At 48.4% G+C, this 70974-nt stretch overlaps 2 protein-coding genes across 3 annotated transcripts in view; one reads left to right on the top strand and one right to left on the bottom strand.

Moving 5' to 3' along the window:
- Window positions 1–1738, top strand: part of LOC104351118 (uncharacterized) — a 1887-nt gene extending 149 nt beyond the window's left edge. The window contains exon 1 of the mRNA XM_009957136.2: window positions 1–1738. This exon is cut by the window's left edge and continues 149 nt beyond it. Coding sequence (XP_009955438.2) covers window positions 1–1738 — 1738 coding nt within the window.
- Window positions 1739–25145: 23407 nt separating this feature from the next.
- Window positions 25146–53880, bottom strand: GARS1 (glycyl-tRNA synthetase 1). Of its 2 annotated transcripts, none has more exons than XM_086466473.1 (17): window positions 53710–53880; window positions 50109–50210; window positions 47099–47201; window positions 45876–46017; window positions 44776–44864; window positions 43249–43325; window positions 41350–41495; window positions 40167–40316; window positions 38437–38599; window positions 37360–37524; window positions 34606–34717; window positions 33917–34058; window positions 32025–32110; window positions 29418–29527; window positions 27937–28030; window positions 26818–27008; window positions 25146–25448 (listed from the first exon to the last, which is right to left on the bottom strand). In XM_086466473.1, the coding sequence occupies exons 1-17, from the start codon at window positions 53878–53880 to the stop codon at window positions 25323–25325; spliced, it is 2169 nt and encodes a 722-aa protein (XP_086322599.1). In that variant the 3' UTR covers window positions 25146–25322. The 2 variants fall into 2 exon arrangements, with proteins under 2 accessions (XP_086322599.1, XP_086322598.1); XM_086466472.1 differs by having other exon boundaries at window positions 33917–34062; window positions 34610–34717.
- Between the last annotated feature and the right edge of the window lie 17094 nt (window positions 53881–70974).

The following is a 70974-nucleotide window of genomic DNA, read 5'->3' as shown; positions in this document are numbered from 1 at the left end:
CACCACCCGGGGCCACCTCACGACCCACCAGAGCATCCACACAGGAGAGAGGCCCTTCTGCTGCGGGGAATGCGGGCGCTGCTTTCGCCTGGAGATATGCCTGGCCGCCCACCGAAAGACACACGCCAAGGGTGGTCCCTACCTCTGCGCCCGCTGCGGCAAGAGCCTGAGCACAAAGATCTACTTCAACATCCACATGCGGACGCACACGGAGAAGAGGCCATTCGCCTGCACTGAGTGTGGGAAAAGCTTTGTGAAGAAGGGGACCCTCACCGCCCACAGGGAGATCCACAAGAGGGAGAAGCCCTTCAAATGCCCCGACTGCAGTAGGTGTTTTGGGCAAAGTGCCACACTGCTGGCTCATCAGAAGATACACCTCCGTGGGGGGCCGTTCATTTGTACTGAGTGTGGGAAGAGCTTGAGCACCAAGCGGTATTTCCATGTCCACCAGAGGAACCACGCTAAGCAAAAGCTGCTTGAGGGACAAATCAACAGTGTGTCTCTCCAGGTCATCCAGATTAAAAAGGAGCCTGATTTTGCCTTCAGATCAGAGGAGAATATGTTGGAGAATATGTCCCGTGAAGGAGATGTAGCCCAGGGGTGCAGCATACCTAGAAACCCATCAAATCCAAAATGCCCTCCTTGGAAAATCCAGATGAAGGAGGAACCAGAACTATGCACTGATGACACAACAAACCTTACTGCAGTAGCCTGCCAGAAACTTTACATCAAGGAAGAGCCCCCAGAAAACCCGGACTATGGAAAGCTCTTTGTTCCAAATATTCCACTGATGGCTTCACAGGGGAGACAGCTTAAAAAGGAAGAAGATGCTGATGGGCAGCATGAATGGGAAGTCCCCATAGCCAGTAACCAGGTGCTCCATTTGAAGGAAGAACCACAGGAAAGCATCGAGTCTGGGATGCATTTTAGGCAGAAGCCAAACCTCAGTGCTATCCAGAGGATCCAGATTAAAGAGGAACCTGGTGTGGAGGCCAACCACCAGGAGAGCCAGAGACCAAAGAGGAAGCAGAAGAAATGCTATCAGCCCACCAAAGAGGGGATGCTGGAGAACCGGGAGAAATCCATGTCCAAGAAAGATCCCTCAGCAAAAGGAGCTCCTAAGGGTCAACGGATATTCCCCTGTCCTGAGTGCGGGAAAAGTTTCAATCAGAAATCGAACCTGACCAGACACAGGAAGATCCACACGAGCGAGGGGCCGTACAAGTGCGGTGAGTGCGGGGAGAGCTTCCGCATGAACCGCAAGCTGATCCGCCACCAGCGAGCCCACATCAGCGAGCCCTTCAAGTGCACCGAGTGCGGGAAGAGCTTCACCCAGCGGTCAAACCTGGTTCGGCATCAGAGGATTCACACCAAGGAAGAACCCTACCAATGCCCTGAATGCGAGAAGACCTTCAACCAGAAGGCCAACCTCTTCCGGCACCAAACCATCCACGTCCGGATGGGGCCTTGCAAGTGCACCAAGTGCGGGAAATGCTTCCCTCAGAAGCGCCACCTTATTAAACACCAGCTGCTCCATTCCCGAGGTGGGGCCTACAAATGTGGGGTCTGTGGGAAGCGCTACCGGCTGAAGAAGTATCTGAAGAGGCACCAGAAAATCCATGCACGGGAAGGAGCTGCTCCCTGTGCAAAACAAGGGGAGAACACAAGAACCTGCGGTGGATCCCACCACACCGAGCAGACAGCTCTGGCCACTATGAAGAGCGAAGAGGAGAGCTGAGCAGGTCTGGTGCCTGCTCCTGAGGGAAAGTCCTTCGGGAAAGTGGAGGGATGGAGAGAAACTCTGCTGGCTTTATGTGTGAAGTATCTGGTAGTGGGGAGGTCAACCTGAGGGGACAGTGAGGTTGAGGGGGCAGAGCGCTGCTGTAAACTGGTCCTCTGCTGGTGTTTTCAGAGTACAACACTCAGGGTGTCACCTGCTCACAGCTGTGAGATGGGGCTGGAGATCCAAGCCTCCTCAGAGCACTTGGAGACGGAGGGATACGAGCTTGGCGTAACTGTATGGTTGTGTCACTAAAGCCTGCCAAAGTTGTGGATGCCAAAATTGTCTTCTGTGGGCAATCTATAGCCAAGAAGACCAGACAGGATTTATTTTTATTACATTACTGTGCTTCTGAGAAAGCTGAAAGGAATCTGTCCCATCTAGGCAAGGGTTTAAAGCAAGGGCCAATGCTCTTCTCCTTCATGTAGCTCTGGTCCACATCTTGATCCTGCTGGGCTGATGGACCTTAGTCAACTGGATGGTACAGATTTGGGGGAAACTACTGCCAACCAAACCAGGGTTTTAAGCCTTGAATCTGCCAAACCAGGCTCCAGATTGGCTTAAGCCAGGTCCCTAAAAGTAAGTTATGCAAAACCAATGCCTGTTTTTCCAAAGCTAGCCCTGAGGCCAGCAGATTGTATTCTTGTTTGTGCCTCCACAACCCCATAGCGTGGATGTAAATGAGAATGTTTTTTCTTAGCATCGAGTTTTACATCTCTGATGAGCAGGTGATCTTGCCACTACAAGAGGCATCAGTGACTTCACCAGCTTGAGCAACGCTGGTGCTGGTTCTCAGCCACCTGCTTCCCTACCTGTTACTGTGAAGATCTTGATAGGACATTGACTTTATTTGGCATGATTTAGGGAGTTCAAACCAAGCAGCAGGAATAGTTGAAACAGTCTTCAGACTTTATGGACTAGAGAACCAGAAACTATTTCCCTGTTGGGATGTTTTCCCTTCCCCTCCCTGGTGTAAAGGAGATTGTGCAGCTACTCAAAAGCATGGACAGTTCCAGCAGTCTTTATTGCTCACTGCTAATGATTTTCTTTGAGTGTTCCCTAGTCAGATGGATCTTCGAGTCTTGAAAGTCCCTTGTGAAGTGGAGATGTGGAGAGAATCCACAGTCCCCTGAGCCACTCCCCAGGTTCTCTCTGCAGCACTGCTGCATGGCCACCTGGGCACTGCAGAGCAAAGACACATATTAGGGTTCGTTGTGTTGTTATAATGCATAGAGTCCAAGGGGCAAGTGGAAAAATGTTCCATGGCGAAACAGTAGCTCTACCTCTCTGTTTTTGTGCAGGAAAAGAAGTGCCCTCCCCATCCCCAGGGCACACAGCACTTCATTCCCCCAGGACATGTTGCAGATGGCATCCTCTTGGAGGCATCTGAAAGTCATGCAGCATGACTTTGGGCAACTACCTGCTGTAAGGCTTTAGACCCAAGCTGCTGGTTGTCTGCACTGCCTACTCTGGCAGGGAAACTGAGGCATGGAGAGAAGGAAAGGAACAGGACAAACTGTTCTTGGGCTTTATCATTACCAGCTACTCAGACACCATTGTGTTGAGGTGATTTGTTGTGGAGACTCAAGCACAACACTGAGTACAGCTGCCAAACCCCAAAAGCACAGAGTAATTTTGGTGTTTAGACTCCTTCAGCCTTTGATTTAGTCAGGCCCAGGACATGATTTCAAACAGCAAAGCAGGGTCTGACAGCCTCTGAAGGAGCCTACCTCTGTCCCCTGACCTATAAACCATAGCCAAAGTGGTTGACATGAAGTTTCCCCTCAAATCCCTATGACCTGGTGGAGGTTTATTTCTAGGACAGAAAAGGCAGACCTGTAGGGAAAAACAATGAGTTTAGGATGTTCTAGGGGTGTCTGAGGGACACCCTTGTTGGACAGACTAGGTCTGGGCCATATGGTGGGTAGATGCTTCACTGTAGGACTGGAAAACTGTGTTCCTTGGGAAGAATATGGCTGAGCCAAGCTAGAGAAGCAAAAAAGCCTCTGTTAGGCTTGCTGAGGGGCAGAGGTCCAGCAGAGCCCAGTGGCCAGCCCAGCCTCAACCCTTAGCAAGTGAGGAGAAAGTAATCACCATGTGGCTGGAATTTATTTCCTTTTCGTTAGCCTAGTGTAGGGCTGTAGAGGTTTTTACCAGCAATAGGAACTGGTGTGGAAGGTTTGCCAGTTGTATTACTGCGTCCCTGCACATATTCAGGACAGTGAGTCAATGTCAGTAGCTTTCCTGGATATCACTGGATCTTCCACTGTTGACCATGGCCAGTGTAGGTGTCCCAGGTTCTGGGGAAAATCAAGGCTGATAATATCCACAATAAAGGAAGTATTTAAAGGAAAAAGAAAATAAAGTGGGCATCTTTTTTGGTTTTGTTTTTGTTTTCCCTAAGCTATCATTGAGAGAACCACACTATATTCTACCCACAACACAACAGGTGAACAATGCCAGAGCAGGATGCATACTGAGTGGATGTAGTTGGTGAAGAGCCCTCCAGGCTCTGCTGACTGTGTTGACCAGCTCTCCACTGACTATGCTGAGAGCTCGGACCACCACACACTGACCCCAAGGCTCCAGTCAGTGACCCAACCATAGGTTCTCTGTGAAGTGCCCAAAAGTGTCTGCATGGGGCTAGAAGGACACAGGCCTTATGGGAGGCCTTGACCTTTCTAGACGAGCAGCTGGAGGCCAGGAAGGGCGTCTTAGGGCATCTCAAATGATGCCAGGCACCATGGTGTGAGAAACTGAAATAGTGTGCTAAGTATGAGTGTTTTCATCCATGAGGTAAACTCCACCCTCAGCATCCCACCTGTGAGAGCACAATGCTCGAAGTGCAAAGGGAGTCTTCCTTGGGTACCACCAGGATCTGCCTGGGACATTACACGGTGACTTCTGCAAGGACACCTCCAAAGAGACGCCTTGCAGATAGTTTGGGCTGCCAGCTCTGGTGTCTGCTGCTGCTGGTTGTGTTTGGTTTGGATCACGACCATGGAATAATCCCAGCTCCATGAGAAAAAATGGATTTATCTGAGGATTGAACAAAGCCAAATCCTCACGGTAACAAAATAGCCTTCACCCTTTTCTCCCTAAACTCATTAAGAGAGCTCCCAGACAATAATAAAATGCTTAAAATCAAAATCATTACCACATTCTCCACTGCACAGATTTTAGGCCAAAAACCTCGTCTGTAAGCATTCCCCGAGCAGTCTCAGTCACCAAGTGAAAAGGATGCCCACAAGATGTGATTTTGCCTTCAGGTCTGTACAATAAATTCAGTGCGGTCAATCTGAAACCAATGCAGTTAAATCAAAGTACAAGTTATGTTAAAGAGAGCTCCAAGCTCTGACTTTTAAAAAAATCTTCTGGTCTTGCACAGCAGGTCAGGTAAGGCTTGTCTTGAGAAAATTGCTCTCCTGTTTCTAGCCACGCACATTGTTTCTGTGGTTTTCGGGAAGAATTTGTCTGTGGGACTTTTTTGATAACCTTGCTGACTTACAGACTATCTGTGTGTATCACCTCAGCATCAGTTCTGTCTCCAGCATTCATCATGGCCTGTCTGGAGGAGAGGTGGAGACAGGCTGTGTTGGGGAGCACTTGCGCAATTGTGTGTTTTTCGTGCTTCAATGGGACGCGTGGAGCCGATTGGCGCTCAGCATAGTGTGGTATGGTGAGAATGGGAGGGTCTTTGGGGCCACAGCAAACGTCTGCTCCAACATAAGTGCCCTGGGATGTTTGTTTGCCCTCTGAGAACATGATAGTTCCCGTGAGAACTTCTTTGAGAATCCCAGGCTGCAGGGAGCCTGGTGTCCCCATGATGGGGAGTGAGGAAAGGAAAAAGACCAGGGTGAAAACTGGGTGAGCAACAGGACGCTCATTATCACATGCTTCTACACATGCTTTGTATGTTCACTTTCAACTAGTGGCCGCCACGGGGAATAAGTGTTTACTTACCACCACCTTAGCTACCTCTGATCCCACCCAGGGCTGAAGTGATGCAACCAGCTGACACCACGTGGGACCAGGCTGTCAGTCTGGTCTGTCTGTAGACAAGACACATTTGGAGCCACTGCCTCCATCTCCTGACCCTCCCTTGAAAGCGATTTGTTGTGCTGGAACAAAGCAAAAGTGAGAGATCTCCATTAAAGGACCAAAGCTTCTGACTAGTCCCCACCTGCAGATTTCCTGAACAAGGTCATAGAAAAATCTGTGCTCTCCTTTTCTAGGGCTAGTGGTGGCCTGAAAACAAGAGCAGCCCCTGGGATGGGGTGGGTGAGGTGGGCAGTCCTGGCCTGTGGCTCTCTGCTGATTGCATAGGAGGTGATCAGAGCCCATTGCTATCCCTGGTAAAAGGACCGCTGCCCCACAGGGGACATTGCAGAGCCCCACTGCTCGCTCTTTTTTCCCACCCTAAGCTGATTTCTGTGTCTTCTGCTTCTGTCTGGCCTCTTCCCTGGGGAGCTGCTGTTTCAAAGACATCGATCTCCTCCAAGTTGCTGCAAACTGAAGGCAGAAGTAGGAAGCAGAGCTCTGGAGATCCTTCTCTACTAAGTCAGAAGATTTTCTTCTTTTTCATCTTCTGAAAAATAGGATGAAATGCTTTGCAGGTGGAATAAGATACAGATTGTTTTAATTTCTTCATGTGTGTTGGCCTCTGAGAAATGGAACAAACTGAACAGTGACGTTCTGAACATAGAGACAATGTCTGCTGGGAGAGTAACAGAGATTTGAAGTCATGCAAGAACAAACCATCATTGTACCTGTGCTGAAGCTTGCTCACCCTTAGACACATCTGCAGAAAATCAAATCCTGAAGAGAGCTGGGAGCACCACTGCTGTGAGCTCACTTTGGGGAGAAAGGATTTAAGAGAGGAAACGTTGATCTTGTGAACTACAAGCTAAGCAGCCCTGAAAAACAGTTGTTCCTAGTCACTGCTCGGAGTGTTGGCCTTGGGCTGCAGGCAGAGATCACTAAGAGCCTTTTGCTGCATGGATGAGCTGCAGCACACGTTTATTCATCCACTACTGCAGGACCCAAAACTTCTCCATCAGAGGGGACAGGCGAAGCAGAAAAAACCTTCTGGCAAAGAAGGTGTTACTCCAATCAAGTTAAATTACGATAACTTTAACTAGCTTGGGTTAGGTTGAAGAGCAGAGAGAGGAGGGGGGAATGTGAAGTATGGAAGAGGTGACTGTAAAGCCTCTGACCAGATGGCAAAAATGAGTAGTGCATCAGATCTAACAACATGAAGGAGAGACACAGAGCCTGGGAAATAACATGAAAACCTGGGCTTCCCTGCAGGATCTAATCTCACTTACAGCTTTACCTGTTTGTATTAATTTATTATCAATGACTTCAGGCTACAGTAAAGCCCTGTGTTGGGTGATGCAGCTGATGGCTCCATTTGCTGCTCATGGTGGGGTGAGGGAGGAGTGAGCAGTTCTTGCTCCTCTCTTCAGGAGCGATCTAGGGAGCTTGTGATGAATTTCCTTGGGCAGACCACCCAAAAATCAGGTAGCTCACACACACACTCCCCAGCCCTATGGATTTAACAGGAAAGATGGGAAAGCAGGTCACAGACCAGCACCCCTTTGCTCACTCTGCAGACAGCAGCATCTTCGAGGCACAGGTGGAGCACAGCTGATCTCTGTGAGACTTTTCTCCTGTCCATAAAGTGATGTATGGTAGAAATCACTCCAGACCCTATAGACATTCCTTATTTCTCACCTCTGTTGAAGCCCAGGAGCACAGAGCATGAGGAGCTCCTGTTCCAAGCAGGACCTGTAGACATTCAACCTTTGCTTTTCCAGCCCTCCACCATGTCCCTGTCTTATGGTCCTGGGAAAGAGGGATGCTCTCAGGGATGACAGCCACACCTAGCCCAGATGGTCTGGGAGCCCCATTCCTGTATCATTGTCTGCCTCCCTCCCTTTGAGCCCCTTTCTCTCCTCTTTTTCTGGGTAGTTTTTGCACACTTTTGACACAGGCTTCCTGTGGCTCGGCACTTCAGTCCCACGGAGGATGGATAAAGCTATGGAAGAGGCAGTCCTGGATGTCTGCGCTCCTGGTGAAGATAGGCTTGGATTGTCTTCACTAATAAGACCTTATCTGCCTGAGAAACCCTCAGCCAGCTAAACCTTAGTGAAGGGGCTGGAGGGAGGCTGTCCCTGCAGCTGGAACACTCACTGTCTCACTGTCCTTTGTTACACTGACACTGGGAGTCAGCAGGGAAGGAGAAACGGGAAGGAGGGATTCTCTGATGCCTGGAAATATTTCTCATCAATAGGAGACCATATTCCCAGCAACATTTCCATGGGGTATTTCCGAATCCTTACTGAATGCTCCTTGAGTGTATTTGCTTTGCTTTTTTATGCAAAAAACTCTTGTGTTCCCCAGGTCTGAATTAACCAGGACACCTTGTGATTAGTTGTCATCAGAGTGGGACTTCTTTTATCTCCTAAAGACTTTCTTGATACATATCAGACAAAGTCTGTAGCAAAGAATTTTCATTTTAACATCGCCATGCAATTAATAAGCCTGATCCATCTTTAGCTCAATATAAGGGGGCCCCTTTCTGCTCACCAAATTGCTTGCAGATGCTGGGGACTCAGAGCAGCTCAGCCACTAATGCACAGCCTAACCTTGCTTAACTCCACTCAGCTTGCTTTCCACAAATTGACTGCCAAGCAGCCAGCACGGAAAGTGGCACAGGGCTGTGAAGGTCTGTGCTATAACGTATGCCAGTGTGGTCAGCCAGATGCTGAGCTTGAGGAGAAAAAAACAGCAAAATCTTTTGAAATCTTTTCAGTCTTCTTACTTAAAAAATAAATGCAAGCTTTACATTTTGGTGGGTTGGAGGTGTTTTTCTTTCCCTTAGAAGAAGTCAAGCCTATCCTAAAGCAAAATATTTTATTGTGGGGTGAAAGTAAAATATATTTAAAGGATTGTTTAGATTCGTGTTTGTTTTCCAGGGAAAAAGGTTGAAAAATATTTTTAAGTTTACCTGGAACAAACTCTTGGCTTGACAGCAGATCAGATGCTCTCACATATTCACCCAGGTCTACTTTAAATAAAGGGCTCTTGAGATTTCCTAAGGGCTTAAATTAAAATGGGTGAATGAATAGTAGGTATAAGTGCTTTTGATGGAAATAACAGCATGCGTTCTAAGAGTGCAACAGCAAGAAAGGGTAGTGGATGTGACCAAGTCTGTGGTATTTCCATGGTTGGCTACAACCAGAGTAGTGGTCAGGAATGAACGAGGGAGTAAAACATGCACTCGCCCTTCCAAATAAAGTGAATATATAGGCAAAACTTGGAAATTAACTGAAGCAGAGGCAGGGGCAGAGGGGCTAACTCAATGCCGGGGCTCAGAGCTGAACGCAGGAGTCCCAATGTCAAACTCTGATGCTTTCTACATCAAGCCCCAGTTCCTGCTCTTTACTGTAGCTAGGGCAATTCAAGCACTTATGTCATAAATGACATCTCTGGATGTGCTTTTTCTCCAGCTTTGGCACTGAGGTGCAGGGTTTTTTCATGTCTTGCCCAGCAGGTTTACAGTGTGGTGGTTTGAAGAAAGCAGAAATATCATGAAAAGGATGCTAAAAATAGGAATGAGACTAGGAATTGAAATGAAGAAGGAGAAGTGAGAGCTTCCCCCAGAAAAAAATCTCAGTGAAGCTGAATAAAGACAAGAATAAACATATGCTGGCTGGAAACACAGTATCTGTAAACATTCATTCCTCAGAAGCAAAGCACCTGGCTCTGCACATCAGACCACTCTTCTGGGGAAAGCTGGGAGCCAAGAACATGGCCATGTGGCCTCCAGACCCTCCAGACACCCATCCAAGTCTGTACAGCCCCACATAGCAAAAACGAAGGCAAGGATGCATGAAGGACACTCCACCAGCAAAACCAGTGGCAGGAAACAAGAAGAATAAAAGCCAAGCATTGTGAGGAGGTACCCTATACCAAGCCCTGAAGACACACAAGTGTATCAGTGTAGTACATGTGGGAAGAGCTTCCTGAAGAAGAGAAAACTCATAGCCCACCAGAGGAAGGTCCAAAGTTGTCTACAAGATTGGAAGGAGTTGTACTAGGACCAAGCAGCATCCTTGGCAAGGAGCAAGACAAGCAAGGCTGAGGAGATACCATCCCCAGGGAAGGGAGATCCATGCCAAGGATGAGACCTTCGCTGTGGTATACCAGGTGGTGCAGGTCCCCGGATAAGAGTGGGGAGAGAGTAGGCTAAAATACCCGCCATGAAAGGTAGCCCAGGGTGCTCGTCTCTGAAAGAGGCTGTGCTTTTTCCTCTCCATGGTCACGGTGTCTGGATGACCAGGGGGGGTTGGGGGTGGCCAGGGTGAACGCAAAGGTAAAAGTCCCACAGGATCTCTGCTGGCAGCCACTGCCCTGGGATGGTGAAAATCATTGGTGCTGATGGGACTTTGCTCCCCTTCAGACCTTGAACCGTGCATCCAGGTTTCTTCATGTCTCCCACCTCCACCGTGTCAAAATAGAAAGAAAAGTTCTTTGAGAGGTGATTCAGGATATTTGACTCAGGTTTTTGCCCCTGAATCACCTTTTGGAGAAACTAGTCCCTCTCCATGGACCAGAAGGGACCCAAGCTTTCTGCCTGTTCTCTGAAGCTTGGGCTGTCGTCACCTCTGGGCCTGTCCTACTCCATGGATAACAGTAAAAAAAAATCCTGCCCATGTCCAGGACACAGCAGAATCAGAGTCAGGCCCATCTGTGTTCTTACATTGTATTTTGTTTTCTCTTGTGCTTATAACACAAACAAGAGGACCTTGATCCATACCTTACTTTCAGGGATCATGGTTGGAAAGCCTAGAACGAATCTGTTCCCAGACCAATGGCAGCTGCAGTATCCCCCACCCTTGTGTCTGTCTCCCCAGCTAGATAGCTGGGTCCTTGCTGCCCAGTTCTGTGGCAGATGATAGCCTCTAAATCACCCTTTACTCTTCCACCCCATTCCATGAGGTCTTTACCTGGCCTAGATTCATAATATTTGCAAAAGAAATTAGAGCAGACCTTAAGAATTTGAGGTCAGAGAGATGGAAAAGAAAACTCAACTGCCTGGATCAGTGGAAAGCTCTTACATTTTTTTCTTCTGTGAATGTTTGGGTTTTTTTTTCCTTTTGTTTCTTTGAGGGTGCTTATGAAAGAGTTAAACCCCTGACAATACCTGACTAAGATACATAAAAACTTCACTTGCATTTTCCCTGAGTTTTTCTTCCCCTGCAAGGATGGTTTTAGCTATTTGCTGAGCAAAGCTGATAAACAGCTAACATCTTACCTGACATCAAGGAGACATCAAGGAGACAAAGCTCCAGACATCAAAGAGACCCGTCTAGTACATGACTGATTGTTACAAAAGTGTAACAGCAGCATTAAGTTGCTGCTCCCCATCCACCTGCATTCGGGCAGATGATGTCTTCATACATGGTCTTCACCAGGAGAATGCCAACCGAGCCACCCCATATCACCCCCACTGAGGACAAGAAAGATACCTGGTGCATGGTTAGCATACCTAACAGCATAAGGTCACAGATATCTGAGGACTTCACTTCTCCTTTGTCTGGGGCTTCCCCTTTAACTACCCAAGGGTTTTAATCTGCCTGTGTCACCTCACTTCCTTAACTAAAAAAACCCAACCAACCAAAACAAAAAGAGAACATAAAAAATCTACTTTTTCCTGTTTTTTTGTCCTTCTTCTCTACTTTGTAATTGGAAAAAAACTACCAAAGAGAATGTCATTCCTTTGTGTGGTCACTTGGAAAGCCACTTGTGAGCCAGGAGTGTGACATGGGGTGATGCAGAGGGTCCAACTTCCCACCCAAAAGGTCCAAGAAAACTGGAGCTGTTTTTTCCAGGGTTTCAAAATGGGATATAATAACATTTTTTTCCTTGAGGATACCAAATTCCCATAAAAGACAGAAATAATAGATACAGCATTTCAGCCCAATTTTAAAGATGGAGAAACTGAGGCAAAACTTTGGATCTACACAAAATCCCACAATCAACCTATGCCAGATGCACACCCTCATTCCCTCATGTCATGCTTTGAAATAGTTGTGGACTCATTTCATCTGAATAATGATGTCAGGAGACATTGCTTTGGCACCAGCGAGCAGATATTTGAAACCAGGAAACACAAGGAGCACGAAACGTGCAAAGACCAACACAGGCTGAGCTTCTTTTTTTACAGTGCAATTATTTTCATTTTTAAAAAATAAGTATTTTTTAAAAAAGTCTTTATTCTGAGAGTGTGTCTGTTCCCCCCAGCACTTTAACCTGTACTACCCGAGCTGCTGTCTGCAAGGCGCTGATGGTAAATAGGCAAAGTGACTGTGTCTGTATGAGTAACTCCGCAAAGGCAGGGCAGTTCTCCAGCCCTGAAGGCACCAAGCTGGCTTTCATCCACACAGCTAAACTCCACTCAGGATGGCATCATCCAGTTCTGCCCTGAGACTCATCCCTGGCTCCAGCTCTGACTCAGGCTAAAAGTTTTAGTTAAAGACAGGAGAGTTCAGAAAATTGTGCTCCGGTGCCCGGGAACACCACCATTTATTTCAAAGCCACAGCTGGGGTTTTCCATTTCCCTGAATTAGCACATGTTCAGCAACCACCAAATGCTCCAGGACCTGCTATGTGACCCAGACTGGCAGGACCATGGCTTTACTGTGGATTTCTGGAGGCATCAGTGCTCCTGGTTATAGCCACAACCTAATTCAGGCAGCCTGCTAACTGCTACAAAGCACCCGGGAATGGGCAGTCGAGGTCTCACAAGGAGACTCACAGCCACATGGAGGAAACAATTTTCTTGGACTCACTGGGTGGAGACCCCCTCCACTGTGTCTAGCAGAGGATGCAGACCTGGGCTCTGCCACTGACTCACCAAACGTCCCCTTTCAAGTCACCTCACTGCATTTCCCTTTTGCAAAGTGTTTTGAGATCCACAGAGAAAAAAAAAAAAAAAAAGTAATGGAAGCGAAACTAGGATGGCTTTCCTTGCTTGCACAACTCTAAGGGGGTGTGTGGGGGGGGGGGGGTCAGCCACATGAACAGAGAGTGAAAGCACCCACAGTGAGGGCTCGGAGGTATGTAATGGGGACTTATAATGCAAAGCAGTGCAGCTCAGCTGCCTAAAAATAGCAATTAAAAAAGAGAACTAATGTAACTCAAAAGCTCTTTCCAGCCTGCTGCAGCTCGGGCAGTGCGTTTCCCTGAAACAACCCCCAGCCACCAAACGTGGGCAACCTTCAAAGCAAACGGGCGAGCAGCATCCCCACTGAGGACTACAGCTCCCAGGAGCCTGCAGCCCAGGCAGCCGCTGTGCGGGCACCAGGAGCTGGGCAGCCAGGCAGGGGCACCGGCAGGGAGGCAGTGCTGGCTGGGGATCCCCCCACCCATGTCCGAGAGGTTTTGGGGCTGCTGTTTCCCCAAGCCTCTTCTCCTGCTGACCCAGCACCTCTTTCTCTGTCTCTCCTCCCCCGGTAGTTTTCACATCACTGACACAGACTTCCTGTGAGTCAGCACCAGCAGACACGAACAAAGCAGCTGGAAGATGAAGAAGAGCTCAAAGTGGGTAAAAATAAGAAAATTTGGCCAATGACGCTTGGATACTTCCAGACCTGCGTGTTGCTGAGGGAGATGGGAGACAGGTCAGTAAACGGCTGAGCTGGGATGTCTGGGGCCAGGACGGGATGCTCAGAGCAGAACCCCTCCGTGGTGTGTGTCCTGCAGCATCCCAGGGCAGCAGCAGGACATCTCTGGAAGTTGGGGGTGGCCGCTGGGAAGCCAAAGTGTTTGTCAAGGTTGGCTGTGGTGGAGCAAACTGCCCTGGCTGGGACAAATCGCCTTGCTTGTCTTTCTCAGGCTCCATCGTTAGAGACCTGGCTTGCTCCCCTGGCTGGAGGTGACCGGTGAAATCAGGGGTACAGCTGGTCCTGCTGGGCATAGGAGCAGGAAAGGGACCACAACATGGCAAGGAGCATCCGTGCCTTAAAATCTGCCTAAAAAGGATGCTTCTGGGGCATCTATGGGACAAGTGCTTTCAGGAGTGACGGAGGCACGGGTGGGAATGAGTTAAGAGGTCCAGCCTCTGCCTTGTGAGGAGGAGCTGTGCCTGCCTATTCTTTCCCGTGTCTCTGTGTGTGTGCTGGTTCGTGGGGGGTCATTCCCAGTGAAAGGAGCAGAGCAACAGCTGAGGAGCTGCTCCCTGTTCGTGTGTCTCACAAGCGAAATTCAGGCAGCTGCGCTGACATGCAGGCACCTCCGGGAAAGACAGCCCAGCACATGGAACAGCCAGAAAGTTTGCCTGGAGTCATCTCAGCTGGTCACCACAGAGAGTAAAAGCAACCTCTATTTCTCAGCCTAAGCAAAACGTCCCCAGAGAACATCTGACCCAACACCCATCCCTTCCCTTGCTGAGGACGGAGCAGAGGTGCTGCAAATGCCCTGGGTATCTGCTGGGATGGCTGGATCAGGGATCCCTTTGCCCAGCTGAGGGGTTTGGAAGGGGCTTCTCAGGACACTTCATCGCTTTGGGACACTTGGGAGTCAAGGAGCAGGGGAGGAGAGAGTTTTGGCTGCCTGGACCACTGTCAGGGACCCCTCCTCAGGAGCTGCCCCAGATCCCGGGGCAGTTTGGTGCTGGTTCTCCCATGAAGGAGGTCTATGGCAAATGGAGTTCTTCTTCAGCCTGGTCTTTTCATGCAGTTGGGTCAATAATGCTGTGGTGCTGCTCTGGCCGGGAGTTTGGACTAGATGATCTTCCAGCCCCTAACATTCTGTGATTCTGTGATGCTGGAGGTGTTGTTGCTGCACCCTTCATGGGTCAGGCACGACAACCTGCAAATTAAAGCTGGCACCAAGGCAAAGCTGAACCAGTCCAACTGCAGGGCAAAGGGACAGGGGAAGGGAGCCCTTGCTGTCCTCCTGGACACCAGGAAGACCTCTCTGGCCATTCAGACATCTTCCTGGCCACCAGCCCCATCAGCCTTGCACAGGCTCTGGTGTCTGCTCTGGTGCTGCACAGGGAACTGAGGATATCGGGGTGAGTTTTACTTCTGCCTCCAGCCTGCCTGGCTGCAGCTGTAACCCAGATGTCCCTGTCCTTTCATCAAGCTGGACATGACACAAAATCTCTAGAGAAATAAAAGGGCACCTGCCGAGGGACAGGAGCCCCATGGCGTTCACACAGCCACGTGAGCCCCAAGACAATGCTCGGGCAGTTCTGTTCACAAATGTGAGATTTTGGTGCTGATGGCTGCTCAACTCGAGGATGGGGACGGGTCCACAGTCCCGTGGGAGCTGTTTCCCTGGGAACATCTCACAGTACTTGGTGGGAGTCAGGAGTGGAAAACCTGGGAGGATCTGGACTTCAGCACACAGCAGTCCCTGAATCAAACCTCAGTCACAACTGGCTGACACAATGTCAACTTTGGGGACGAGGGAGGGATATAAATATATATTTTGGCTTCTTTTTTATATCTTATATAAGAGTCCTCATTTCAAGAGGGGTTTGTTTGTTTGTTTGTTTTGTTAACAGGAGGGATGAGAAGCTCATTTTTTTAAAGCAAGCAAATGAAATCTGTGATTTCGGGTATATTCACATGACTCCAGGAGCTGGAGCTTTAAAAAAAGAGGCCCAAAAATCTTACCAGACTTCAGGCTTGCCATCACCGACTTCCTGGCAGGAGTCAGAGCAGACCATTGTGGGTCCCTAGCCTTCCAGCAGCAGACCCCAGCACCAGCAGTCCTGCAGACTCATGGAACAGCACAGAGTCCGCTACGATGGAAAAATTGCAGCCTGAAATAAGGGAGGATGTCATGGCCAAAGGACTCGGGGATGGGGACCCCCGTTGGAACCTGGGGAAGGGCCACTGAGGACAGTAATGCTCCTCATGCAGGGCAAACACCCACCCACGTGGCCTAGTCTGCAGAGCCAGAATAAGAGCCCTGGCTGGGAACTAACACAGCGTTTATATGGAGACATCGTTTTTCCTGGTTTAAAATAACCTCATGCGTGGGTTGATTGTGCAGGATAATCCCTGGGTGTGTTTATTACGGAGCTGAGGGCATTCGTTGCACAGCCACAGTTTCAGAGCAGCATTTGGGAGGTTGCCAGACCTGTTTCTTGTGCCACGTGCTCAGTTGCAATGCCAAGATGTGGCTCCTAAACCTGAAGACTCGCTCCATGCCCAGCCGCACCAAAGTAGGGAGAAACCCTCTGCAACTGTCCTCTGTGTCACACGTTTGCAGTTGTGACCACAGTGTGGCACCAGCAAAAGGTGTGTTTAGTTGCTCTGCCAAGAGAAGGAGGCATCAGTCTGCTCCCAGCACCCCACCACCCGAGGTGGAGTTGCAGAGGCTGTTCCCACCATGGGTGCGGATGAGCCTCCCCATGCCTGGCTTGGAGACTCTGGCCCTCTGGGCTGTGCTGTCCCATAGGACCCCTCTGACCCAGCTTAGAGACACAGAGGCCACCTTCTAGGTGCACCTCCAAGGCCACCTGGCCAAGCCAACTTGCTGTTCAGAGTGGTTTTGGGGGAGAAGAAGGAAGGGCTTTGCTGGGCAATTCCTTGAAGTGCCACTTCAGTCTTGCAGGGTTCAGTTGCTTTCGCATCCTGGATGTTCCTGCCAGAGCTCGCTTCAGCGACAGCAAGAAGGGGGTTCACCTCCCCGTACCCAGAGCAGCACCCTCCACCCTCCCGCTCCCTCCTTAGCCACCAGATTTTGCCTTTGAGGTTGCATGAAGGTGGCGAGGCACAGCACCACGTCCATACGCCAAATTTTGGTACCTGCATGTGCCTTTGGAGCTCAAGCAGCTCCTCCCCACTGAAACTACGTGGTGTGAAACGATCCCCTTCCCTCTGTGCTTTCAGCAGCGCTCACCGTTGCTGGATTCGGCATGAACACTGTGGTCCATCCCCCGGTATCCTGCCACTAACTACGGCAAAGAGCTCTGATGCCACGAAGAGGTGGCAGGAGCCAAAGGACAGATCCAATCACCACTATTCGCTTGCAAAAATAGGTCCAGTTTGTCTTCAAACCCCACGTGGTCACCAGACGAGCCAAATGGAGTTACACAAAATTAAGGACCATTTTCATTTTATGCTTTTTTTTTTTCTTTTCCTCCCAGTAGATCTGCTTGATTTTGAAGATTTCCTTCAGCATTTCTGTTGTTTTAATCAGCTTTTTTTTTTCCTGCATTTGTTTTGGCGGTGGTAAATTTGTCATCCCGAAATAGGTAGAGTGATAACAGATGGTGATAATAGTGCACTAAACTAGTATATGAAAAGCAGGGAATTCAATAATTCGCTGGAAAACAGGACATGGTGGAAGACTGCTGCTTCCTGAAAGCTTTGTATCCTTTTAAGCTTACTTTTTTGTGCAAGATGTTCTTGCTCCAGTAATCTTTGCACAGCTCTGCCCTATTTCTGCAAGCTAAAGAGACAGTGAGCTGGCGCGTAGTCTCAGCCCTTGCTGACCGGTTGCCTCCGCCTTGTCCCTTGTTTGGGGCTTTTCTCTCAGGAATTAAATGACAGAGAGGAATAAATTATCCAGCACCCCTTTTCTAACTGGTCCTGATTTCTTTAACTCGCATTATGCCTTGCTAATAATCCCCTGCACATAAACAAACTCGAGCTGGGGATGATTGGAAAGCAGCTACGCACATCGCATGGCAAAACTTCTGCCCTGATTAGGTGACCGCTTTTCCAGCCAGTGGGATTATGAGTGATGAGTAACAGACCATGTTACTTGAGCATGGATTCAAGAAGAAAAGGCTTTGACTAAGCACCTTTCAAATAAGACCTGGGAGGACAAATAGTAAAGCGTGAGCCTGGCCCAGTTGGACCCTCCGTCGGCAAACAGGAGCAACTCTGTTTATGAGCTGTGATGGAGCAGTTTTCCATTGGCTTTCTAGAAAAGTTTGTCCACCGTGGGGTGAATGAAGATGAATTCTTAGTCTGACAAAGTCTCTTACCAGCAAATTTTCCCAATGTCAAGCAGGAAAATAAACCATGTTAGGAATATATCTGTTTTTCCCTGTCTCAGTGTTTGCAGGTCCACCACGCTCTGGGGCTGGCTTTATCTCACCTGAACTCGTGGGTCTACAGCACAGATGTAACTATCTGAGCTGGTCATCCCTATTCAAAACCAGAGAGAAAGAGGGAGATGGAGAAAGTGATTGTTCTGCCCTATTGAGATGTCCAGTCTGGGATGAGACTCCAGGACTTTGTTGACTCTACGGGCTGCACAGGGGAGCTGGATTTGGAGGGAGATATCCCCATCAGTTCAATGTGCCCGCTGTGCTGCTCCGTGCTGATGAAGCTCTGCCTGCAAATGGTCCTGGCTGCGTGTGGCTTCCCGAGGGAGCAAGCTGGTGCAGACAGGGGTGTGGAAAGGCTGGTATAATCCACACAGAGGGAGAGGATTATTTCCCAGGTATATCTTTTATGACTTTGGTTTTGTATCACATCCCAGATTCCTCCAGCTATGAGAGTCACGTCTTTCCTCTAGATTTTTTTCTGTATTTCCTCTGATTTGCAGACAAATTGCCTCTATTTTTCTAATAAAAAGCAGTGCTAAAAAAAGCTGTGCTCCAGTGCTGTTGGATTCAAGTCATCCCGAATGGGATGGAGGTGGGGGAGGTGAGACCATGGGATGGAAGCATCCACCTGGGATCAGGACACCGGCATCCTCATCTTGATTCAACCCTTCGTCCCATGGCAGGTCTGAAGGGGGAATTGTGTGAGACAGAGGTTTTGTTGTAGGAATCACGGAGGAGGAACTTACCTTTCCAAGTCTCTCTACAAACATTTGGAAAAGTACATGCAAGGTCCTCACTCATCTTAGGGTAAGTCAGTCTGCAAAGATCAGTCGTAAACAGAGGCAAAATACAGATGAAAAAAACTGTGGCTGATGAGGAATCTTGTCTCCAAGCACCTGGTGCATCCTGGCTGTCTCCCGCTCGGATCGTTAGTGTTTGCTGGTGATCACAGTTTTGCAGACAGGAGCTCCTCAGTGGGGAACAAGCAGCAGGGCAGGAAAGGAGAATGAGATCTCTCTTGTTCGTGTTCACACCTTGCATCATGAGCATCCTAAAACCACTTTTCCCCGTGCCACCCCAGCGCCATGCTTCCTGGGACACGAGAAGACCTTTTTTTAAGAAGCAGGAAGGAGACATGGTGGAAAAGACACAAACCACTTCTATTTAACAAATCCCCTGCTGGTGCACTCAGCTGAGATGCTGGTCCTCAGGCACTCCTGTTCCCTTCCCGTGGTTTTCCCTAGACCTTAATTTTGCTTCGTGATGGCACCTGGGCTACACCTTTGGGGACCTCTCTGAGCCAGACGTGTGTCACAGGCCATTTGGTGGTACAATTGCATGTTTCCTTCCAGGGTCCCTTAGCTATTTTCCGAGCAACTCTCACTGACCAGGTGAACTGCTGGATCCTCCAGCCTCCATCAATCCCCGTTTCTGCTTGCGCCAAACAGCCGGTGAAGAGAGCAGGCTTGCTCCTTCCCTCCTATAGAGGGACTTTTGTTATTCAGAACAAAATATTATGTTGCTGTGTTATTTAATCAAGTCAAAATTCATAGGCAGCATCTGTGCAGAAGATAAAATGTTTCGGGACAGTTTAGTCCTCTTCTTATCTGAGTGATTACGGTTATGTAAAGACTTTTCTTTCAAACATAGAGATGGAGTTTCACAAGCAAAGGACCAAAATAGTGCCAAGTAGCCAACCATCTCCCCTTGATCACACCGGATTAGTACAATTAATCTGTAGGTATTAGTGATCAGCAGGGTTTTGCCTGGAGGATATAATATATATTTATTATTCCATATCTGATTTCCCCCAAGAGGCAGAAAATTCAATCGTGGGCTTTTCTTCTCATCGTTATATTTTTGCACATGTGGTTGCGGGATTTGGAAAATTACTGAAAGGCTCCTGATCAGAGGTGGAACAGTTAGCAAAGGGAGGAATGAGACCTCTGCTCATTTTTTATGTCTTCTGAGAATGATGCAATCAGGAATTGCCTGCTGAATGAGTGCGGACCGGTGTGGGACCTCAGCCAGGACCTGCTGGGTTAGTGGGAGCGTAGTAAATATCCACCAGTATAACCAGCCCTAAAGGCACTTTCCAGACACTCCTGCTGTTGCTGCCTAACACTGGAGGAAACCAAAGCTCAGAAATATGGAGTTATTTACCTGGAGGAAGATCAGGAATCCTTATTCTTGGGCCTCTGTTCAGCTGCTGCAACAACACCTCTCATATAAATACCCCTTTCACTAACGTGAAGACCTTGAAGAAAGAGCAGAGCTTTGCTCTGTTCCCGAATTGAAAACCAACAAGGACCCAACAAGCTTTCTTTGCTTTGGGTTTTGGGGAATAGGCGCTGAGGGTTTCTCACCTGTCTTGCTGCAAAGCAGCTGCATTTCTCACCAGTTTACAAATGAAGACGTAGAGGCCTGGTCTGAGGCAGCACCCGTTTAGCCTGATTACAGATCAAGTGGCTTAAACGCCGCTCTTAGCCCTACATCAGTTAAAGGTTGGCAGAGATAGATTTCACTTGTGGGGGTTCATTTGTGTGCTGGCTGCTGGGAAAACAACTCTGGTTCTTCCCATACCTCCAGGTCTTCATGGACCAGAGAGCAGCCACCAGAAGGTGCAAAGGAAAGAGAGGAAGAACCTCACAAATACAGTCATCTTTCCTCCAGGTACCGACTTCGAAGCTGTCACCTACCCATTTTATTGATTATTCACAACTTTTTGTACTAGAAGAGAAAATGAACCTTCCTTTTCTACTGACTGTCTTCACACACTTCCTAAATGTGAGGATGACCCTAAATACTGTGTAAATCCAGAGCTAGCGTCCTGAGGATGCAAGCCGAGATATTACTTAGAAAGGACCAATGGGCTCTGCCAGTGCTTTTCATTTTTTGCAGCTTTATGAAATGAATGAGCAACGTTCTCCCATCCCCTTGTAGGGGAGAGAGCCACAGATTACACAGAAAGCGGAGTGTTACGTGATCAGTTCCGATAGGAACATGGAAATGAGCGTGGCAGAGCGACGTGGAGCTGGATTGATGCTCAGCAGCCCCCGCATATAAACATTTAACTCTGCCTATCTGGCGCAGAAGGTGAATTGCAGGTCACAGCAAAGATAGGAATCAAAAAGGTTTAAGCCGAATTTCCAAAGTACATCTGTTGGAGTCGTCTTTGTTAGGACAAGCCTCTCACCTTCAGCTTTTTCTATTTTTTTTTTTTTTTTATCAGGGGGATTTTTGCAAGGTGCAGGCTAGGCAAGGTTCACGCCGCTACCTTCAGGCCTTGGCTGTGCTCCCTCCCCAGCATCAGCGGAGCAAAACCAGTGCTTTCACGACGCCTGTTTGCAATGGCCACTTAAGATGAGGAAAAATTGTGCCCCAGCTCTGCTGACCATGGAGGCTGCCCAGGAGGCTACGACCATCCATGCTGTAAATAATTGCATTTAATCAGATGCATCCCCCAACTCCGTAAACTGATGGCAGGGGGATCTAAACTTCACTCTTACACCCCAGCTACGCACTCCCCTGAAGATGAACTACTATGAACTGCGTTTCTAAGACCTTCTTAGGACTGTCATCTCCCTTGCATTAAAAACCAGGCTGCAACAGCATTTTCAGCCATGGAATTAACAAAGAGCATTAGAGCAACGCAGTGCAGGGCTGCAGCACAACCCAGAAGAGTTAAAAATAAAACATACAGTGTCAGTGTCTAAATACCGTCCTTGCACTTGCTATTTTCTGCCTGACAGCACCCTCTTCTGGGAAGCAGGTGCTGCTGACTGAAGGGTGCTGCGTCCAGTCCTCAGTGCCTGAGCACCAGCAAGGGAAAGGCAGAGCCCTCCGGGGTGAACTTAAGCAAAATGGCATTAGACAGTCTCTTCTGAGCTATTTTTTGCAGTTCCCACCGAAGGAGCTTGAAGGTCGCTGCATGAGGGCTGGTCAAAGTCACAGCACTCGGTTATTCGGTACCCGGTAGCTGACGGGTGCAGCTCCCAGCAGCCAGGGATCAGCACAGGCACCACTAAAGCCTGGCAAAGTGCTGCTTTGCGTTGCTAGAGCTGTCACTGTCCGGGTGAACACTGCCCTAAAAACGTTACTTATGTCCTCAGACACGTCCCAGCCTTTTTATTTGCTTGCTCGGAACACAGGTGAGCAAACACCCTTTGAAGTCATGTGCCTTATTAGTCAGGAGAAGAACATGCGTGTTCAGCTGGCCACGTCTCACAGGGACATGGGCTGTGAGCTGAGGGGATGAGCAGCTCAGCTGCCCAGGGATGCTGGGCAGGGCCAGGGCAGCCACCATCAGCACGAGCCTGGCAGGGCTCAGATTCCACCCACCTTCTCCAAAACCGCCCTCATCCCTTGCCCTCTGCAACGACAGGAGCACCTCGCTTGTGGTGAGCGTTACCCACGTCTCCACTTCAAGGGTTTTAACATAGTGCCGCAGTTCCAGGGCTTGTTTGTATTTTAAATAACAAGGTTTTTAACTACAAACCACACACGGGGCTTACCTGCATCCTGGGCTAACACTCCGCTTTGAAGGCCAAGCGGTGAAGTCGAGACACAATTTGCTGTCTAATTAGTTCCCTTGGTGATGGCTGCGATTCCCCACTCCTGGCTACGAACTCTTGTCTCTTCCAACATTCAGGGTACAGGACTGCTGCGCTGTTGGCAGTGTGGGGGTGTTTCATTACCTTTTTCAAGCACGGACAGCAGCAGGGGCTGGGGAGATGGATGACGAGGAGCTGACCTGGCTATCCAGCCACTGCTCCAGAGGCAACGGCGGGCAGTGGGAGCGGCTGGGAGCAACTGGGTCTGACACCTGCTTAGAGACCGGCAGGTCCCTCAATGCAGCCCAAAACCCAAGTCATCTCTGGGCTCTCCAGATCCTCCAAAACGGGGATATAGGGATCGCTTCGGAAGGCCCTGCCCGCCCTCTGTCCTCCTCTCCCTGCCCGTGGGCAGCCGGCTGGGTTTGTACAGCGCCTGGCACGCAGCCCCCTTGGCTTGGCTAGCCCGACTTTCACTTGCTTTGATAACCAGGCTTCACTTACTACACTAGCTCTGTGAATCTTGGAGCTTTTGCCAAAAAGGCTGACCCTCGCTCACCCCAGCACAGGGGAAAGAGGCCAAGAAAGCCTCCCAGCAGGGATCCACGGGCACGCGTCTCCAGGGCTTACACGGTGCAGGTGCTCGGAGCAGCCCCAGGTGAAGAAACACCCCGGTGCATTCGCCTTGCTCCAGGTCAGGCACCTCTTTTAAGCACGAGCCAGAGCCATAAAATTGCAGTTCAACTCAAGGATGCAGTTTGAGGAGAAAAAGGACGATTGAAAGCGGTGACCGCACGCCTGCTGTCGTCACCAGGATGAATTCGTGCAACCGAGCCCAGCAAAACAAAACGAGATGAGCAGCGCCATGATTTATGGGCACGGTGAAACCCCCACCCTCTGCGCCTGCCCCTCCCTCTCCAATGCCCCCCATCCATCTGCTGCTACAGAAGTTCAGCTAAAACTAATGGAAATTACTCAGAAACGTTCACTAATGGCTGTTTGCCTGCCAGTCTGGAGAAGATATCACCCACTAGCACAAAGCAGCTCCAGTCACACAATTCATTTGGCTTTCAAGCATCTTCTTCCTCATGTTTTTTTAAAGTATCATACCTGCTTAGTATCAGACCTGCTCCCGTAAGGCTCCAACGCAGCTAAAGCTGCTTAGAAGAGGTTTATGCACCTGCAGCCGGCAGAGCCAGCAGTGGCAGATGCCTTATTTACACCAGGGCTGAAGGAAGGTGGGGATGAGGCCTCGGATGGAGCTTAGACGGGGAAGAGCAGGCAGGCAAATTGCAACCCACAGCTACACTGCTCAGGTTCTTCCCCTTGAAACACCAGCTTTGCTTCTCCCCACTGGGAATTTTTTAGGACATCAAATCGGAGCCTCTCAAGAGCATCCAATTTATTTCGTATTTAAGGCTCTATGACTCAGAGGAATTTATTACTCGTTATTGTTTTGGCTAAAGCTCTCAGGTTATTGTTTGATGTCCCACTAGCCTTGTCTCCAGTCACGCTTTAAAGAGAGCTCTTGCAAACGTGCCAAAGCCTGAGCCAGGGTGATGTGCAGCTCGGCTTCCCCTGCAGCCACGTGGCAGGAACAGAAACTGAACCCCGCAGGAGTCACTCCTGGGAGGCAGCCGCAGGCACAGGTCAGGGCCGAAAGCCAGGGCTGCTGCCAGGGCTCCCCGAAGCTGCAGGGGCCTGCTCTCCCAGCCCAGGACACCACCTATGGATTCACACCTCCAGTCACCTACAGTCACAGAGCAGCACTACAGTTTGTGTTTTCTAACCCATTTTTAAACATTTTAAACCCAAGAAAGCTTGGAGGAGAACACTTCCCTGCCCTCTGAATGACGGGTTTCCAGCCCAGGGATAGAAACCCCTGTGACAGGAGCACCGGAGCCCTCTCCAAGGGCCAGCGGGCACCTGAGCAGGCTGAGAAGAAATGACATGGAAGGAGACAAGACCTTGCCTCTCCACTTCTGAGCGGGATGATAGCCTGAAACACAAGTAGGTGTGACGAACCCCCCGGGTCAGGCGGGGTTCAGTGCTCCCCAACACCACTCCCACCCCTGGCTGCAGCAAGGCACTCCGTCAGCACACGGGTTTGAATTGCTCCAGTGCCCAGGGAAGTCAAAGGGGCCCTGGCTCTTTTCCCACCTGCTTAGGCCGGTCTCCAGCTTCAGTCTTTGCTGCCAGAAGACACTGAATGAAAAAGCGACCCTGCCAGTGCTCCTGCTCGCCACGCTCCTCGCTCCCTCAGCCAGGCAAACCAAGAGCAAGAACTGGAACAGGGTTCTCCACTCGCCTCTCTGTTCTCCTGCGTGCAAATATTCCCAATTCTGCCGAAACGGGTGTTGAACACCTGCAGCCAAGCACGAAAACATCTCTTCAGGTAGCGGCTTGAAGCACTGTGCAATGGTGACAGGAGGACCGACACCTTGATCGCCCCTCCATCAACACGAGGCCAAGCAACTGGTCCAGTCTGGCCCAAGAGTCCAAGGCGATTTGAATCCAGAGGAAAGACTGTACGGTCCCTGCTTCTCAAGGAGCTGTAACAAACCTGTAACACCCACAGCTGTAAGCAGGAGGGGGGGGGGGGAAAAAGACAAAAAAAGGCAATAAAAAGACATTTCTGAAGAAAGTACAAGGCTGCAGGAACACAGAGAAGCAGGCATAGATAATGGCGTTTTTATTCGTAACACCTTTAACTTGGACTGCAGTTATTTCAGTTTTGAAAGTTAAATTCAGGCAGCAATTGAGGAAAAAAAAAAAACAAACAAAACAAATAGTCCCTGTGTGCACAAACAATGCAGCTTTGAATAATACACGATAAGTTTATTTCATATTAACATGAACAGTAAAAAGTGAACATTTGATGGGATTTAACTTCAGGTCCTTTTCTTTATTCCTCTATTGTGTCCTTTTTGCCAGTCTCTTGTCCCTCAAATTGTGGATACTTTGCCTCAACGTCAGCCCAAGTTAGATAACCGTTCGCCAGGTCACGAATGATGGCAGGAAGCTCAGAGACCTGCAGGCAAAGTCACAAAGACAGAGGAAACACAAAGTCATCAGAATCAAGTGGCTCTGTGGGATACTTGGGGAACACAGGTAATTTTTACATCAGCAACAGAACAGATGCAAGGTATCTTCCTATGAGATCGTTTTTGGGGAGAAAAACCATTAACCAGGAGGACATCTCAAATCACAGTCTGTGTCATCTCAGCAAAGACTGCTCAGTTATTCAGGGCGACCCATGAGGGAAATGCAACTGTCACTGTGGTGGCCCACAGCGAGGTTCATCCCTGGCAGAGTTAGGTTACAGTTTTGGAACGGAAAGAAAACAATACACACACTCAAAAGATGCTGTAAGCCAGGATTTAGCCCTATTTACTGTAAGGCCAGCACAAAAGAAGCTGCCAGTTGCCTTTTTTTTGTCCCTCATAGCACACTGTCACAGTGGGGAGGACCAGAGAGAGAAATTAGAAAGTTTGCCGAAATTGAAGGATAACAAAGTCTCGTCTCTGCTGCTCAGCAGCGAGAGGTCGTCCAGGGGATCCAGAGACAGACGGGTGCCCTGAGGAGCTGGCACTGCCTGCCACAGTGAACCGAACCCACAGCCAGCTCAGCAGCCCCGAGCAGCACAGGTGCTTTCGGACAGAGCAGACCTAAAAACTCACAGATGAGCACCAACTCCTCCTCCTCCAGGGGCCAGGCTGCGTTCCTGGTGCGGGCCAGGGAGAGCAGGGCACGACAGAGGTGCCCAGATGTCCACAGCTCCGAGCAGGTTTTGCTCCCAGGCAAGGAGACCGCCACAGGGAGGTTTGCTACTCCAGTCCCCGCATCACGGCCGCGCTAGCGGAGCACGCTTGGGGCAGGCGTGGCTTTTGGGCAAAGGTTCCCCAGCTTCTCTGGTGCTGCACAGGCAACACCGGCAGGACCAAGCTTTAAGGAGTTCTGAGCTGTGCTCTGCCAGCCAGCCCGTGGCAGGCAAAGATCTGCCTTCTGGTGCCTGTGGGTTCAGCAGAGCCTTTGAAAGCCCGACACAACCCAGCAAATGCATTTACTCGGCAGCCTTCAGTCGGAAAGCGGCCCTCTGAAGAGCAGTGCAATCAGCCCAAGGCATGGCTTTCCAGTAAGGGCAACACCTCTGCATCCAAGGAAAAAAAAAAAAAAAAAGCCTCTCCTCACTTTAGCAGTAGGGTCAGCATCTTCTGTGTGACCAGTATCTCTTCCCTGGGGATTTCTCAAAATAGCTAAATTGCCTACGAGAGCCGGAGGCAGCTCCCGCACAGACTGGAGTCACCGCTGGCTCAGAAAGAGCAGCTCATGCTCTCCCTCAGTCCGTAAGAAACAGACTCGGCTCTGTCAGCGGCCAAACCTGCCTGCCTGCCCTTTACCTCGGCTCGGATCTGGCGCATTGAGTCGCGGTCTCTCAGGGTGGCGGTGTGAGGCGTCCGGTTAACGGTGTCAAAGTCGATCGTGATGCCGAAGGCCACGCCAATCTCATCAGTCCTGGCGTAGCGCCGGCCGATGGATCCGGAGGAATCATCCACCTTGTGAGAGATGCCGTTCCTGGTGAGTGCTTCGGCTGCAGGAAGCGGAGAAGAGGGGATCACCGGGACTCGTTACACACTCTGCAGGAAACGCCATCCCAGCAGAGGCCTCCCGTACCCCCACGGCACTACTGACGTGAGGCACCAGGCGTCCTGGTTTCAAGCAGCATCAGAGGCCCCCATTTTTATTTCAGCAGAAGATGCAACGTTCCAGTCCCTGCCAAGACTAAAAACTCAACTCCCCCACCCCCCTCGGGTACACCGCGACTCTTGCAGGTCTCCACATCGCATCACTCAACTCTCACCCGAAGAGCAAAGTCACCGACTTCTTCCACCTGTCATTACAGCCCCAAAATTCTGCTTTAACTCAAAAAACTACACCAGCCTCACACGTGTTCAGGGACATGTCCAGCACAGGGAGGCAAGGTCCTGAGCAGAACTGATGCCGACAGCAAAAGGCACTGTCTGACAGGCAGCCTACGTCCCCATCCTTCACAAATCCACTTTTAGTTGGTACCAATGAGCATTCTGACAGAACGCTTCAAGGCTCAGCAGCTCTGGGACTGATTTAATAAATTAGCTGGCCAACAAGAGCGGAGAAAAGAACTTTATTCAAAACAAAACCAAACCACCAACAAAAAACAAACCCCACTGCTCCTGATAGCTTCTCCTAAGCAGTGGGAAAGGTTTCATTTGTCACAGAAGGAAAATAAATGTCTTTTACACTGCAAACCAACATAGGGAAGGGCAGGGAGTTGGATTTTTTTGAGGCTAGATGGACAATTTTGATGGATACCCAAAGCTGACTGATACTAACTCACTCAGCTGTTTTAGTTTGGTGGCTCTCCCTCTGCACGCGAGAGCCACGTGATCCCAATGCTATTTTCTCCCTATAGCACTGAGGAAAAAAACTCTCTTCCCAGTGCACATCCCCATCGGACCCATGGTGCTTAATACACTTACATAATTCCTTGACAAAAGGCATGAATTCCTGATTCTGGCTTAGAGGAAGAACGGAGCACTTGAATGGTGCTACAACAGCTGGGAAGCTGAAAAACTACGGAAAAAAAAAAGAAAAAGCACAAATAAATACAAGTTTAATGGTTAAGCCACATTCTTCAGAGGTGAGAATAAGCTGCCTGAGGTTGGAAGCAGTGTGATTGTTCCGAGGGAGTAGCTGGCCTTCTGCAAGACATCAGCATGCGAGGCTCCAGCAGTAACACCTCGCACCGCTGAAGCACGATTGGTTTTCTCCAGCTGTCCTCCACTCCCCTTCCCTCCTGACAACCAAACATCACTTCCCACCAAAAGAGGTCTACCAGAGCCCTCCCTGAGGAGTGAACCTCATATGAATTACAGAAAAATGAAGGGTAGAGGGGTCTCTCCAGGAGATTCAGTCTTATGCACAGTCTAAAGGGAAGAGTTCTCACAACTATCTCACTCTCTGTTTCATTCCCACAGAGACTCTGCACACACATGGAGAACATGCAGCTCGAAGGTTTTCAGAACCCTCAGAAAAGAAAAAAAGAAGCCAAAAAGGAGGGGGAAGGGGGGAATCTTTCCTGGCAACCAGCAAAGCCTGTAAGGGTCCAGAAGTAATGCAATTGAGATGTACCACAACACAGAGCAGCACAGGCTACACAGGAAGTCAATGGGTACCAGAAGGACGAGAAGTCCGGTATTTTAGCCTTCATGAGCAGTTTGTGATTGAAAGTCAACTGTGTCCCAATTCTGAGCTCCTGAATCCTGTTCCCCCGACTCATAACTGTTATCGCATCCTGTGGCAACCAGAGACACTAAGGAGTCCTGTCACTTTTCTTTTCTATAAACACAGTCCAGCAGCATCCAGAAAAACAAACAAACAGGAACCAGCACCAAGTTCACAGCCAGCTTGCCATGGGCCACCAGCAACGGTGCAGAGCATCATGGTTTGGGCACTGGCTGGAACAGGCTGGTGCTCCGTAACACACGCTTCCCTCTGGCCCCTGCTACAGCAAAGTTTCAGGCTGAGATTGTTGGGATGCCTGGAATCAGAGAAGGCTGAATTTCATGGGGGACTGAGGAAACAGTTAGTCTATTGTCCATCTTGCTGCACAGAACTGTGATTCCCGGAAAAGCAGCAAAGAGAGAGGAAATAAAACACTGAAGAGATGCCTTTCTCTGAGTGATGGGTCATTGCCAAGTGTGAATCCAGAGGGAGGAATTTCTCAGCCCCTTGCCAGTAACACAGCAAGAGCCTCATGCACACACAGCCCCAGAATGCTCTCAGTGCACGTGTACAAGTGACACGTACGCTGGCAAAACCAGCGATTCAACAGCCCATGTGGGGTTTCCCACCTCTGCTGTACGTTGTGCAGCTTTATTTTAGTCTTCCCCCTGGAGGTCAGGGAAAGGCAAATGCTTGCAGCTGGTTTAAGCTGAGGCCCAGCCACAGGAAAGCTCACCGTTCTCTGCTCGTCGCCTTCCCGGATGTGGAATGTGTGTTCAAACACTGTGTACATGATCCTCCCAATACCAAATGAGGGTTCAATTACGTTTGGGATGATTTCTTCCACTGGAACACAGAAGAACGCACATTATAGTTAAAAAAGAATTTATACACAAAAAAAGATGTGTTTACCAAAGCTGCCTTTCTGCTCAGAAGTTCTGATTACACGTAGCTGAGCACAAGGAAATAAAGTTAAACATTTCTGCTCTTAATACAAATACCTGAAGCAGAGATTTGGACTTAGTCCACCTATAGAATGTATTTAGGCTGTAAGTAACAAGTCAGACTCCCCTGAGAGCAAATAGCACAGCACAACTTGCATCCCCGCAGATAAACTCTCTCCCACTCACAACAGCAAAGCCCCATCCAAACCGTTCACTGGGAACGGTCCCTGCTCCACACCAAAGCCACAAACTATGTCCAGGCATTGTCTGGGACAATGCTATTTGGCACAGACCAAAACCGTGCCAGGGAATATGCTAGCAATTAGACAGCCTGGATGATGACAGGGTTAATGCTCGGTCTCTGGCCTATTTCGGTTCAATGTTCAGATGCAGGCTCAGTACCCAGCAGTCTGAGCAGGGAAGTGTGGAGCTCCAGATCCAACTCAAATTCCAGCAAAGACTCCCTCCGTATTTGAGTCGTTCATCTGCCTGCTTCAATCCTGCTCCCCTCCCTGTTCTCCAGCCTCTTGCAACGTATCACAAGAGCGGGAAAGAACAAGGATCAACTAGTTATTGTTTGCAAAAACTCTCAGAAGACGTGATGTGCTACATCACTACGTATCCGTCATTCTCTCCAGTCCTTGCCACACATCTGTCACAGAGGCTTTCTCCTCCTTCTCCCCCCTCTGCGTAAGGAAGGAGCTCAGTAGCCAGCTGCCCTGCTCAGACAGTGCAGCTTTTCAGAAAAATCCCAGATAGCAACTGCAGAAGAAACAACAATTACAGGCATCGGCTGCTTTTGAAAACCAGCGGTAGCACCCAGCTCTCCAGCACTGCACCCTGGCTTGCCTCCTTCAGAGCTAATCCTCCTCAATGAAGCACCTAACCTGAGGTGGGACTTTACCTTCCAAAAGGATGGTCTTGTTTCATTTGTGCATTGACCAACCAGTTTTCAAGACAAGGGAGGAGGAAACCACAAGCTTTGCCTCCTGTTTGCGGAGAGAAGCCAATCTGCTGAACGTACAAGTTTAAAGGAAAACCAGCAACTGGGGTTCTACTTGCTGGCCCCCAGCAAAACTACAGTCCCCAACAGTTACAACTCTGATTCCTTCTTTGAAGTTGTGACAACAGCAAAGCAAAGCACAGCAGCAGCCCGTGCTGACTGAAAGACGCCTGGACATCTCAAAGGCTCAGCAGCAGCAAGAACAAAGAGATCCTGCACAGGCTACAAGTTGCTCTGCTCCTTCCTAGGAGCATTTGACACATTCTCAGCCTAGGGCAGGACGATCCACTGGTTACAGTATGAACCGGGGAAAAAAATCTACCTCAGTCACCAGCTCTGTCAAAGACTTCCCAAACGACCTTGGGTAAGGCGCTTACAGAGCTGGCTGGAAAGACAAGATTTATTTGAGGAACTAAATCCATGCATTTTGGAAAGTTATCGTCTAGCTCCATTTCCCACATCGGGACAAAAGCTCTGTGGAGATGCCTTGAGCAAAGCTGATGTGATTATTGACTACGAGAGGAACTGACTGGACTTGTCAGCTTAAAGTCTGGTCAGGACGGCAGCCTGGCACGCTGGCAGATGCCGGATGACTTGGCTCCAGGCAGCGGAGTGACACCAGGAGCTCTGAGCACAGAGATCTGCCCATAGCCCTACCAACAGGCTGCCACAACCCAACCTCCGCACTGCAACGGACTGGAAGATGAAAGCTCCCAAAGCTGGTTCACCTTCTACAGCCCCTCCACCACCACTACAGCCCCTCCACCACCACTACAGCCCCTCCACCACCACTACAGCCCCTCCACCACCACTACAGCCCCTCCACCACCACTACAGCCCCTCCACCACCACTACAGCCCCTCCACCACCACTACAGCCCCTCCACCACCACTACAGCCCCTCCACCACCACTACAGCCCCTCCACCACCACTACAGCCCCTCCACCACCACTACAGCCCCTCCACCACCACTACAGCCCCTCCACCACCACTACAGCCCCTCCACCACCACTACAGCCCCTCCACCACCACTACAGCCCCTCCACCACCACTACAGCCCCTCGTCCTTAGCACCATGGGGGACCTGACAAATCCTAGAATATGCAGCTGAAGCAGCAGGAATATAATACGCCACCCAAAGTCTATTGAATGGATTACTGAGCAGACCAGGTGAGAGGCAGGCAGACAGGCCTGTATCAGTGGCCACGGAAATCCTACTGCTGTGTGAAAGCTTTCCAACTCCCTTAAATTGTCGAATTTCAAGGAAATACCGTTTGGCACTTTTCCTGTGCCATGGTACAACACTAACAGGACAATGCGACTAATCAAGTTCACATTCAAAGCACTGATCTGCTTCTTATTTTTTGATGATCAAACAACAAAGACACAAATTTACCATGTAATGTTTTCTGAAATCTCTTCACAGTAACCATGTCCTTTGTTAATGTAAAAGTTTTCCCTTCAGTTTCAACAGTGAATTCCCTGCAAAGGAAAAAAGAAGTCACTTAAAAGCTACAGTAATAAATAAACAAGTTATATTTCCTTAATTGTATTGGTTGGTTGACTTTAAAAGTGGGATGATAGAAGACAGGGCAAACCCCAGAGATCAAAGAAACATGGCATACCCATTAAAAGAAATTTACGTTAATAATAAAATTGTTACATGTACATCAAAAGCAACCACGTTCATCATCATAGTGAACTTCATTGTGGTTAACAGCCTGAAGCAAACTCAATTAGGAAATGGAAGGATCTCAGGATGAAATATATTCACTCAAAAAAAAAAAAAAAGGGAGGCACTTGCTGCAGACCTTACATCTTGTCAAGTGCATGGACTTCCCATGAGTTGTGCCAGAAGGCACCCTGCATTTTCACAGATACCAAAGGGAAGGATACAGCACGGTTATTTTACTGCTTATTTCTAAAGCTTTTGATATTATGGTCTTTAACTATTTTCTCTTGCTCCTTGCTAGTTTGCAACTAGCACACGCTCAATGCCGAGGAGAATTTAGGCTCTATTGACCTACCCCACTTCCAGGAAGCAAATGTTTATTATTATGCATCCTAACAGAAAATTGCTGCTGTAAACATGAGGGCTTCACATCATGAATTTACACAGACATGCTTGTACAAAAGGCAGGTCTAGCACATTGACACTGACAACGCGTAGTCAGCAATGGTACCCTCCTCGCTGAAGCAGTCAGATTGGTGTGATACAAAAAACATGTTTAAGAAAAGTGTGTGCTGATCACCTGCATTTTGACCCGATACCAAATAGGATGAAGTTTATAAAGGCTTTGCTCTGAACGCAGCTACAACTGGAGGCTAAATTTAAACAACAGCCGTGACTTGCAGTCCACTATCAATTCAAACCTGGGGTACTGCTTATGGACTCCTCTATTGAATCATTTCAGTGGGATTCTGCATGCACCACGTTCACTTTCTGCTGGTTTTAATGTGTGTACACATATCCTGCAATAGTTTCTCTCCCCATCTGGAGTGCTACTGTTTTTTCTGTGTTTTCACATTCACAGAAATGTAAAAGAAAGAAATCTCAGCTCAGCCAGAAAAAAGTAAATGTTACCCTAGAACGTATTCACTGATCCCACACCTCGAATCATTTCAAGCAGGAAATTAAGTTTATTTTTTTATTATGGCACCATTAGCCTTCTCATAACATATACAGCTGTTGGCCTGCTTCAGCCAGATTCGACAACTGTAGAGATCTCTTACATTTCCAGCTCCTGCATGTGTTAGGAATACAGGCATACAGGATGAGGAAACACATATGAATTGCTGCCCCAGTAAGTCAAAGGCTGTAACGAGTCCTAAAGCATATCCCTAAACGTTGGAGGACACTCACACACATTTTGGTTCTCATTTAACTATTTTGTTCCATCACTCACAGAATTATTTGATTCATTCTAAAATTCAGTTCAAAACCATCGGCCAGCCCTAGTCAACTCTCAAGCCGGAGCAGGGAAGCTGGTAAATACCTCCCATTTCACTGAGGTGTGTCTCTTACAGGATGATCCTACTAAAGCCAGAAATTTCCCACACAAATAAGCCAATACTTGAATACCATGTTTATACATTTATGCGCATACATCAAGAGGTACGTTTAGGGATGACCAGCAATGACCCAGCAGAAGGGACAGCACCAAAACATTTCAGATGACCCATTCTCACGAGGAAGCTGGTTACAGGTACCTCGAATTAATCCAGCAGCCCTTTGGGAACCCTCAGCAGAGGTGTCAGAGAAGGGTACCCCACACACAGCCAGCTCACCCTTTCTCGCTGAGCAGCTGCTCCATCTCAGTGATGTAGCACTCATCACACATGGAGAGGTATTCCATTACCACCTTTGCGTCCTTCTTATAAGCTTTGCCAATGGCTCCCTTATTTGCCTCAAACTGAACAATGTTGACTGTTCTGTACAGGGTAGTTAAGGGGTTTGAGATGACAGAAAGCAGGGCCTGGTTCTCTTGCTATGTCAAAGCTAATTGCTACACAAAGAAATCTCCTCCATTACTGGATGAAGGAACTTCCCTCCAAGAGAGGAAAGGAACAGTAAAAAAATACTGAAGGGCAGAAGGTCACAAATTTTGAAAGAATACAGCTTTTTTTTTTTTTTTTCCCTACAAGTCCAGCTAGCAGCAGAACCACGGAATGACATGGAGTAAGCTGGGAGAGTAACTCCACATTGAAATTTAAACCATGCTTCACAGTCAAAACAGAGCCTAGCATTAATCTAGGAGAAAAGCACATAATACTAAATCCCCTTTGCCCACCTGAGTAAAGTCACCCACATGCTCAGTTCTCTGCAGGTTACTTCCCAAAGCCATGCTGGTCTGTAAGCTCTAGGTTTCCCAGTTAAATTTACAGATTTAATTTAAAATGGAGCCGCACAGCTCTCCAACACATCTCACTGTCAAATGACTTTTCACTTCCAGGAGAATCTGGTTTATTCTGAAAGGATATAGGTTCTTTGAGAGGCTTCTCAGCTATAAGAGGAACTTTGGTGGCGCGGGCATGGCAGGAGAGGTCATAGCAGGAACGATCAGCACAGCCAACGATCTCAATCCAACCCTGAAAAAACAAAAGTGGAAGCTTTCACCAACTCATTTTTTTGTCCACTTAACCATCAAATATGTTTATTCACCCTTAAGCCCTCCCTGCTCCCAGGACTGTTTTTTCTACATAATTAGCTCTGTTACAATAAGCAGCCCTCACTCACTAGTTGCTCCTTCATTTGAATGATTCCATTTGTTTCCAGAGGAAACGATCAGTTATCTAACCAGTGCCTGTGTTCAGGGCCAGGTTTTCCACATGGCTTGGCAGGATACAGCACTGTGCCAACAGCTTGGGGCTGGGGCCAGAGCACACAGTCCTGTCGCTCACATGCTACAGGCACACGAGACATCATGCCTTCGGGGCTTCTGCGAGTATGGAACAGACAGCAGGCAACCAGCCACATGAGAGTGGCCAAAAGCCTGGCTTACGAGCCAGGAAGACACAGATCACATGCAAGGGAAGCACTTCTTCCAACATTTCAGCATGTATGGCAAGGAGGAATCTCAAAACATCATTCAGGCACACGGAATTGATGAAACCTTCTAACACTTGCAGCAAATAAAACCACCATCTGGATTTTCTAAAAGACAATCCCATGTAAGAAAAGGCCCATCAGCTGCTTTCCATTCACTGTCACTTCAGCATGGACATGCAGGTGGCCAGATGCTGTGTGGTTTTCCAGTCTGCAGTGATATAGCAGGGTGTCAGGAATGGTAAGTAAACAGAAAAAATCCCTGTGCTGGAAAAACCATGGTGTTCCAGAATACCTTGGGGAATTTTTACACAAATTAAACCATCAGGGTACTACAGCTACTTCTCAGAAAAACACAGAATATACATTTAGGCAATAACTTTATAGAACACATTTTAAGCTATTCAGAGCAGTTAACCTATCCCTACCAAGCGCTACAAGTGGGTACTAACAGTTTTAGTCAGAGCTAAGTGACAAACCAAAGCGTGAGTCTAGCTCACGAGGTGGTTCTGTCACGCCCCTGGGATTGCTGTCTTCACCTCCGGGTTCGGCTGTTGCACACACTGCTCTGTGAGTGTTGGCCAGATCCATGACAAGGCTTGCAAAGTTTATTAATCTCATTTGCATGGTGGGGCCCACACATGTCCAGCCTGCTTTGGGCTGGCCGGAAAAGAGAAGCTAAGAACATATGGAAGTCAGCTACCTACATTCAGAGGAAGCCACTCCTTCAATCCTTCCTACAGGGCTTTTCTATACGAAGACAAATCACCCATCCAAGCTGCAGGAATTTTTTTTTCTCATCTTAAGTTTGGTGTGATTTTACTGGATGTTATTCCTCTAACTAGTTGTAATGAAACATCATTGACACAACACTAATGAAACTAGTGATAAGCCTGTTTCAGCTCCTCAAAAAAAAAAGAAAGAGAAAAAAACCCACAAAACTCACGTGGACAAACAGCACTCCACACACAACCTTCTCACCCCTGGGTTACGGGAAGTTCTCCCCACCCATAAATAAGGCTGTCTAAAGCCTTGACCCGCTCCCTGTGTGGGCACCCTTGGGCTGAACATGCTACAAGTTTGGCTATCAGGCTGGTCAGGACGGTGGATGGGGTCTACCCATGGAAGGGTCACGGCAATGTCACAGGCTAACCCCGCAGACCTCAGCAAAACCCCTTCAATCTTTCGATCCTTTACTGGAACAGAGAGTTCTCCAGGTAGTTTCAGAAATCCGTACATACCCTAGACCCCTCAGAAAGGCTAACCAAGCAGAAAAACACGTGCTTTGCTGCACATGAGGGAAAAATAATGAAGTAACTTTCTCTTTTTTACTCAAATTCAACCCAAAAACCAGATTCTGTATCCTTGAAGAGGGCAATGACTTCATAATCAATACAAGTCTAGTTACTGTGCCTTCTAAGATGTATCTTTTGAAACTATCATTCCAACTGATATACTTGGCCGAGACTTACAGAAGAGGCTGAAAGCTCTTCAAGAAAATCTACAACGAGTCTAAGAGCCTTGCCCCTACCTACCTACTGCTGGTTCACCTGAGAGAAAAAACAGGACACATTTTTCAAAATCCAACTAACAACACAAGAGAAAAACAAAGCACTCAAAGTCTGAACTGAAAGGCTCTCTATGATTCAGCATGAAGATAAAAATCCTTCGGAAATTTCTCTCCCAGCACCAGCCGTTTGAACTGGGAGGACTGAACTCGTTCCTCACAGCCTGGAAGTAGGAAGCATCCATGCAGGAAGGAATCTGTCCTGGAATAACGCCTCCAGCAAAACAAATCCTTCCCCACTGCTGTTACAGGGGTGATAGTCTTTGGAAAGCACCAGGACTTGGTTTCCTTTAATTTCAGATGAAATTCAACCAGTGAAAAGTCCCCAGGCAACTTCAGGCTCCAGCAAATGAGTCTGAAGCACCTACGAAGCACCTACAAAGGACCTACAAAGAAGCAGGAAGAGTTCATAAACGTTGTGGGAGCTGCCCTGGCCCCTTAGTCCTGGACTCAGAATATCTCCACTGCAGTAAGTGTGTTCATACCAATGTGGGTCTGGACAGAAACATCAGACTCATAGCCCTAGTCCTAAAAACCAAGAAATAAAACAAAGTCCCTTCCTGCACTACCAACAGATCTGACAGGGAGTGCCACGTGCTGCTTCACTTTGTCACTTACATACGATGTTTTGGACTCTGCATCCCAGCAGTCGCAGGCATAATGAGCCATCTCATTCTCCATGTGCTGTCGGAAGCGCAGCTTCTCTGGGGATACACCGACCTTTGTAAGGAAGAGGTAGATTCTGCCAATGAAGTAACCAAGAACGGAGTTATTGATCACACCCTGGAAAAAGCAGGAAGAAAGAAAAAAAAACAAACAAACAAACAACACATAGACATTAATTCCTTAGGAAGCAAAGTAATGATTTGTTGTACTTCTGCAGACAACCTGACACGTTAGAGACAGAACTTCTTGCAGCCACCTCTGATAAAGTACTATGTCTCCCTTGAAATTACTACATCTTTTCAAATTCACCCAGTGCCACTGGCGTATCTCCATCTGAACAGAACAGCAAGTTATTATTCTAGGACCCATCACTGTCTCTGAAGACCACCCACTTGAAAATACCCTGCTGTATGCAACAGTGCAGTCACTGGCATTACAACAGTGCATGGGAATTGCATTTGTAGCTCAGGGCCCCACAACAGCTGTACCCTACAGTGCACATTTGCAACACAACACAGGGGTGCTGTTGTTTGTTTGTTTGTTTTTCTTGGGGTTTTTTTCTGCAGTTTTTTGTTTAGGTTTTGGAGGGGACAGTGTCTTGGTGTTCGTTTTATTTGGGGTTTTGGAGGGGGCGGGGTGGAGCAGGTTGGTAAACCTACTCACTCATAATTTGCATGTATGGAGAATCGGGCAGGGAAATGCCAACATGGAAGCCACGTACCGATGGGGGCGAGCAGCTCAGCATTAGATTCCCAGTCACTGCTGAGCTTTTAGCAGATATCAGTATTCCTTATTGTTTCTCTCCCATCAGCCAAGTGAGAAAGCTTAACCTCTAACCACTATCCCAGCATCACCTGCAGCCTTTCCTTACTGCTTACGAGGGCCAGGCTCGGATCTCAGTCACACCAATTCACTGACTCTTCAGCCTGGGAGCAAACCCCAGCTGGCACCAACACAACAGTTTGTAATTCAGCCTTGAGAGCAACATTCAAAAGAGCGAGCTCCACGTGCTCGCAAGAGCTACGTTACCTGTTGGACAGCATCGCCCAGCCGCATGACGTGGGCAGACTGCCCGCTGACCTGGGCCTTGGAAGAGTACAGGAGGATGTTGAGATCTGCCACATTCTGAAACTTGGGGTGATTTTTCTCACTGGGATCCACAAAGTGCTCTATTTCTGCCATAGTGAATTCCCTAACGGAAACACAACCAACCAAGCGTATTAAGTATTTTACGCGTTAGCCACAGCCCCTCTAATGCATGGTTATGCTTTAGCATCTCACAAGCAAATCAGTAGTTTAAAAACACGTGCAAACTCAGAGCCAAGACAACATACACACAGGAACATGAACCAGTCTCGACACTAGGTTCAGTGTCACCTTCGAACTCCTAACAAAACTTTCCACAAAGTCATCTAGAGATCTCCAGGCCATGGTTATCACCACTGCGACTCAGAGCAGAGAACATCACCTTTAGAAATACTTCCAGAAGTTCTCCGGAGTTTTTCCAGACTGCTGTGATGCCCATATTAGGAGCATACTTTTCCTACAGGGCCAATGAAGTGTAATCCACTGATTAATTCAGTAGCATTAACTCGCATCAGAGGTGCCCAAAATAGCCAAGTGAGATGATAATTTCTTGAAGACAATGATACTGCTAATCAGCAATGGTGTACATTCTGGTTTAAGAACTTGCCTTTAATACATATATACTCACACATTGTTTCTTGGCCTTCTTGCTTGAAATCACTTTACATTGAATTAGCTTTAAAAAAGCTCTAGCTAATCATTAACTTTGAATCCCAGGCATCAGGATGTAATTTGCTATGATAGCATAACAACACAGTCTCCAATAAATGTGCCACAAGCATATAATTTATTTGACTGAAAATGCATTCCAATGAGAAAAGTTCTCGTTGCCAGATGTGCAAGAGAGAGCAGGCAGCCTGAGAAAATTCCAAAGCGCTCCCTTAGTGCTTAACGACGCCACTGCCTCTCAGCGACATGGATGGCACTGCATTAATCAGCTACCAAGTTTACAACACACACTGCCTGTGTGCATGGCAGAACCACACTGACTGTGACCGGGAGCTCATGTTCCAAATTAGACAGAAGAGACTTCTGTTCAGAATAGTTCAGTTACAGAGTTTACCCTTAATGAAATGCAATAATCACTTCTATCCTGAGATAGAAAGCTTTGAAAGCAGTTCTTAATAATCCTGAGCTTTCCTGCTTGATTGATCTTGGGACACAAATACACGCCCCGAGTCAGGTTCTCTCACAACTTCCTCGCTGTAGTAAGTTGCAGAACTGCAGAATCTGCAGAACTGAGACAAGGGAATACTGCTGCAAGGTCAATCACGTTTTGATTCCAGATTTCAGTTTTGAAGTAAATCACATGCACATAATTAAACAAGCAAAGCTGCACGACCTGTGGAGAACTCAGCCACCTTTAATATGATTTGTTTAGATGATGATGGAAGCCAAATTTTGCTAGTAAAACTGAGTTTAATCTAGGTGTTTCTAATACAGCAGCTATTTCAGAGATCCTGCTTCTCACCAGCCAGGCTTAGATAGAATTCTGCAGTTAAAACCTTAACTACATGAGTTTGCCCATGAACCCTGAGACTCATTAGGCACATTAACAGGAGTCCTCTAGCAGAGAGCACCGAAGTGAAAGGGTCATGTACAAACACTGGAACAAAAGGGAGGTGCTACCTGCTCCCAGGTACCCTTCTGTGGAAAGAGGAAACTCGCAGTACCTCACTCTGATAAGGCCGGAGCGGGGTGAGATTTCATTTCTAAAGGAATTTCCAATCTGGGCAGCAGCAAAAGGCAGTTTGCCTTGGTTAAACTCCAGAAGACGTTTGAAGTTGAGGAATATTCCCTGTGCAGTTTCTGGCCTCAGATAGCTGAAACGAGATGGGAGAGAGGAACAATCAGGAAGATAAAAAGGTGAGGAAAGCAGTGAGAAAACAAAACCACAGTTACTGCAAAACTTAAAGGTGGTACTTTTTCTCTTGAGTCTTTTAACTCCAGACACAAAACAATGAAGCAATAGACTAAGGGAAAAATAAACAAACAAACATCAGCTGCAGCTCACAGCACTCCATAGTTACTGTCAAAAGTAAATTGGATGACTTGGCTGCTTTTGAAATACCAGCATAGAATGGAAAAAGGTGCTTGAAGGAAATAACAGTGATCAGTGACACCAAGGAGGTCACAGGGAATGCACCCTCCTTGCCTTTCCTCTGCGGGCCTGAGCTGTACCAGGCTGCTTACAAACCCAGACTTCACAGGCAAATCATGGCCGCAGCTCTGCTGTTACTGCAACCCCTACAGCGATTTGAGACCCATGCAGAGAGTACCACCTGCACAGGCTATTTCACGTACTGCACTGGAGAACACAAATGACTTGTATCTCTGACCCCATCCCAGAGCATGTGCAAGAATCATATTCTCACTCCTCAATGGAGGTTTCAGGTTTAGTTTCAGAGATCCCAGCTCAAGACAACAGCTCCTACATTCTCACACAGTAACTACGAACACCTAGTGAAAAGTGATGTTAACACTGGATCACCCTGCTAAGTAACTTCATCCTGAAACAGGGACACTGAAGCAGGTTCTCTAGAGCCATAACGTCGCTGACAATTGTGGACCCGTTAACTGGCTTTATGGAAACAACTCCAACCAGGAAGGGCATTGCTGTGACCCACACTGGCTGGCTGCTTCAAGGATTTTCATGATTCTGCAACAGCTCCTTGTTTCTCCTACTTTTCACCAAGAGTACAAGGAATGCTAACCTGCCAGAGAAGACTGGGACTGAAAGGCAGGGAAAGGCTACTCAAAGAGAAACTGCACATGTCAACCCTCTTGAGACTCCATTTTTGTTCCAAGCAATCTATGAAGAAGGGAGAGCATGAGCCGAATGAGATTAGTACCTACCCAGGCATGTTTCCTCCAGGCCCAATGGAGGTCTTGAACATCAGATTGAAAGAAACGGGAGGGGACAGGTCATTCCCAGTGATAGGCGATTTCACGTTGTAGTTCACAAAGAGATCCGCAAGTTCTTGCTGGCCATAATTGTCCAACTAATATCAAAACACAGGAGAATTATTTTAATTACTAGACAAGATAACAGGAATTAATTATGTCCTCTTCACCTTTTACTGAGCACGATCCACAGCTCTGAATCACCTGCCCAAACAATTCCCTTTTAACCAAAATTTTCAAGCAAGCTAAAGTTTGAACCGACGACAGACGAACACGCTGCACATCTGCAAACTTGTGTTAGTAATACAGGTCCATGACTCGGTCATACCACAGCAAATCTGAAGCCTAGATAGAAATGTAAGCACTGAGCATAACAGTGGGTGTAAAGCAGAAGAAAAGTCACTTAGACTGCATCACCACCCACCAGTAGCTTCTTTCGAACAGTTTCAGCAAAAACACGGGGAGCAGTGTGTTGGGAAGGAAAAAAAAACAGCAGTGAAAAAAGGAAGCTAAAATTTCTGCAGGGCTTTGTCTGCACTCACTCCTCTTTCTTCTGCTGCTTGAAACACAATACTCAAGCCATGCATCAAATGCTCTCTTTCCGAGGTGTTTTGCTTTATTTGACTAAAACCCAGATCTGCAACACAGGGCTTCTTGGTGAAAGACTTCCCAATTGCTCTGAAAACAATTTGGTAACGACTGCACACTTTCACAAGTGGGATAAAGTCAGCTCCTTCCAGGACTCTACCTTACTCTTTCTCTAGAAGGTGGGAATCAAGCAGTAGGAGAGCCACAGATCTAACTGCAACCTAACCACACAAGAGACACAATTTCTGGCATTGTTTTGTGCATTTATGCACTCGCCTTTTGCATATGTACATTTAAATGTACCTTCTAGACTTAAGTACCATGAAGGATCTATACTGAACAGTACAGCAATGATTTAACACTCAAGTTTAAAGCCAAATGAGCTGCTTCTAGCATTAATCATCATAATCCTTCATATATAAGAGAGAAGAGTTTATTAACAGAAAGCTTCCCCTAAAGGATGGTCAACATCCTGTGTGGTAGTGTGGAAAACCTAATGATAGCTCCTCAGTGATGTGACACACTGAAAAAAAAAAAAAAAAAAAAGTTGCTCTGTCTGGAAGGAAATGTTCATTCCATGCACGGCTCTGGAAGCATTTACTCTAGAAGTCATGAGAACAAACATTACAAACAAAGTAAGAAAAACAAATGAAAAAATAAAGGCAAATGTCTGTACAGCTGCTCAGGAATGTCAGCCTGGAGCACCAACCACTCTCACAGCAAACACAGGCAAAATCTGTGCAGGGTGACACAGGCAGAGGAACAAACCTCAAGTGCTTTAAAGCCGAGACAACTTTAAAACATACTGGTTCAGTGCTAAGGTGATTTAGAAAAACCCTGATAAAATTTCTCATCCATCTGTTCCTTTGCATCACAATCCTGCAGTGAGGGATTTACAAAGGTAAAAGGGGGGACTCAGAAGAAAAAGGCTTTCTACCAGGGTGTGAAGTGGAACACAGCAGACCAGCTTCAAGGACAGAGCTTCAGCCCTACCAACTCAACACTCAAGAGACTAATGTAATAGCAGTGACTCTCCAAAATCACCAAAGGAGGGAGATGCTATTAACCAGCAAGTTTACAGTATTTGTTAACCAGGAGTTTTCTGGATTTAGGAGCATGTACAGCCCAACATGTACCTCTGAGGTAAAGACTTCTGAGCATCTTCAGAGGCCAGAAGGGACACTGCCTCTGGACTCGGTGCATTGCACTTCCTCTGTTGCATACACACCCCTGAAGCATTCACCTCCCCACGAAGGCACCCACCTGTGTTAGAACGTTTTCCATTTCTGCCTTTTTCTCTGCTGTGCACTTCTTGTCAGCCATAAGCTTTTGCAGGTGAGCTGTAAGCAAGAAAAGTACATCCTGAGTTTACACTGCAACACCATCACTGACCCCAGTCTAAAGCTTGACAAATCAGAAGGGTCCTCCAGCATGAGCGTAAGTGTACGTCCACCAGTTGCCTCGCTAGCGTCTATCAGGGCAATTCCACTCATGTCATCAGGGCGATGCTGATCTACAGCTCAGGAGCTGCACCAGTTCGCTGTACTGGTGTGCCACAGGGAAAACAACAGGTCCTTATCTAGTTTCTTTCCTACACTCATTCCTCTAAGCCCAAAGAATTGCTTTGTAGTTCCTTTCTCCTTATTTTCTTTCTATACAGACTGGAAATTAAAAGCAACATCTGATTCCGAGCCAGCCAGGCTAATTTTATCCAAACGCACTCAGAGGCACACACGGAGTTGGTACAGCAGGGTTAGACTGCATTCCACTGTAAAGCACAACATCCTCCATGAGATACAAAGGCAGAGAGTGACGCCAAGACTTCCCACTCATTCGAAAAAAAGCGATCTGACTTTTTAGTGGCAGTTACAGCAGGTGGCTGTGCACCAGCGACGGGCTGCAGAAGAGACAGGGACACTCTTCCCTGTGATGCTGTTCAGCGTGCAAAGCGGGCAGAGGTTAGGTGGGCTGCTTTTGGTTTTTTTAATAAAATAAAAATTCTAACTGAGTGTTATGAAAACAGCCTGAAGGCCAATATAGACGCTTCTACATACCTCACCTGCGAGGAAAAGGCTAGAAAACTGGAGAGCACAACCCACTTAAACCTAGAGCAGAACAATCCTTCCTTTCACAATGGAGCTGTACATGAAAAAGTTTTCAAATAGGTTTCTTATTTCTGAGATTCCTTCATGTGATTTTTCTTTCGGTGTGTGTTTTTTAAACATACTTTAATCAATAACCAGAAAGAAGTGAGAGGACTTTGCAAACCTAAGAAATGCCTGAAGTCTATTTAGCATCCCCAGAAGCCAGCTGAGTTCTACGGTACACGGAAGTCAGCAGCTGCCATGTAACTGACCTCCGCGTAGGGAAAGCACGTTCTGTCCCTTACATCATCACTACATCATTTCCTAGTTCTGAACAAAAAGCAACTGAAACTCAAGAAAACTAAAACCAGAATACGGTCGAGAACAGGAACCTTGCTACATAGGGAGTCCCCAGCTTAGACAACACAGTAATCTTTTATAGCCTGATGACACAGGATTTTATAAAAAGAGACCCAACTATGTCTTTACTAGAGATCCTGTTCCTCGTTTAAGACACTAACGTGACATTTGGGTGGAACTGAGAACACACAGGAGCTTTGGTATGGTGTGATTAATGAACTATAAACACGAGTGTGAAAGACTGGCTACATACACCAACTGGCCTTCCTCGAGAAAGATGCTCTTCCCATGTTTGTACCACTGCAAGAAATCCCCGAGCCCACCCAGCTGTGGAACAAAACCAAACCTTTTAAGAGATGATCAGCACGAAAACATTCCCCATTTTTCACATCTTTCACCATGAAGTCAGCAAACTTGTCTACATGGCCAGAAGTCCTAGAAAAGATGATGCAAAAAAGCAACATGAAAGCTGCCACTGGACAGCCCCAGGTACTGCGTGACCCCAGTGGACAGACCATTATCAAAGAGAAGTCCTTCAAACTACGTGCCCAAACTGCAAGCTCACTCTTGCTTCAGATTATAGATTCGCATTAAGCAGTACCATCCCACAGAAAATCTCATCTGTGAGAAAGTATCGATACATCTGAAGCTTAGAATGTGTCACTAAGATGACACTTAGTGCCTTTAGGAACTGCACTGTGATCAAAGCAAGATATAGATGCAGTGGTGAAGAGTAACCAGTAGTTCAGGTGGACAGATCCCCACTAGTTTATACCAATGATCCATGAAAGCTTCTGCCCACCTTGCCATGAACACGACAAGGTAACGCAGTTGACTCAGCTCAGGATCTCAGTCAAGCTCCTGATGCGTTCAGCAATCCTGTGAGAAGTCTTAGTGGGGATATGTGGAGGTGAAAGGGTCCAGAGTCTGAACTATGCCCCCACCCTGGAGGATGGTCCCTCTACCCGGTCTGTGGATAAAGAGAGGGCTTCAACCCCCAGGGCTACAGAAGCATCATTTGCATTCGGAGCTCAATTCCCATGTTGCACATTGCCATCCCCCCACAGAGACGGGAAGGATGGTCGAGCAGCCTGGCCACTGTCCTAAACTATGACTCAGGTGTCCCAGATTTAGGCAAGTCACCTAATCCTTTCTCTTGTCTTCTTGGTCTTTTAGAAAAAAGGCAATTTCTTTAGGCAATTTCTTACCTAATGGGACTGCTAGGAGACATTCAGACATTAGACTCTCAGAGTCCCACTGCTCTCCCCGATTTATGGAACAGCTTCTCACACTGACCTGTACGCTATCTAATTATTTTGCACTGCAACAAGGTACGAAATTGGGTGACCGAGTCTCAAGATCCCGGTGGGTAATTTTACAGAAGACTGTAAAAAGCAACTACAATCAGAAATTACATGCTGCAGAAAAAAAAAGACCAATATTTACTTCAGAACTGGCTCTGGCGTGAGCATGGTACAGTCGATCTCCAAGATTTGTTCTTCCTGAATAAAGTGCTGTCTCCATGCTTGGATAATGTTGTTCTTCAAAGCACACCCAACAGGCCCGAAGTCATACAGACCACTGACACCTGCAAGAGGAAAAAGATTAAAAAAAAAAAAGTGGTAGGTGAGAGATTGTATTGTGTTGTTTGGAGGAAGTGTCCTCCCTTCTCAGTGTTTCCATCAGTTGGTTTAAGTCTGAGGTCATTTTCTGAGCATGAAGAAGCATCAGCTTCCTTGTGCTAAACAGAACATGGAATGTGGCTTACTGTAGAGAGCTTTTTACATAAAGACCCACGACATAAGGGCTGAAAGTGAACTCTGGGAAGCACCTAGACAGACGCTGCCCTAGACACTAACCAATAGAGCGCAGCGGGGCGTCAGGTAGTGGTAGAAGCCGAATCTCATAAACACCTGACACCAACAACTGTAAACTCCCACCACCAATGGATTATATATATTTTGTGGAGAGTTTTGTGGGAGCAATCTATCTGGAGGAAGAATCCAAACACAGAAGAAGTGATAATGCACGGGCCAAGGCCGTATTGCTACTGTCAGTAATAAAACATGCCTGCCAATTACCAGTTTGGGCACAAAGATGTAAAAAAGAAAGAAAAAGCCAATAAAACAACACAGAGTATTCATTTTATTATCTTAGGTGAAAGAGCAATAACCATACAGGCATTGTGCTGCCCTCCCGAGGTGCTCGAATCAGCTACCTGAAGAGGTTTAACAGCCACATTTGTTCACCCATACCACAAAGTTCACTGACGAAGTTCACTAAGGTAACGGGTCCTGAAATTCACTGTAGTTTTGAGCATTATCTGGCCAAGAAAAGCTCAGACAAAGATGAAAAGAAATAAGCTGCTCAGCCCCTAACACCCCACCCCTCAGCAAAGAAACCATCCTCTACAATGTAATGCTAAAGCCCACTCGCTCACATGCAGAAAGCAAAAGACAAAATTTAAGCCCCCTCCCCACCCAAAGACTTTAGGAAGGGGGAACTTCTGAAAGGCTTACAGACTCAAGCAGGAAAGTTTAAAGTCAACTTAAAAAAAAATTCTTTTATGTTGCATTAATATAACACTGCAAGACTACAGCATTTCACACAGCTAGAAAGACCAGAACATTAGCCTAAAGGGATGTAAGTAAATGTCTTCATATCTGTACCTCCATAAATAGAAAAGGCTTGATCATAGAAAAACCTCCTTTTCAGGGTGTCTTCCATTTTAACTCTGTCCACAATGTCATCTTTGGGCTGTAAGGCCAGCTCCTGTAATTCAACCAAAATGAAAACAGTTAATAGCTCCTGTTTCTGGCAGGAGGACAAACCCTCTCCATTCACCACTATGAGTCAAAAGTCTGTAAAGACCATTTTGAAGCAAAGGTATCCGGCCAACACGCTCATTTTCCAAAGAGGAATGATCACACTGAGATTCAAGCGCTCAATGGCAAACGTGACTGTCTGAATGCAGTATTTTGCACACTCAAGATGGACTCATCTGCTCTAACTTTCAGACAACTAAGTCTAAGCTAGTTATCCTCAGCTCTCTTTACAATCACTGGAAAGAAATGCCAATTCTCAAAGCAATTCTTCAGATCTATTTCCCTCTCCTGACTATAAAAAGAGCGTAAAGTCACTAGCTTGGACTACAAACATCTAACTTGGCACATACGAAGCTTTCAATAAAGTGTTCCTCACGTGAAAGAACTTTGACTATGAAGATTACAAACATCACCATCCTTGTGCTCTGCCAAAGGTGTGTATTTAGCTGCTTGTACAAAGAATATCTATTTACAAAATAGACAAAGAATATCTGTTTGCAAAATGCAGGCTTTCACACACGTAGCCCCGTGCACATGAAAAACTTACAAGTGCCTGTCTGTGAAAACGTTTTACAGCAGACTCGCTATTTTTACTGAAAACCTATGATTTCTGCAACAATTCCATTAGTGAAGTCAACAGACTTGAAAGCCTTTTCTTCAACAAAGATGCTTTGATAATTAAGCAGAGTTAAGCCAAGAAGTTCAAAAAATTAATTCTGATCCTGCTAATACTATCATTTTGAACAACCTTTTGGTAACAAAAAGTATTGTATGACCAGTAATTTCAAAGTTTTCTTTTTTGAGCATTTATAAAGACAAATAAATATAGTCTTAATTTTAAGAAGCACTGTACCCCTGCTGCTCCCATGAACCAGCATAAGCCAATAGCTTTGCATGAGAGACAAGAGACAGAGAGCACGCACGACAGCAGGCACCAGAACAGTACCTTTAAAGCATGGGAAGGGAACGCATTTGGCACTCTTTGCCTAAAAATGCAGAATCACATTTTGCAATGACCGGGGTTTCTTAACGCAACGGATGGCTTTTGCCCAGAGATGGACAGAAGGGGAGTAAGAGTGACACATCCCAGTTCTCAACGGGCAGGGAGAAATGGCCAGCAACACAGGAGTAACTGGAGCAGGTACAAAATTCTGTAGAGCCCCTCTTCTCCTGCCTAAAGAGAAGAGTTAACCAACTGGTGCAGAAGTCAAAGAAAGTCTCTTCTATCCAGCACACATTCATAAATATATTCATAATTAGAAGGCAGAAAAGTGCTTGTGTTGGCCTTCAAGGGGAAGAAAGACCCTGCATAGGAACAGAATCATCTACTGACTTACGATATGGTTCGAGGACAGACCCAAGGAATTTTAAACACTCAACTGCTCTGCCCTGTTCAAAGCTTCAAATTCAGAGCCACTCTCCTATCTTTAAGTAGGAATCACAGAGCTTGAAAGCTGTACCACCTGCTAAAGCGAGCGAGCATTCACACTGCTACCTCCTGCAAGAGGTGCAAGCGACTGTGATGCATTGCTGGAAACACCATCAAGAGAGAAGGACCGTAGCGGAGAGCTGCACTCGCAAGGGCAGACGCTGCGTTTGCAAGGTCGCTCTTGCACTGACAGGGATGCAGCCCACACAAATTGTGTAACTGGCAAGCACACCTCTACACTGCATCCTACGGGCACTCTTCCAACAGAGAGGTGGGGCTCAGAGGGATATCGAGACTCCTGCCCTGCTTTGCTACGTCTCTCTACGTCCAGCTTCCGAGGGCTGGGAAACAGAACTGGGAAAACATTTCGAAACTATTTACTCCAGGGCGACCTAGTTATCAATACAGGTTTCATGAAACGGTTTCAAAGCACAGTTCTACGCCGAATACCAAGTTAAACCACCATCTTTTTACTTGAGTTAAATGTAGGCAAACAAGTAGCTGCAACGCCAGACCTGACTGTTTGCTTCACATGACTCTGTAGGACGAATGGGGTCAACTGGTTTCAACTCAGGTATACTCACATTCTCACAATAAGCTAGTTGCAAGCAGTGGTTTATTTATTTATCTATTCATTTATTTTTAAGAGTACCACCGAAGCACAACCTCAATCTAACTTGTGCTTCATATAAAGATGTAAGTACCTCACAGTTTCCTGTGCGAACCTGCACACGTGACCGGTTTATGCTTCAGCAGTTTCTTTTTGCTGTTTCAGTCTGAGAAGGGGAGGGAAGCTTGCAGGATAAGGAAGAGTATTTTTATTTGTTTATTGATCCAGAGACAAAGCAAACTTGAAGTTCCACCATTTCATTTGCAGAAAAATTTTCCAAAGCACAATCGAATTTAAAAAAGGGGGCACAATTTCAATACACCCTTCCCTTTCACGCTGAGGAAAACCATAGGCTATTGGAAACGTCTCCAAAAACTTTGATCTAACTGTAGCAAAGAAAATGGTTTCCAAAGGAACATGTTCTATGCCAGTCTGGGTATTTAAATGCTGCAAAAAGAATCTGAAGATGAAACTCACAGCAAGTCCTCTCACTGTGCACAAAAAAAGATCTCCACAGCAAATGAAGATTAGCAACATATACACTGAATTTCAGCTGTGACGATGAACAACCTGAACTTACATTTATTTGTTTGCACACTGTGATTTAACACTAACAGATAATACCGTAACAGATAAAGAACAGATAAAGATAAAAAAATTGCCACTAGTTGGAAACTTGCAAACTATTTCAGAAGTGATTCAGTCTACCCTGCTATGACTGTTTAGCCCAATCAACACTGTAAAAGAGCATTAAGTAGAGATTTAAAGGCTTTTCAGACAAAACCGTGGAACTCAAATTTAATGTCCAGACTCACCTTTGCTTCTAGGATCCTCTTCCGAGCTTTGAGTTCTGCTACAGCTTTGTCTATATCCACCTGGGGAGCTTTCTCTTCCTTCAGCTTCCTTACCAGTTCTCCCTAGAAGAAGGAGACAAAACACAAGATACAGATCCTTTCTTTGAATGCCACAGACAAGAACTCTCCTTCTTTCAGCTCCCCTGGCAATCCAAAAGGAGGGTTTCGTCCTGCCTCACTGCTCTCCACATAGGGCTCAAGAGGCTGCTTCAGTTGGCAGAAGTGAGAAACACTTAACACACTTGAAAGCAGAACTAGACATCATTAGAGAAATTCAACCCCCACACACTACTGTTAAATCCCAGACCTGTTATTAAATCTCAGTGTGCAAATACACTCCTGTACGTACCACTTCACAGTGGATTTCCCCAAATGCTAGTTTTCTGTCTTTGAGTGGATTCTCAGATGGTTAATACAGGCTTTGTGCTCTCCTTCCTGATAATAAGGCTTCTCTTCCTTCTACCCCTTCTCTTTTCTTCAAAATTTATGACCATTTTAGATTTCTTTTCCTCTGTCATATCTGTTCAAAACTGGCCAGCAAGCACACAAATGTTTAGAAGAAGGTCTCTCAGAAGGTGACCAGATTCAAACCACTATCACCTCGTTAGTTCCACAGAGGTGTCTCTGCCCTATGAGCACAATTCTCCCCTTCCACCCCAGGGAAGTGCTCAATCCCTAAATACCTAACAGTATGATTTTCTGGGCAGTCATGCCCAGCTTGCTCTTGGAGATAATTAAAAGTCTTCCTTTCAAGTCCACTCTTCTTCAGCCAAAACCAAGGGCTATCTTGAATTACTGAGGACAAAGGAGTTGATCCAGGAGGCAAAAGCACAGAGATGCCAATGCCTTGTCAAGTGGGATGTTCTAAGCATGGGTTGCTCCAAGTTCAGCATTTCTCTTGCACTTCTTCATTAAACAAAAAGAAAAAAAAAGGAAAAAAAGGCAATCCAAAAAGATTACAATTTTTCCACAATACCAGCTTTCTCATAAATTCTGAGTTTTTCTGACATTAATATTACAGGCAACTGAGAAACCAAAGAGAATACACACACTGCCATTCAGTAATCAGATCTGAAAAGTAAAAGTGCTTCAGAAACTAAGGGGTTCAAAGGCTAATTTTATTAATAAAAGGAGAAAGACTCTAAAGACCGCATTAAAACAAACACACACAAAGAAAAGAAAGAAAAAATAAGAATCCTGTCAGGCTCCCTAACCCCGTCGGCTACAAGAACAGAACAACTCTGCTGTTTCCTTCCTGTTAACTACTTATACCAAAATGTGAAAAGTTTCATTCTAGGACTGAGGACTTCGCCTGCCATTCCCGGGTAACGTGGCAGAGGGAGGGATCTGATTTTTTTTTTTTTTCTTTTAAAGTAGTAAGTCCAAATTGCCTTTGTTGAGCTGGGGGTCGGCAGTGGGAAAACATCAAGGCAGCAGCAAAGCAGCTACTGCTGATTCAACAGAGCTATTACCGTGCTCATTGCAGAGCATCTAAAAGCAGCATACAGCAACTCTTTGTCCTGATCCATAAGTGAAAGAGTACTCAGACATATGCAAGGAGGACAAAAAAAAAGAAAACACACAACTGAAGCAAATAATTATGTCTGCTGACAGGACTCAATCTAATTAAAGCTACGACCTTGAGCCCAACCCAGAGGAGGAGTGCACAGCAGCACTTGATGTGGCAAATTTTGCTGCAGCTTTGTCCCACAGACCAGTAAAGCAGAGAGGGATCCACCCCTGGATCACGGCAGCTTATTGCATCAGGCACTGCTGCAGGAAGATACGCTGCTCACTTTCCTCTCCATAGGTCAGGAGTCCCTTAGGTTTAATTAAACCGCTTCTCCACAAGCGGATAGACAGGATCCCCTGCATTGTAAGGTATCAACCACCCCAATCTTCATTACTCCCTCCTTTTCCTCTAGCGCAAACATCTCGGCAAATTACTACTGTCAGCCGTACGACACAATATCCGTGGTCCCAGCTATGTACATTTACCCACAAACCTTTCCTTGGCACCCCACACCCCTGTTTCAAACCCACAGGCAGCCAGAAAGAAGGGGTGCACTGATACTCCGAAAGCAAATAACAGCACCCAAGATACAGGATTTTAAAATAAATAAATTGGCTAGTTCTGGAGATCATAATTTTATTTACAAGAAGCTCTCTTGCCAAGGCATTATGCTGTACAATGATTCATAATAAAAACTCATTGAAGTGCTGGTATAATTAGAGGGCCATAAATCCACTCCTTTAATGAGAAAACACATGCACCAATCTACGAATACATGGGACACACACGTAGCTATGTGTGCAGCTAAGCAGAAGACTATGGATTCAGCCACTTAAGGTAGGCATGTGGGGAACCCACACACATAGGTGTTGCTGCTAAAGCAGGGAGGAAGGGGAACTTCCATGTGCTGCAAGCAGGCTGCTCTGCCATTAACACACACAGCCAGGGTACCGAGATCAAGATTCACTTAGGTAACAAAAAGACAACCAAATCCATCTCAGATAAGAAGGAAGCTAAAGATAATAGCTTCATCTGTGAGGGACATGGAAAGAGAATGCAATGCAGTCCCAGCTAACAGGAGACACCTACGTATACAAACAAGTAAGAATGATGAAATGGAAAATGTGCAAAAAAATTAATATCCCTTACTGCATCAGGCAAATACGCAACTACAAAGATCGTTTACCTCCAAAACCCAATTCAAACTCAGCTCTATGACCCTACGGGATGAGAAAACCTATGCAGGCTGTTTGATTTTTTTTTTTAAAAAAAAAAAAAGAAAACACCAAACAACCCAAAAAAACCCACACAACAAAAACCGTGAGGAGCCAGCTACGAGGCCCTAGAAGCATGGCAAAGTCAGCCCCAGCTTGAGCACAGAAGACTCATCAAGCCCAGGAGAGAAAAGCCGGGTAGACAGCCGCACAGATCCAGTTCTGCAAGACAGCTCCAACACACACCACCCCTACGGGGAGGGGAAAGGGCAGCCTGCGGGAAACCCACACCGGCAGCCGCCCGCGCACCCCCTGCCAGCCCACTGCTCTGGGGCAGGCCAAGACCCCCCCAACCCCCACCTGAAGACCCCGCACCCGAGGGGACCGACGCCGGTCAAGGAGCCCCGGGCAGACCCAGAGGGACCCTCTCCCGTGGGCTCAGCGCCGGCAGGGCACCGCAGTGCCCCAGAGCGCGGAACCAGAGGGTCGCAAGCAGGGCCCCCCCCGGGGGGGGGCTGAGGGGAAACGCTGCATTCGCCCCGCACGGAGGGCAAAACAACCCCGCGCCCCCCCCCCCCCCCCCCCCACCTCACCCCCGGAGCACACCCCCGCAGGGCTCGACGTGGGGAGGAACGGGGGGACACCTCCTCACATGGCCGAGCCGAGGCACCGGCAGCGGGCCCGGGGCGGGTCTGTCACACCCTCAAACCCCCTCAGCGACACCCCCGTCCCCCAGCTGGGACGCCCCCCCCCGCCCCCCCTCAGGCGGGTCCTCCCCGGCCGGCGTCCCCCCGCCTCAGCGGGACTCCCCTCAGCCGGGCCGAGGCGGGTTTACCTGGTGCCGCACCGCCTGCCGGAGGGGCGCGAGCAGCGCCTCGGCTTGCGGACCGTCCATGGGGGTCGCGGCCGGGGCGGGCCGGGAGCTGAGCGGGGCGGCGGGTGGGCAGGCGAGGCGGCGCAAGCAGCGCAGCAGGGCGGGCAGGGCGCTACGGGGAGGCAGCGGCATGGAGAGGCGCGGAGCGCCGCCCTGCCCCCCCCCGCATGATGAAATCCCGCCCGGCGTAAAGCCGGCCCGCGCCCCGCCGCCGCACTTTCCGCACGGGCAGCAGCAGCAGCAGCACCACCAGCAGCAGCGGCCGCCGCCGCCGTCGTGCGCCCGCCCGCCACCGCCGCAGATTCGGCACGGAGCGGGACGGCGGCGGGACGGCAGGGGGCGCGCCGCAACGCAACGCAACGCAACGCGCGCCGCCGCCGCTCCGCGCGCCTCAGCGGGGCTGCGCCTGCGCAGGAACACCGCCTCCTCCCGCCCCGGAGTGCGCCTGCTCCGGGGAGGGGCCGCCGCCCCCCCCCCCCCCCCCCCCCCTTCCCGGGTGTGCGTGAGGCGGGGGGCGATATGTGCTGCCCCCCCCCCCCCCCCCATCGGGGGACACCCCGAGAAGTGACACACCTCCCATCGGGGGACACCCGGAGAAGTGACACCCCCAGAAGTGTAGATGCCCCCCGCCCGAAGCGGGGGCACTCCCATCGCCCCTGAGCACCCCCATCGCAGCCCCGCACCGCCCTCCCCCCCCCCCCCCCCGGGGGCTCTGCACCCACCCAGGCCACCTCGGCGCGGTGATGTCCCGTTGTCCCCAAGCCACGTTCCCAGCACGTGCCCCACCCCCCCACCCCCCCCCCCGCCGTGGGGCAGGGAAGCGCTGGGGGCCATGGGGGCGGTGTGGGGTATGTGTGTGTGTGGGGGGGTGTTATTTTTTCGATCAGCTGCAGCATTTGAGCTCCAAAAGCTTTGTAGGTTTTGGCCTTGGCCGTGTTTTGCTTTTCACTGATCCACCGTTGTCCCTCGGCTGCCTGGGGACTGCGCCGGGGCGGGCAGCACCCCGACGGGCAGCACCCCGACGGGCAGCACCCTGACGAGCAGCACCCCGCTGCCGGACCCCTCGGGCTGGGTTCAGGGCAGGAGGCAGGAGGCCAAATCCTGCTTTCCCTTCCAGACATGAGTGTGGTGGGTCTTCCTCAGGAGGAAGGACACCCCCACGTCAGAGAGAGGAGCTGTGATTTGCCACAGGAAAACTTCCATCCCTGGGACTTAAAGCCTTCCAGGAAGGAGAATCCAAACGCCATAAAGCAAAATTTAAGACCGATTAAAAAAAATAATGCTTCCCACACACGCATCCCCCATTGCCCTCCATCCTCCTCCTCAATTCCCCTTCGCCCCCTCCCTGCCGCCTGGGACTGGGAGCATGGGCGCTGATGTGATGTTGGCGTAATTGGAATATTCAGGCTCCTATTTTGTACCTGTCTGTTTATTTGAGAGACAGTCTCAACCTTGTAATGAACGCATCTGAATATTTATCTGCCTCTTCTGAATGGTATATTTGTATTTCAAATGCTTAATTGTTATTTTTATTTAGCTGCAAATTGCTGTTTTTATTTCGCTGGCGTACCTACTTGGAAACCGCTGTAGCACGAGGTTAACGCTGAGCTTTTCTCTATTCCTGATTTTTTTTTTAATTAATCCAGGGCTGATAAGAGCATAAGGACTCTGCAGCCCCCTTACAGCTTGTCACAGCGACCTAAGATGTAAAGATGGTGGAATCAGCCCCAGAAGAAAATGGCTCACGTGGAGGAATCAGGAGAGGGCAAATCAGCCGGGACCACGGAGGAAACCTGGGCAGGACCCGGGAAGACAGGAAAACCCAGGAAAACCCACGAGCAGCTCGGTTCTTCCGTGCTGAACCTGGAGGACCAGGTAGCAGCGTTTCTCCAAAATGTCTTTTTTTTTTTTTTCCCCCTCCTAGAATATTTCCGCCCTCAGCAGAGTAGGTTTGCTCCCTAGGGCAGCACCGTGGAGCTCCAGCCAAGGATGGAGACAGGCCAAGCTCGTGCCTTGACCCTTTTTCCTTCTGTAAAGTCCTTCCTTGCACATGCTGCTGACCCCAGCAACATCTCTCCTTGCAGATAAAACACACCTGGGACCCGATCCCAGCACCATAGCCGGCTGGTATAGGACAACCTCAACACAAGGGCCCAAAAGACCTTCTCCATGCCCATTCCCATCTAGCTGGGAGTGCAGCTCTTCCCCCAAAAGACTTTAAAAGACAGAGCATCTACGAAGCAAGACTGAGCTGTAAGACCTGGCGTTGTGAATAAATCCTTCGTGACACATTTGATTGCCCATGCTCTGGGCTCTCATGAGGATTGGGCTGTACAGTCGACTTGAACTTTTAAAGTTGTTTTTTTTAAAGGAACAAAGCAATAAAAGAGGAAAAAAGGGAAGAAAAGGAGGGTGGACACATTTCCTGAGCAAGGTTAGAAGAGGGTGGGTAGGGACCACACAAGGAAACCCCGACTGTCCCTTTTGCAGTGGTGCTGACAGCATGATTTAGGGTCCTCGGACCCAAGGCACACTTGCTAGGTGGTGCAGGAAGGGAGGAAAATTAGGGAGTGTTTTGCACCAAACCGTATCTGCAAACAAGAGACTGTCTGCAAACTGAAACCCCAGAACTGGGTCATACCCAGGGCTGGCTGGACCCCATCTCCAAGCTGATTTCAGTGGGAAGAGCTAAATATTTCTGGGAGTCACCAAGAAGCTACTATATAAGCTAAAAAGAAAGCTTTATAGCAGTGCAGAGCTGCACGGAAGGGCTTCATGCATCCACTGCTGATGGAAGGTCTGTGGACTGGCGCACAGACCCCATATGTGCCCATACCCCATATGTGCCCACACCATCTCCCCCATCCCCTTGAGTCCCAGGGTGCTGCCAAACTGCTCAGATCCGCTCCAGCGTAGAGGATCACCGTTGATCTGACGCTGCAGAGAGCCCCGTGCCTCGTGCCAGTTTGCAAGGAGGACCCAGTGCTGGCTTCATTTTTGGCACCCCCGTGGGCAGATGAACCACCAGCACTCCCGGGCCCACCGTCGCCACGGGTTAACATCTCACAACAGTCCAGAGCCCAGCTTTTCCCCCTCCTTTTAAATCTGATTCCAGCTGTGGCACCTTGGGAGAGGCAGTTTGAGGATGCCCATGCTGGGTCTCTGCTGTGCAGCCCCTCCAAAAGGACTCCACGGGGCTGAGGGGCAGGATGGGATCCCTGGGAGCGTTTTACTCCATCCTCTTCTGGAGTGGCCTTTGAAAGCCCATCTGCTTTTCCTTCCCTGGGTGTGAGCCTATGCTGTGGGGGATGAAATGGGACATGTCACCCCTTTGGCACAGGGGAACCCCCAGCACAATGGGGAGGGGGGGATTTATTGCATAAGGGAATTTGCAGGAAGAGGGGGTTCAGGCATCCTCACCCCTCAAGCTTGCAAACTTTTGGGTGCAGAAACAGAGAGGTATCAGCACCCTATGCAAGGTCTGAGGGGATGCTAAGGAGGTAGGAGGTCACCGAAGAGAGAACAAAAACGTGGCTGTGTGTCCCCCTGCTCCCTCTCTCTGGATCCCCACCGGGGCCAGCAGCAGGGTGGGAGCAGCGAGGCCACAAAATGGGAGGCTGCAGGAGACAGAAGGGGATGGAGAGGAGGGGAGAGCCCTGCTCTTTTGCGGGAGGGAAAAGCCTAAAAAATCCTCCGCAGAGGCGTGAGGAGGTGGAAAGGAGCCGTGCAGGAGGGGAGGGGGGTGGAAGAAAAAATACACACACGCAGGAGGACATGGCTCTTTGGTTCAGCCTGGCTCGTCAGTTTGCAAATAACATTTCTGCTCCACCGCACTTACGTCTCGGTGCATTTTCCTGGCAGATGCACAAGACCCCGCTGGCAGAACACCCCCCCCCCCCCCCTCCCCAAACCAGAAAACGATCCCCCTGCGTGCAGAGGGATGCGGGGGACGGGGGGGACGGGGGGGGGACGGGGACGGGAAGAGTGTCGGAGGGGTTTGGGATTACTCCGGGGTGTTTTTTTCTCCGCTGCGAGGGTGGGCAGCCCGGCCCCGGTGCCGCTAGATGGCAGGCGGCCCCTCGCCGCCCGCTCCGCTCCGCTCCCCGCCGCCCGCCCTCTCGCTCTTCCCGGCCCCGCCACGGGGCCTCCCGGCTTTCCAGCATTCCCGCTGGGTTTTGGGGAGGTACAGCGTGGGCCAGAGTTTCCGTGCCTGGATGCTTTGCAAAACCGAGGGGCACCCGAGCCTAAGCAAAAGGGTCTTTCGCAATGCGGGGCGAAGGAGAGGACGGTCCTCCGAGGCTCCGACGCCTCCCGGCTGCCTTTCCCCGAGACAAAATCCTCCCTTTTCCTTCCCTCCCGCCCCCGCTTCTGGTTTCTTTCTGTTTTTCTTTTCTTTTTTTTTTTTTTTTTTCCCCCTCTCCTGCTTTTCCCTAGCTCATTTCAAGCATCAAGGTGGCAAAATCAGACAGATGCATCCCTCCGAACACAAGCTGAGCCGCAGCAATGTGCATGCAAGGTTCAAGATGATTTCCCAGCACTAGGGGATTTTTAGGCTAGCAGTAAACTAAGCAGGGCATGAGGCAGACATAAATGGCTTCACCTGGCTTTCCTCTGTAGGGCTGCATACTTTTAGCCTCCAAAACATAGACTCATAGAATCATCAAATCATTTTGATTGGAAAAGACCTTTAAGATCATCAGGTCCAAGCATTATCCTAACACTACCAAGCCCACCACTAAACCGTGTCCCTAAGCACCGCATCTGTATGTCTTTTGAACACCTCCAGGGGTGGTGACTCCACCACCTTCTCGGGCAGCCTGTCCCAATGTCTAACCACTCTTTCAGTAAAGAAATTTTTCCTAATATCCAATCTGAATCTCCCCTGGCACAACTTGAGGCCATTACCTCTTGTCTTGTCAGGGCAGCTGTATCCAGCCTTCTTCTAGGGTAAAGCCCCCAGCTTTTGGTTTGCTCCAAGCCATGTTTTGGAGCTGGCTGGGTGGAGAAATACTTGGCCTCATCCAAATCAATGGCACAGAGCATGCAAATAACCGTGGGGTAAATCCGTGCCCAGGCCCTGCTTTTATCTCTGGGTGTAAAGTGAGCTGCAGCAACCATCTCTGCTCCTTTCAGTGCATCCCTCCTCCTATGAACCATTTGAAGGGTGCTGCTGCTCTGCCCCTGGGCCCCAGGATGCTGACTGCAGGGAAGGATGCTCTGAGGGTGCATCTGCATTGTGGGGCTTCCACGTGCTTTACTTTCATCACCTCTATTCTGGATACAAAGGATTGGGTTATGTGGTTGTGGAGGGCAGACACACTGGATGTTTCTGGAACAGAGCTTTTTTTTAGACAGAAAAAGGAAGTGCAGGCCTCACCCTGAGCTTCCTCTAGGGTTTGGTTCTTCCTAGAGGTTTCTCTGTGCTGCAAAATTCTTTCCTGCACCCCTGGCCCCAATCCAGCCAAATGCTTAAGCAGTGCTTAGCTTCAAACTACTTACCCCCCTGCACTCCTACAAGTGCCTTTGTGGATGGGGCCCCTTGTCCCTGCTTATCTTGGGAAAGCTGGTGCCTTTCCATGCTTCTGCTGCGAGATGATGGGTCTCGTCCTCTTGCTGCCGGCAGCAGGAGTATCAGCTTGCTTTTCTGTGAACTGCCCACAGAACTAGCCCCGTACCTATGCAGGGAGAGAGTTATCAAATCTATGGAATATGCTGTGAGGGCACGTGAGTGCTGCACATGAAGATCTGGGGTCCCCAAGCATGAGCACCTGCAGCCCTGAGAGCTAACATCTACAGCTCAGCCCATCCTCATCCTCTCCGCTCTTCTCACCAAGGGACGGTCAGATCATGCTCAAATTGCCAATAGTGCCTGTGAATATTTGATACTGGCTGAGATGCCCAAGCAAAATCTTGGTTGCTGTCACCAACAGGGAGTCAAAAACTTGCCCCCATGTTAATGATGTGCCCCGACACCCGTTCTCCAGGGACTAGGACCACCAGTTCATTTTGGCACAGGCCACCAAAAAAAGTCTTTCCATTTGGTCACACCCACCCAACAGCTCGGACCCAGGTGGTCTCCTAGGTTTGGCTGTGCAAGAGCTCTGACAGAAATTCAGGGTGCTTTCCCAACCTGTCATCTTCTGTGAATTTAAATTCTGCAAACCCTAATGCAAGGAATTGAAATGCATATTGATTAAGGGCCTTTTATGGATGCCTTGCAGAGCATATTAAAAATTATTTAAAACTTGCATTCCAGTATTAATGACTCTTGTCTCCAGCACTTTGCAGTGATTCAGTCTTGACTTTTAATTGAAACACTTTAGTAAAGACAGATTCCTTCAGCCAGAGAAGATGAAGTGCCCCTTCACGTGTGTGCCGCAGAGGGGCTTTTGATCTCAAGGTTCCCAAATTGCAAAGTGGCTGAGGCACTGTGGCTGGAGTCTGGAGAGGAGCTTCTGTCCTTCAAGTAGATGCATATGGGTTGTCTTCCAAGGAGCCATTTCTTTTGACTTCCCCCTGGGTGCCGCTGATTTGAGCGTGGGGTGCTGCAGAACAAGCATGTCGCTGCTCCGGTGCTCAAGGCAATTACGGGGGAAAGATTAAGAACCTCCCTCAGCAGGCCAGAAACTGCACCCGTGTGCAGCCCTCAGAAAACGGTGACACCTCGGCGCTGGTGGTGCTCTTGCATCCTGCTTCCAACAGCACTGATATACATGTGCTGAACAAATCTGAGCCAATTATTGCTGCCACTAGGTTGAACATCTCACGCCTCATTAGTCCTGCTTTCTTCTGCCTCTACACCTGAAGCTCAGGTCTGAAAAAGCACTTTGTCTTGAAAACATCCCCTGGAGAGGATGTGGCATTTTGCAGGAGCAGCAAGAGATGGTGCCTTGGGGCTGCCAGGATGAATCTGGCCCAGCTTAGTGGAGACAGCAACTCAGTATCTGCTGGCTCCATGGTGGCCCACATAGGAGACAGGGGTCTTCGTTGTGGTTTGGTGTAGAAGACCAAGATCTTGCATGTTATGGAGACATGTCAGTGTTATCCTCCTGCTCCATGACTGGACCCTTCAACATGGCATGGTTTGTCTTTGTATTCCCTTTGCCTCCAAGGAGAGACAAGACCACAATAAACCCAAGGCCCCAGATGGATGGTGTGATGTCGGATCCAGTGCTCAGCCCACCTGGGGCCAATGCCTGCATGGAAAGCTTGAGTCCCAGCAGACCTCGCTCCCACTGTTTTGTGAACAGAGAGACCACTGCATCTGTGAATCCGCCTCCTCTCCTGAGCTCTTAAAGGAAATCAGTATTTTCCATCCAGTCTCTGGTGGGACAGGATGTTGAATGGCAATCAGTGCCTTCACCCCCGTGCACGGGCCTGGAGCTGGGGCGGGGGGGGGACTCCAAGACCACAGGGATTTCCAGGCTGTGTGTCATTGGCACAGGATAGGAGAGTCCTCCTGCGTGTTGGAGGGGACCTCTGACCATGAGAGCTAGACATTAGTGACTGGCCATGACCTGTTACAGTTCTGGTTTAAAAAACCCTTACTCCATCTGCTGATTGTGTGCTAAATGATCATTTGATTTTTTTATGACTACCTGTAAAACATGAACCAGCTGGGATCCAAAGTGCTTCTTTCCACCACAAGTGGCTTTCCTGTAGGTCTCTTCCAAGCCACCAGTCGCCGGACACTTCCCCAGGAACTGCGCTGTCCATCCAGGCCATCACACGCACAGTGCAGCGGTGCTTCGTATGCACATCCTGAGAGGAGTCACAACCACCGGTGCAATTCAGGTGGTGAATAACCATTACCCCACAGAAGAATATAAAGAGAAAATATTTTGCCAGATGCTGCATTTTTTTTTTCCTTAAATATTAATTTTGTTCCTTCTCTGTTTTTAGTTTCTTGGTGACCTCCTTGTCCCACCCGTCGCGAAGAAAGCCCCTCATCTTGTCAGCCAGAAATCAGTTTCTTGACAACAGCTGGGATGAGCGTCCACCTTCACTGTCTTGCTTCTCACAGGGACTCTCCTGAGGTGATGCAAACCCATTGCTCCCTAAATGGACCCAACCTGATCTAGCAGAGAAGCTCCTCATAAGGCAGCATGGAACCCCTGAATTTGAAGTTAAGCTCCAAGTCTCTTTAGGCTGACTCTGCTAGCAATAAGCAGTGGTTGGTTTCACATCCAAAGAAGGTCCATGGCTCCTTTCCTCCCAGGTGAAAAATACTACTCCGTATCTGACTGTGGATTGTGGCATTTTACGGGGCAATTGAGTCAGGCTGTTTCCAAGGCTTTTTGTTGTTGTTGATTTTTACCTTGTGCGTCACACAGTAATAGGCTTGACTCTTTGGGTCAGATGCTTGGCTGGAAACCATGGGGCTCATCAGACAGCAAAGCAGGTGTTTGCCCCTGTGATGTCAAGGAGTTAAAAAAACATGACCTAAAGCTCCAAAACCCAAGCCGAGGCATCCTCCAAACCCAATGTCTGCCTGTTGGCCTAATTCTCTGAGATTTTTACCCAAGAGCTATGAACTCCAAGGGTAGGCAAGAGTGCATTCACATCTATTTTGACTATCTTAAGGAGCACGTGTGGTGCTGTAGCTTGGGTGTACAAAGACGACCTCGGCAAAGACCGCCCAGACTTTCCAAATTGCGGTGCTTTGTGCACGTGGGTATATCTGAACATAGCCCTCATGAAAGAGCCCATCAGGTAACTAAACACTCTACTAAACATCCTACTCTCTCATCTAAACTAAACATCCCACTCTCTTCACCCCAGGCTCCAGTGCTTACAGATGACAACAGCGTTACTGTGAGGCTTCCAGTGGGCAGTAAGGTATGATTAAAGATGGTGGTTATTTATAATAAGCAGAGCATTCAGATGGAAAAGTTTGAGTTACTCCTCCAATCGTGCCCAAGGGTGGCTGTGTGCTGGGGGACAGGCTCCCCTTCTCTGTTGTACGACAGCACTATACATCATCTTCCAAAGTGATTTTGGAATGCAGTGACTTCAGTTTGCTTTTGCCTGAAGTCAAAGATTTTTGTTGTTCAAGAAGAAAGCAAGACTGGCCTCTTTTTTCCTTTTTTTTTTTTTTTTGGTAAAGGTTGGAGTTGTTTTTCTACACACAAAATGAGGGTGCCAGTCATATCCTTTGTAGAGACAGTACCTGTCATGTCCTGGCAGTGCCCTCATGCCTCTCCCATCTCAGAAACACACACCCACAGGCCAGGATACTGCTTTCCTTCTCTCTGAGGTGCTCAGCAGCAGAAGGTGCTAGGTGGGAAGGAAATATTCTGCAGGGGAAGAACCAGTTGGAGGATACCATTCCTAAAGCTGAGGAACAAAGCCACTCAGCCACATGTGATGTTTTCATCTTAGTGATTCTGAGATTTTTTTTTTTAAAGTCTGGTGAAAATTGAGTGGAGATACAGCTGCTTTGCTATAATACTAGGCTTCTTCAAAACTCGGACCTACACACAGATCCATGTTTTGCTGAAGGATCTCACCTTCCTAATGACCCAAGTGAAAGTACTCAACCCCAACACTCCTCACCACTTAAGGCAATTCAGAAGCCAGAAGTGAAGTGTTATAGCTTAAACTAATTTTTAATTATCTGGAGAGTGTTCACACTAAAATCAAACAGAATGAAATGTCCTAACAGAGTCGCCCATAATTCATGACTGTGTTGATTTCTCTCCTAGGCTACAGTGACATTAGTAAATAACAAAAGCTGGATCATGTCAAAGAAATCAAGGAGGAGATATCAGAGGTATTGGGCAAGTGCTGTCCAAGGGACACGAAAACTATAGCAGCCTGCCATCACTGTGCAAGAAAAATAGAGTGGAAGCACATGAGATTTAATTAATCAAAAATGGGAGTTTAATGCAGATTTGTGTTTATATGTTGTAGCATCTGGAGTTTCCAATGAGTGTGACCACATCCTCCTTGAATTCAGCAAGCCTTTAAAAGTGAACCACAAAGGAAACACAGAACTGATTTATTTAAGGAGAAAGAAAAGCTTTTGTTTTCTGTTATTTTACAGAATGTCGTTGTGACAAAACTCTGCTTCTTCTGGGACCTGTGCTACATAAGCAGATCCCTGTTGTCCCAAAGGACATATCCCAGTCTCCCATCTTTAAGACGTGTTCCACTCTCCTGCCCTTAAGACAAGGTAATAATATTTTCCTGACCTACCAGAACAGAGGGGGAAACTAATAAATGTTTGTGCTATTGTACTACTAAAGCATCTGAATAGCCTGGCAGAGTAAGGAAACTAGATCTCACCTGCCCCTCTCTCTTCAAGCTAGTGACAGACCATGTCAGGGCATCTTCTTTGATTTTCCATCTCTCAGCCTCCAACAGCACCTGGCAGCAGCCCATAATGTTTGGAGAGAAAACCCATTTGGCTCAACTCTGTAGTTATTTAAGGAAAGAGACCACAACTGCTTACGTCATTCAGGAGTCTGAGTCCCACGGCAAACCATCAGGTTTTGATTCTTAAACCATAGACAGGTAAGTCACTGAAACTAAACTTGGGCGTTACCTTCTGGTACAAATCTGGTGGGATATGTGTTCCCGTGGTCCCATGGCCATACTTTTTTGCCAAATATAAAGCATGGGATGCGGTGTTCGTAGTGACTGGCAGCCTGTCCATCCCACCGGCCTTCTGAGCCAGCACTGCCGTGTTCCGTGGCACACCAGGACAAGTGGGTGCTCTTGCATGGTGGAGAGGTTTGTGGAGTGCAGTGCTTTGAGGATAATGTGATGTTTCTGAGCCACTGTTTTAGCAAAAGCCTCGGAAAAAGCAACAAGACAGGATACCATGGCATTGCCGGGATATGGAATGGCACCATTTCCACAGCCCCATTTCCCAGATGCCATCTTCAGCTGTGCCATATAGGAACAGTGACCCCAGAAGTGTCCCTTCCCCAGGAGACGGGGTAGTAGAGATAAACACCGAGTCTTTGTGCTGGGAATGGCTATCATGAACGGCAGATGGTGCAAGAGGAAGCATAGCCAGCAGGATCAGCCGGGATTTTTCCTAGATGATGATGAATCAAAGCCAGCAAGCTGCTGGCTCCTGCCTTGCATGGTGTCCAGTCCAGGAGACCAGAGAGAACTGGTGGCAGAGGGTTGGGCCACGAATGTGGGAAGATCTCTGGAGGAGGGAGAGCCTTGAAAGCTGGAAAGTGAAGCCTGGGGAGACGTGCTGAACTCACTCTAGACTGGGTGGGGCAGAAGACCAAAACATGAATCAGCTACTGAGCACTGAAACGAGGCTAGTCTTGGTCATTGGGACTTGGCTGCCACTGACTTGCCTCATTGCCAGTCAGTTCAACTCAAGCTAGACAGGATATATCTGGCAAGGAGCCTGCTGAAGTTGATTAAATCACTATGCTGTTGCTGCCTGAAACCCTTCCTATACCCCTTTCTGGAGTGGCTTATGCGGCAGTACACTAGCACCCTTGAGCATCTTCCAGATGTCTTCTCACCCTTCCTGAGTAGCTGTAGGACAGCAATGGAGCGTGCACTTTGTCAGCATAAAGGAAGACGGGCCGTTATATTGATGGTTGCTTCTGTGCTGTGGTCTTTTCTGTTTTGCCCTGCAGGATGTGAGAGCAAGAAGTACTGGAGGAATGAACCACAGCTGAGGAGAAACAAAACCACTGAGGGCTTCTGTGGCTCTCTCACTGCTCCATGAGAACCAGGAAGGATGAATCATGAGGCATGACAATCTGCTTGCTCATGGGACTGTGGGATACCTGATGCCCCTGAATAAAGCAATGTTCCAGGGAATCCCTGGCCATACGCTGGAGCGATACATCTAGCCTAACAGTGCTCAAGAGACCTCTCTGTGGTAGCGACAGGGCACCCCACTGGTGCCAGCATATCTCCCAGTGTCCTTGGCTTTCAGACAGATCAGCCATGACTATATGCTCCTCCACGTTTCTAGGTCTACCCTGGAGGGCGTGAGTAGAGGTGGAGCAGCAGCCCCATGTTCCTAACCTGCACCAGTGACTAGTGGAGAGGTGGCCAGGAGGGACAGCTAGCTGAATCCACCTGAGCCAGGTAGTTCTGCCTGGTTCCTAATGGGAACCTAGAGAACATCAAGTATCAAGATCTCCCTGCAAGTCGTGTCCTATTGCTCCACAGGGGCTGGTCTGGGCCTCTCACTCAGACTTATCAGCTCTACCTCATTGTTCTTTGTGGAGGTGAGTTGAGTTACTCAAGAGTCCAGGTGTGTGAGATGCTCTTCCAGTGAGTTTCGTAGGAAGGAGCACAGGCAAGGGCAGTCCCGTCCTGAATATAAGCAGAGAATGTTTACAGAAAGTGGGGAAATACGGGAGTAGGTCAGGAAATTTTCGTTGAGCATCCAGCAGAAATGGCCAAATCTAAGCTAATTTGCAGGGAATGACACAAATATCTAGAGTTTTGGAGTACAGAGAGCAGAAAAATAGGTGGAGATGAGTCTGCCAGCTATCTGGGCTAGGGTGTCCTAGCAGGAAGGTTAGCAAAGCAGCAGAGAGATCTTATGGTAGAAAATCTTTCAAACAGTACAAAATCTTTAGAAACAATAAAACAGAGTCACTTTACACTGGGCTAAAGATCTGGTTCTTGTGGCCCTACTGTGCAGATCTGGCCCTAAACCTGAAATTACTGCACTGCCTGATGATGACGGCTTTTATCACGTATATTCTACAGCATAATTGGTCTAAAATATGTTTTCCTTGTTCTTCTGGTGCCAGCGTCAGAGGCAGACCTCCTCGGTTTTGTAACCTGCTTGTTTACACTGCTTCAAGCGAGATCAGAGTCAGGCCCCTGGATGTGGTGGTGCCTTTCACCACATTCTTCCTTTAGTCTTTTTTTTTGTCTTTTCTGCCCCATCCCTGACAGGGGAAGCACTGTTCTTTCCGTGCTCCTTGTTTCTGTTTGAAGCAGTCATAGAAAAAGTGACAATTAAGAAATAAAGAACCTACAGTATCTGCTTTGGCAGAGGCAGCACATGCCACTGCTGAGCAGCGCTGAGTCAAAGCAGCGACTGCCTGCCTCGGTCAGATAGAGATATTACTGCCTTGTATTCTTGGATCTGCCTGAGATAGCCTAGTGCACTGCCACATTGCAGAACGAGTAATAATCCAGTATTAAAGTCGAGCGATAAATGTCTATGGTAGTCCTGCACGGAACATGGAGTTGGACTCGATGATCCTTATGAGTCCATTCCAACTTGAGATATTCTATGATTTCAGGATGCTCAATTGCAATTTGGAAAATAATGCTGATTAGAAGCAAATGGCAAGGCCAGATAACTTATTATTTGGGAGATCAAGTAACCATCTGGGGCAGGGTAACAGATATGAACTTCAGCCTTCCCAGATTGTTGTTCTCTGCCAAAATGATTAAAGGTTTCTGAGCAGTGTAAGTGTATTTCCCCCAAACTGAAGGAGCGTAACAAAAGCAAATGAGATCACTGCAGTTGAACTGAATTTATATCAAGCCTAAATATACATATAATCATTACTAATGATGATTACTGTCCTTAAAGCATGCTGGCCACCTGAAAGATTTAATGAAAGCCAAGATCCTTTCTTCATGTGATTTATAGTGCAGAAGTCTTCTGGATCAGCCAAAGGGGACCTGCAAGCCCCTCTCCAGGTCTTGTCTGGCGATTGTAAGGCCCTAGTTCGGTGTCCAGGGCTGTTTCTAAATGCTACAGGCCCCTTTTCCTTCCCCTCCAAATCTAGGGTAAATTACACCCAATCTCAGACCATCCTGTGACTTCTACTTCCTCCACCCCAAATGATAAAACAGAAAATCTTATCAAAGCATGACTTCATGAAAGGGAAGGCAGACAAAGAGAGAGGGAAGAAAGAGAAGATAACATCCTAAACCACGAAACAAGCCTCCTTTTCCCAGGGATCCCACATGATAGCCTCTCCCTCTTTATTTTTACAAGGCAGCAACCTGCCCCTTCCTGTCAACACATCACTGTCGTGTTTTGGTGGGACCTCCACCCCCTTGCCCAGGGGAGGGTGCTGCTTCTGAAGGTCCCCCTGGAGCTCCTGCTCTCTCCTAGTCTCTCCTCTCTCTGGCGGGCACCTCTCTTATCTCCACAGGGCACTCTCTAGTGCCTCCTTAGGACCACAAGCCTAAAAAGAACCCAAGACCCAGGATTTGCCACGAAAAGAGGAATTCCCCAAAGAGGCTCTTGGGACTATAGTAGAGTGACAAAAGGAGTGTGGGATTGCACGTGGAGGTGACATGGCAAAACAGGGTTGTAATAGATGACGGAGAGTCCAGGATAACAGACAAGGACCTGAAATTGTCCCGTCACCACTCACAGGGACACAAAAAGGAGTCTGAGGTGCTCAGCAGAAAACTGTCAGTGGCACAGGGACCATCAATGCTGCCTGGAGGTTCACCTGCCCCCTCCGGTTGAGGACCAGCCGGCAGTGGAGATGCTGAGTAACATGGGGCTGATGTGTTCTCCTCTGCTGCAGCCAGCTCCGTGCAGTTCGTGTCTCCAGATTTCCTAGTATTTGTTCTCTTGTTCTGGGAAGAGGAGAGAGCTGCAAGAGGCCCATCTCACAAGGATGTTTAAAGAAAGGAAAGTCCATTGTGTGAAAGAATTTGGTATTTCAGGGTTTGTTTTCGTTCTGACATAGAACAAAACACCACCATGTCAAAACCCTCCGTAAGGCAAAACAGAACAAAAAACCCCCAAAAACCAACAAACAGTGGCGTTCAGTTTGGACATGGTCTGTGGAAGCATTTCTGTTTGTTTTTCGGTTTTTATATCTCAGGATGCCTACTACTGCAGCTATTTCAGGAAAAGGGAAAAAAAAAAAAGGGAAAACAAAATCCACACCGCAGCAGAGAAGGGGAGCGTTTCCCTGCGCCAGGGTCTCACCTCACCTCGGTGGGTTTCCTGTGTGGTGGCACCGGGATCAAAGCAGCTCCCCTCTTTCTGCCCTAGGTGGGAAGCTGCAAAGGAGCCTGCATGTCTTAAGTGGGAAAACGAGGGAACGGGCAGTGCAGTGACCCTGCAGGACATCAGCAGCGTTGTTTTGCACTAGCGTTCCTCGAGCAGAAGGGCTCCTGCAAAGCAGTCAAGAAATTTTAGGAAGGTTGGACATAAAGATTGGCTGCCAGCAATGAAACTGGGGGAAAGTCACTGATCTGGGCAGTGCTTTGGGTCAGATCCTGCAAATGTCATGAGCTCCCAGCCCAGCTTTCCAGATCTCCCTGATGGCCCTGGATGAGCTCAAGTCTCTCATGCTTTCAGCCCCCGGGGCGGTGATATTTTGTGGGTGCTGGTGCTTGGCTGAGTTTCACCCGTGGGGCAGCCCAGGGTGCCGATGCCTTCGGCGGCGGCAGAGAGCAGCTCGCCACCACCTCTCTCCGCGAGCGTTTTCCGAGCGCTTGGCATGGCGCCCGGCCGCCTTTCACTGCTGCCTTTTCATTCGCGTTAATTCACTGCGTTTCCTTTCTTGCTCCTTGCGAGGAACAGAGGGGGAGCTTGTTCCAGCAGACGGGCCCCATCCGCTCCACCCGGCTCTGCTGGAGCGAGGGCTGGAAAAGAGGGATGGAGGCGAAGGGGTATCTCCCACCCTTTCGGGGCCCCGCGTGCTGCCTGCGTGCTGCTTCCCAGCAAATACGGTAAGCGCTCAGCCTAAAAATGTAAGTCTGATCTCATGACACAGGGTGGCCCTGCATTCCTCACCTCTGACATAACCCGCTGGGAGTGTACTCCGCAGAAAAACACAAACAAGATGTACTGGCGGGCTGGCGGCGGGGGCCAGGCGGCTGGCAGATGTGCTCCAGAGCCCCCGCACAGCTCCCTGGGTGCCACAGCCCTTCTCGGGCACAGCTTGTCCCCTCCCCGGGAGGGCAAAACCGCAGCCCTTGCTTCGAGGACAGAGCTGTCCGTTGCTTCTTGCACCAGGCGATGCACGGGTGCGTGCCCCAGCCTCCCACCCCAGCCCTGCGCCCCAGGAAGGGGGGCAGTGGGAAGGTAATTTGCTGTGGTGCAGTATCATCCAAGGAAGCGGCTGAGCTCCCCTGGGATTTTGCTTGGCGAATGCCTGAGGGCGTTTTTAAGGACTTGTGGTGCTTTTGCAGTCGGTCGGTGGTTGTTATTTTTTCCTTTGTTTTTGTTTCTTTCTGCCTCTGAGTCTCTCTGGGACAGGCTCTGCTCTGGGTCCTCCGTGGCTGGGCTGGTGCCACTGCTCCGGCACTGGCCTCCCACCCCCATTAGCCTCCCACTCTCATCAGCGGCTCCACAGCGATGTCAGCGGCCCCATTTGCTCTGGGTGCATCATGCCCGGGTGCCAGCAGTGCCCACAGAGCTTGGCACCCAAAGCCTTGGGTGTCACGGGTCAGCGATTCCTCCCTGTACCCAGACGGGGCACTGGGATTAAATGCTTTGCCAGGGATCACACGGAGAATCAGGGCAGGGTAGCAATCTGAGTCCTGCTGCCATAAACACGAGGCTGACTTTCCTCCCCAACCCTCCTGCAAGTACAGCCTTGTCTTGAGCAGGGGACAGATCCTGCTTGACACGGAGCTGACCTCCCAACTCACCCAGCCACACCGCACCACTTGTTTACTTTCTTTTGCTAGTGCCCCAAACCTTGACAACGACCTATTTTCCCTTCTGTTGCGTAAAGCTTCTTTCCTAGAAAGAGGCTTTTTAACACTCAGCCCAACCAGCCCAGCTCTCCTCCATGTATGTAAAAGCAAACTTTAAATGACTGGCAGTTTAGCTTAGCTCAAACACACCCAAAACCCACACGCAGATGAGTTGGGAAACTTGGTTAGATGCTACCTGAAACCATCCTGCGAGGCTGCCAGCCCAGTTTGTGGAGGAAACAGATAAGCAATAAGTCAGCCTTCAAGTCCACTCCTCAGACTTACTTTTTCTTACTAGTGCTTTTCATCCATCTGCTCCTGCTCCAGCATTCAGCAAAGCTTGGAGAAAGCTTTACTTTTCTCCAGTCATTTCTCCTCTGTTACTGTCCTCATCTTTCCCTGGCAGCGAAAACATCTGATTATTTTTTTTCACATTTTGAAAAAGGGAATTAAAAAAGTAATTCTCCTCCTTCCTCCACAATGCTTCCAAGTTTTCAGGATTACTACTTCTCTGGCAGAGGATGGTTTGCAAGAAAAAACAAGACAAACAATGGTAACAAGAAACAATAGTAACAAGAGAAACAATGGTTCAAA

Source organism: Leptosomus discolor, chromosome 6, assembly GCF_034619465.1.
Source record: "Leptosomus discolor isolate bLepDis1 chromosome 6, bLepDis1.hap2, whole genome shotgun sequence".
Taxonomy (NCBI): domain Eukaryota; kingdom Metazoa; phylum Chordata; class Aves; order Leptosomiformes; family Leptosomidae; genus Leptosomus; species Leptosomus discolor.
This window is presented reverse-complemented; position numbering and strand designations above follow the sequence as displayed.

What these genes read in the sequence shown, in the direction of transcription:
- GARS1 (XM_086466473.1), bottom strand. Translation starts at nt 53,880, where the DNA reads ATGCCGCTGCCTCCCCGTAGCGCCCTGCCCGCCCTGCTGCGCTGCTTG. An exon ending in TGCTGATCATCTCTTAAAAG is followed by an intron (nt 43,326 to 44,775) that starts GTTTGGTTTTGT and finishes TCTTGCTTACAG; the next exon opens with CTCACCTGCAAAAGCTTATG. An exon ending in TGGGCGATGCTGTCCAACAG is followed by an intron (nt 37,525 to 38,436) that starts GTAACGTAGCTC and finishes TGCTTTTTCCAG; the next exon opens with GGTGTGATCAATAACTCCGT.